The sequence below is a fragment of the Carex rostrata genome, chromosome 9 (genome assembly GCF_964058835.1).
Source record: "Carex rostrata chromosome 9, lpCarRost1.2, whole genome shotgun sequence".
In the NCBI taxonomy this organism is placed as follows: Eukaryota; Viridiplantae; Streptophyta; class Magnoliopsida; order Poales; family Cyperaceae; genus Carex; species Carex rostrata.
The window spans coordinates 1,869,439-1,941,527 of NC_135926.1; the positions used below are offsets into that span (position 1 = coordinate 1,869,439).

Below are 72,089 nucleotides of genomic sequence, written 5' to 3' on the forward strand. Positions count from 1 at the left end.
CAGATTTCATTTCTGTTCAGCCCCGAGGCATACGGCCCGTATGGGAATCCATACGGCCCGTAGGGGACCCCGAGTTAATGCTGCAGCTACTGTTTTCTGTGTTGATACTAATGTTTAGGGTTTCTATCGACCAGATCTAGATACCTAACCTCAACTTTCGCATTTTGGCCTAGTACCCGATTACCGGACTCAAATACTTCCCTCTTAGATGCGTTAAACCTCAACTTTCGCATTTTGGCCTAATTTATCTAAGTTACTTGTTGGTTTACTAAAAGTATCCAAGGACTTTCGCCTCAAGGAAAGTTTCACCTTTCGGGTACTCCTTGGTTTAACCCTACTTCATATACTTTATTCGGTTGGATTAAATGTCATAGACTTGGCTCCTAACACTTAGATGTGCGCATTCATCTAACGGGATGACTAATCAATTCAAGCAAGCACAAATAAAGCAATCAAAATACTACTCAACAAAGTAAAAACAAAGCATTCAACACAAAATCCAAGTAGCATGCAAACAAAACCAAACTAGAAACTACATCTTAACCCTAGAAACAAAGTAAATTAGCTACTCATGTTCATAAGATAACACAAATAACAGAAAATAAAAGAGTTCATGACAAAACAGTGGAGAAATCCGAAGATCCGTTGCAAACTCGCGTTTTTCACTTCTCTTCCTCTTCTCCTCTCTTGTCTTTTGCTCCAAGAAAGCTTGTCCAAGTTCCAGTTGTGAATCCCCCCTTTTTTTGGTGAGAAAATATCTCATTTAATGCCCTGGATCGCGTGTGCAGAGGCTTCCTTTTCGGCCTCCTTGATTTCAGCTGATTTCAGATCCTGCTGGATTTTTCCGATTTAGCACCCTACGGCCCGTAGGGGACCCCATACGGCCCGTAGGGCTGTGTTTTGTCTTGGAGACTATGTGCCTCTGTTGTGGAATCTTCTGTGTGGTTGGGCAGATCCTGTACGGCCCGTAGGGTATGTCATACAGGCCGTATGAAAAATTGTCAGATCCAGTTTTTTCGCCCTTTTTCCTGCAAAATACCAAACAAAACATAGCAGTACCACATTTCTTCGAAATATAAGTAAAAAGTCCACATTTATAGGCTTTAAAACACAGGTTTAAGTGTAAATTAGGGCTATAAATTAGACATAATATGGAGATATCAAATTCCCCCAAGCTTGAACTTTGCTTGTCCTCAAGCAAAAATTCTAACTTAGGTGTGATTCTGGTTATTGGACTTACCTAAATGCAAGTTAATCTACTAAGAGGAAAATTTGCATGGTCTTGCGTTCGTTAGAAACCTATTAGAGTCATTTTGGATAGTGATTTGGTTTCCTTTGGTCCATTTTGATTCACCCCACAATTCAATCAATCAAAACCCCATATTCAAGAATGTATTGCTATTTGTAAGCACCAAGTAATCAAACACATCAATAGTTCATTTTCTGCCAAGTTTATGCCCTCATTTGTAGTGATTTGTTTTTCTTTGATACCCCCCCAAGCTTGGAACAAGCTTAGGTCAGAAAGTCGCGGACTACATGTGTTGACATGTGCAAAGATTTTTTTTATTTTATTTTTATTTTTGGGAGACGAGCTCAAAGGCGCCCTTAATGGACTTATTGCCAGTACTCTTATTTTCTCCATCTTTTTTTTTTATATATATATTTTAATTTGTTTGCACATATCATGAATACACATATCCAATGGTATTCTCTCATACCAATGGATATCCCAACCTTTCTATTGTTTTCAAATCTCATTTCTCTATTTTTACAAGGCACAGTTCGGTTTTAAATGCTTTCTTGGTACAATTCAATTCTCAGCTCTACAAAGTCCCAAAACAAACTATCAAATACAGTTCTTTCAACCAAATGTGTGGTTACTTCCAATTTCACAAATTCAATCAACTCTCAATCAAAATTTCTCAATTTGGTCCCTAATTCACGCAATTCACACAAATTAATCCTCGAAACATGCAAACACAAAAACAAAAAGAACAAAACTACATGCAACTAAACAAATCAACTAATCACCCCCCCAAGCTTAGTCTGAGCATTGTCCTCAATGCTTCAAGACATGCAAGCAAGTAAACTAAGATAAAAAGATAAAAGCTGGGGTAGTGAAAACAAACCTGATCAGTAGTCATAGGAGGGGTCGAAGCGCCAGTCACGAAACTGGTCCTCAATGTCACCAAGGCGCTGAGCATAATCAAACATGTGGCTACTGATCTCATCCAAGCGCTCGCCGTGAATGTCTGTCTGCTGCTGGATAGCTGTGATGTGACGGCCCTGCTCCAGCTGAGTATCCCTGATGTCCCTCATGATGGAGTAGATATCCCTAAGAGTAGGGTCAGCCAGGTGTGGGGGTGCAGACTGTGATGGTGGTGGCTGGGTAGAAGAGCTGGGTGCATCAGAGGGCGGTGGTGGAGGAGCTGTGATCAACCAGGTGGATGGGTCGTGTGGTGAGATGGAGGGGCCAAATGGTAACCTGCGTGAGGCACCATTCTCAAAGCGCCAATCATAGAGGTCCTGGTGACCCGCTGGGCCACGGGAGATAGAGATGAATAGGCCCTGGCGGTAGCTGTCAGCATCCATAATGGTGGGACCGGTGCATGGCTCTCTACCCGGTATTGCTCCTAATCCAAGCTTTCGCTTAATAAGCTCAACATAGGCCCCTATTTTGATCTTGCCACCACTCTTCTTGTTTTCGCGCTGTTGGATCCAGTGCTGGACCATGAGAAGGGCTAGGTCCGGAGACTCGGTGTCTGGACGGAGCATAGTGTCCATAAGCATGAGATCACAAGTGTTGGCGCGGTTCAGAGTCTCTCCTCGCGCAAAGATGGTAGAAGCGAGGGCGCGCTGGATGATACGGAGAACGGGGTGAGGGATGAAGCGGGCTCGGTATTCTGAACTGGCCGATCTAGGGCAGCCAGTGATCATGCCCCAGAAAGTATCCCTATCCCATCCCTCACGGAAACTGAGGGTGTCAGAAGTGGGCTCTCGTCGGAAACTGAACCACTCGCGAAGAGTAGGAAAATAGACTCGGTGAGTGCTATTGCACAGCCGGAATTTGATGAAGGGGACATCTTGATTGTCCCTCTTAAGCTCGAGAGAAGAGAGAAATTCCTTGGTGTCCATTGCGTAGGCTGGAAGGCGAAGGTTCCAAAAATCCATGCCAAATCCAACTCCAGCAGTTAGGAGGACGAAATCATCCTCCACTCCAAAACTGTGGAGTGTGCCTAGGTCGACCATTGCTGTGTTCTCAAACTTCTTCTTTTGGAGATTGATGAAGTTGTCGTACATCCGACGAGTGGGCATCTCAAAATACCGTTCCGCAAAGCGGTTGGATCGGTCGGTGTATTCACCAGAGTTGGTTTGGTCAGAGCCAGAGTCATATGGCTCAGGGACTGGATGGGGTGGTGGTTGTGGTGTTCGGTCTTGGCGGCTCTTTCTGCGGTGTTCACTAGACATGGCTGTCAGGTACCTCTGGTACGGCCTGTAAGGTTGTGTGTACGGCCTGTAAGGTTATGGTAGAGTTGGTTGTGGTTCTCGGCAGGGATTGTCTACGGGCTGTAAGGGTTGGTGTACAGGCCGTAGGGTCTTGGTGGTTTTTGTTGGGGTTTGGGTTTCGACTGGTGGATTGACAGTGGTGGCCGAGAGATCGGAGGAGAAGGTGGAAAAACAAAGAAAAATGGTAGAAAATGAGTAAAAATAGAAAAGGAGAAAGGTAAGGGTGCTTACCTTGGAGAAGAAGGAGGGGAGGCGGCCGGCGGGTGAGTGTGGTGGAAAAAAAAAAAATGGCGAGAGAGAGACGGCGGCGGTCGGGTCAGCGTGGAGAACGGCGCGGGTCCTTTCTGCAGTGGCGAGATCGGGCGGCTAGTGGCGGAGGCGAGCGGAGGAGAAGGTGGCGGCGGCTAGGGTTTAGGGGTACGGCTTCTCGTGCGGCCCGTAGGAGGAAGACGACAAGGTGGGGTTTGGTGGGTCAGGGTTTGTCGGGTACTGTCAGGAGGGGGGGTATAAAAAGGTAGACAGGTGAGTTGAAGGGATGCGAAGAGAGAGAGTCGCGACTCTTGGGTGTCCGCGCCGAATGGGTGCCCTACGGCCTGTAAGGAAACTGGTACGGGCCGTATGAACGCCCAGAATTGTATTTTTCTCCTATCTGATCTGGTTTGAAAGATAACTAAAAATCGAAGAATCAGAATTAAACTAATACGAAATTAAACATGCAAAAACTGAAGCTAAAATAAAAGAAATGACTAAACAAAATAAAAATAAATTAAAAAGTGCTTGGGTTGCCTCCCAAGAAGCGCTTGTTTTAGGTCCTTAGCTAGACCACCTTGCAAATTAAGTTTCAATCGGAGCGGGGTCAGAAAGAAACTGAACGCTCCGCTCATTCATCAGGTGGTCAGCAACGTAATGCTTGAGGCGCTGACCATTCACCTTGAAGGTACCACTTTCCGTGCTCCAGATATCGACTGCTCCAAAAGGATACACTTTCTTCACTTGAAATGGGCCGGACCACCTTGACTTTAGTTTACCTGGAAAAATTCTCAATCTAGAATTAAACAAAAGTACAAGATCTCCCTCTTTGAATTGGCGAGGCGAAATGCGTTGGTCATGCAATCGCTTCGTCTTTTCCTTGTAAAACCTAGCATTCTCATACGCATGCAGCCTCATTTCCTCCAACTCATGTAAGTCGAGGACACGTTTTTCTCCAGCTGCAAGTAGGTCCATGTTGATTGCTCTTGTGGCCCAGAATGCCTTGTGCTCAATTTCAACAGGGAGGTGGCACGACTTTCCATACACCAGCTTGTAAGGACTCATGCCAATTGGTGTCTTGAATGCAGTGCGGTAGGCCCAAAGTGCATCATGCAGCTTGAAAGCCCAATCCTTCCTTGTCCTTGCCACCGTTTTCTCTAAAATCGACTTGATTTCCCTGTTAGAAATCTCGGCTTGGCCATTAGTTTGAGGATGGTAAGAAGTGGATACCTTATGAGTCACCCCATGTCGGCTCAAGAGACTGTTGAATTGTCGATTGACGAAGTGCTTGCCTCCGTCACTGATAACAGCTCGAGGTACCCCGAAACGAGGGAAAATGATCTCATTGAAAAGCCTTTTCACAGAATTCGAGTCAGCCTTGCGGCATGCCATTGCCTCTACCCACTTCGACACATAGTCTACTGCCACCAAAATATACTCATTCCCTCGAGAGGAAGGGAATGGACCCATGAAATCAATGCCCCAAACATCAAAAATCTCTACCTCTAGGATAAAGTTGAGAGGCATTTCACTTCGTCTAGTCATGTTTCCGGTTCTTTGGCACCTGTCACAAGCTAGAACAAAAGATCTTGCATCTTTGAAAAGAGAGGGCCAAAAGAAACCAGATTGTAATACCTTGGCAGTAGTCTTGGAGTATGAAGAGTGTCCTCCATAAGCGGATGAGTGGCAATGTGCAAGAATAGAACTTGTTTCCTCGTGTGGAACACAGCGTCGGTATATGCCATCAATTCCAATCTTGAAGAGGTAGGGCTCATCCCAAAAGTAGTACTTGGCATCAGACTTGAGTTTCTTCTTCTGCTGGTGGGACATTGTGCCAGGCAAATCTCCAGAGACCAGGTAATTCGCGATGTCGGCATACCAGGGAGCTTGCTGTTTGCTCTGGTTGGTCTGCGTACGGCCTGTATGGAAGTGCGTACGGGCCGTATGCTGAATCATACAGACCGTATGAACTTCTGTACGGCCTGTATGGATGTCCTCCAGGTCAGAACTGAATGCGAGGAGCTGTTCATCGGGGAATGAGTCATTGATCGGGAGTTCGATTGTGGTGTCCTCTTCCCAACGAAGCCGGGACAGATGATCCGCCACAGAGTTCTCGACTCCTTTCTTATCTCTTACCTCAAGATCAAACTCCTGCAAAAGAAGAATCCATCTTATTAGCCTTGGTTTTGCATCTTTTTTAGTCAAAAGGTACCTTAGTGCAGCATGATCGGTGTAGACCACTATCTTCGAGCCCACCAAATATGATCTGAATTTGTCAAGGGCGAAAACAATGGCGAGAAGCTCCTTCTCGGTTGTGGTGTAGTTCATTTGGGCCGGATCTAACACCTTGCTAGCATAATAGATAGCACATGGCTTCTTGTCCTTCCGCTGCCCCAGAACTGCCCCAACTGCATAGTCACTTGCATCGCACATCAACTCAAACGGTAGTGACCAATCGGGTGGCTGTAAGATAGGTGCAGAGATAAGGGTTTCCTTTAAACTGCAAAAAGACTTGACACAATCATCATTAAAAACAAAATCAGAATCTTTAATAAGTAGATTGGTTAATGGTTTCGCAATTTTCGAGAAATCCTTTATGAAACGGCGATAAAAACCTGCATGTCCGAGAAAACTTCGAACCCCCTTGACATTTGTTGGGATTTCGAGTTTCTCAATTACCTCAATTTTTGCTTTGTCAACCTCAATCCCCCTTGAGGTGACAACATGTCCCAAGACTACTCCTTCTTGAACCATGAAATGACATTTTTCCCAATTGAGGATTAAATTCACTTCTTCACATCTCTGCAAAATCTTACACAAATTAGCCAAACAAGAATCAAAACAAGTACCATATACAGAAAAATCATCCATAAAAATTTCAACTTCCTTCTCAATAAAATTAGAAAAAATAGCCATCATGGCTCTCTGAAAAGTCGCAGGTGCATTGCAAAGACCAAAGGGCATTCTACGGTATGCATAGGTACCGTATGGGCATGTGAATGTGGTCTTCTCTTGGTCCTGCGGATGAATGGGAATCTGAAAGAAACCTGAATAACCATCAAGATAACAGAAATATGAGTGATTAGCAAGCCTTTCAAGGAGTTGATCAACAAATGGCAAGGGAAAGTGATCTTTGCGTGTAGCCGCGTTGAGCTTCCGGTAGTCAATGCACATCCTCCAACCGGTTGCAACGCGTGTTTGGATCATCTCATCTTTTTCATTCTTCACCACTGTTGCTCCTCCTTTCTTGGGAACCACATGGACGGGGCTCACCCATTTGCTGTCAGAAATCGGGTAGATAATACCTGCTTCATAAAGTTTTAAAATTTCTTTCTTTACTACCTCTTTCAGATTTGGGTTGAGCCGTCTTTGGTGTTCAACTGAAGGCTTGTGGTCATCCTCTAGCAAGATCCTGTGTGTGCAAATGGTTGGATCGATCCCCTTCAAGTCCTTGATAGAATATCCAATCGCGCCTTTGTGGGTTCTCAACTTCTCCATGAGCTTGGCGGTTTGGTCAGGGGTCAATCCTGCATTTACAATAACAGGACATTTCTTTTCTGAATCAAGGAATTCATACCTGAGAGAGGCTGGGAGAGGTTTTAATTCGGGAGTGATCTGCTCTGTCTGGCTGGTCGTACGGTCCGTATGATCTGGGTACGGGCCGTATGCTTCAGCTTCAGGTTGAGCCTTCGTTTCCTTCTCAATCTCTAGCTTCTTTGTTTGAAATTCCTCTGGTCTACGGCCCGTATGATCTGGGTACGGCCCGTATGGATATCCTTCCAGACAGACAGGTGCTGCGTCTGCCGTGTAAATCGTCTCAAGCTCGCTTGTTTTATCCTGCAAATCAGATAAAAAATCGAAATGATACCTTAGCGAGTTGTCGACTTGCTCCAGAAAATTCTCTTCAACCAATTCATCAACCACATCGATCATATAACACGATTCGGGTTGAGCGGGGTACTTCATTGCTCGGTCGATTTGAAAGTGAACTTTCTCATCTCCGATGTTCAAGGTTAAAGTCCCATTTTTCACATCAATCAGCGCCCCAGCGGTCCTCAAAAATGGTCGTCCCAAAATGATAGGGACCTCCTTGTCTTCCTCCATTTCCATCACAACAAAATCACCGGGCACATAGAACTTACCGACTTGCACCGGTACGTCTTCCACTATGCCAAGTGGTAGTCTCACCGAAGAATCCGCAAGTTGTAAGGTCATTCGTGTGGGTCTAAGCTCGCCCATACCCAGTCGTTCGAAGATAGTTCGCGGCATGAGACTCACACTAGCCCCCAAATCACACAAAGCTCGTCGGATGGTGGCCTTGCCAATCGTGCATGGAATAGAGAACTTACCCGGATCTTCCAATTTCGGTGGAAGTTCACTCCTCAGTATAGCACTGCACTGTTCAGTCAATTTCACCGTCTCACGCCCCCCCAAGCTTCGTTTATTGGATAGGATGTCCTTGAGAAACTTAGCGTAGGTGGGCATTTGGGTCAATGCCTCGGTGAATGGAATTGTAATGTGCAATTGCTTCATAACTTCAATAAACTTGAAGAACTGTTCATTGAGTCGGGTTTCTGCTAATCTCTGTGGGAATGGAACTGGTGGCCGGTAGGGCGGTGGCTTCTCGGTCACCTTCTTTTTCTGCTTGTCAGCTTCATCTGGTACGGGCCGTACGGGTCTGGTACGGGCCGTATGGTCTGTCTCTTCATTCACAATTTCAATCGGATCAGATACTGGCTGCTCAGAAATCTCAGGGGTTGTCTCTACGGGCCGTACTGGATTCATACGGGCCGTAGGTTCATTTTCTGGCTCGACAGGCATGGTTGGTCCTTGGTACTGTGTCCCACTTCGCAATGTCACTGCCTTAGCCTCTTCCCTGGGGTTAATCTCTGGTTGGCCTGGTAGCATTCCAGGTTGTGGTGGTGCGGTTTGGCTCCCATTTTGAGGTTTGTTTTGGGCGGCCAAACTAGCCAACTGAGCGTTGATTGCTTGCATCTGTTCGAAGAGCATTTGATTCATCTTCCCTTGCTCATGCATAAAGTTCTCCACAGCAGGGGTAACATAGGGTTTAGATGGTCCTGAGTATGGTGCACGGTTGTTCGAGTTATTGAATGCAGCATTGTTGTAGAAGTTGCGGTTGTTATTGTTGCTGCCAGAAGGGTTGTTATTGAAGTGTGGGGGGTTGCTTTGCTTCCACCTCCAGTTCTGTTGTTCAATCGGGTCCTTAGAATAGGTTCGGGTGAAAGGAGGTTTTGGGAAGTAAGATGGCTCATTGTTGAGAGAATTCACTTGCTCGGGCTCTTCATCTCTTTGCGCAAGCGGACAATTCTCATACTCGTGTCTATCATCCCCACACATAACACAAGGTTGTGGTTGCTGATTACCAAGCGCTTTGACACTCATCTTGTCAAAAGCCTTCTGCATGGCATCCATCTTGGCGGTGAGAGCGGTGATCTGATCGACCTCAATTCGGCCTCCTCCAGTTCCTCGAGTGCTCCCTCGACCGGACCATTGTTGGTTAGTTGCCATATTGTCAATTAAATTCATTGCCTCGGTAGCCTCTCGATCCATGAGAGCTCCACCTGTAACTGCATCAACAGAAGTACGAGTGGTATCAGTTAAACCAGAATAAAAAGACTGAACAAGTAACCATTCGGGAATACCGTGATGTGGACAAGAGTATTGTAATTCCCTAAACCTTTCCCAGGCCTCATTCAGTGGTTCATCAAACCTTTGTCTGAAACTGGTCAGTTGGGTCCTAATCTCGGCAGTTCTTTTATGGGGGAAAAATCTGGTCAAAAACAGTTTGGACAGTTCCCTCCAAGTTGTAATTGAATCCCTTGGTAGTGACCCTAACCATTTCTTGGCTTTATCCCTAAGAGTGAAAGGAAATAAAGCAAGCCTAATGTAATCAGCTGTTGCGCCATTAATTTTAATGGTGGCACAACACTCAAGAAAAGTTTGAACATGGGCATGTGGATCCTCATGATCCATGCCATGGAATGTGTTTTGCTGGACGATGTTGACAACACCCGGATTGAAGTTAGGCTGGTTGCCAGCAATCCTTGGCAATCGGATTGCTCCTCTAACATCTTCAGCTCTCGGGACATTAAACTCTCGCAATGTCCTGGGCGCATAGTCTGCTCCTTCATCATCAGAGAACTGGTCCTGGACGGGAGGGTCCTGGATGGGTGGATCCTGAACGGGAGGATCAGTGATGGGTGGATTAACTCCGCCGTTATTCATTGTGTCCTGTTCTAGGTCTGTCTGGCCTCTGTTGTCGGCTGGTACGGGCCGTATGAATCTCCTACGGGCCGTACGGAGAGGTGACAGATGCGGTGGTGCTGGAACAAATGAGTTGGAAGTCTCCCCTTTGCTTCTGAGTTGATAGTGGTTCTTGGGCAGTGACCCTTCCAGTATGTTCCTGCAAAGATAAAAAAAAAGAAAAATTTAAATTTAAATCTAGAATCAAGCAAAAATAAGAAAAAGTCTAGAATTTTCGTTGCCGTCCCCGGCAACGGCGCCAAAAACTTGTTCGCACAGAATATATGCTACAAAGTTTCAGTATAGCAAGCTATACCTTTTAAACCTTTGTTATACTCTGTCAAATCAGATAGCAAGTGCACTATCCTATCGATGAGTATGCTCAGGTATCGATCCACAGGGACGGAAGAAAATGACCGGACTCGTCTTAAAATTACTTGAGATTCTAGAAGTGAGAAAAATTGGTTTGATTTAATCCTAACAATTCTACTGATTTATGACAAGTTTAAAAGACAATAAAAAGAATTAAAGTTGTTTTCAAATGATAAAAAGGCGTTTCCAGGGTTCAGATTTCATTTCTGTTCAGCCCCGAGGCATACGGCCCGTAGGGGACCCCGAGTTAATGCTGCAGCTACTGTTTTCTGTGTTGATACTAATGTTTAGGGTTTCTATCGACCAGATCTAGATACCTAACCTCAACTTTCGCATTTTGGCCTAGTACCCGATTACCGGACTCAAATACTTCCCTCTTAGATGCGTTAAACCTCAACTTTCGCATTTTGGCCTAATTTATCTAAGTTACTTGTTGGTTTACTAAAAGTATCCAAGGACTTTCGCCTCAAGGAAAGTTTCACCTTTCGGGTACTCCTTGGTTTAACCCTACTTCATATACTTTATTCGGTTGGATTAAATGTCATAGACTTGGCTCCTAACACTTAGATGTGCGCATTCATCTAACGGGATGACTAATCAATTCAAGCAAGCACAAATAAAGCAATCAAAATACTACTCAACAAAGTAAAAACAAAGCATTCAACACAAAATCCAAGTAGCATGCAAACAAAACCAAACTAGAAACTACATCTTAACCCTAGAAACAAAGTAAATTAGCTACTCATGTTCATAAGATAACACAAATAACAGAAAATAAAAGAGTTCATGACAAAACAGTGGAGAAATCCGAAGATCCGTTGCAAACTCGCGTTTTTCACTTCTCTTCCTCTTCTCCTCTCTTGTCTTTTGCTCCAAGAAAGCTTGTCCAAGTTCCAGTTGTGAATCCCCCCTTTTTTTGGTGAGAAAATATCTCATTTAATGCCCTGGATCGCGTGTGCAGAGGCTTCCTTTTCGGCCTCCTTGATTTCAGCTGATTTCAGATCCTGCTGGATTTTTCCGATTTAGCACCCTACGGCCCGTAGGGGACCCCATACGGCCCGTAGGGCTGTGTTTTGTCTTGGAGACTATGTGCCTCTGTTGTGGAATCTTCTGTGTGGTTGGGCAGATCCTGTACGGCCCGTAGGGTATGTCATACAGGCCGTATGAAAAATTGTCAGATCCAGTTTTTTCGCCCTTTTTCCTGCAAAATACCAAACAAAACATAGCAGTACCACATTTCTTCGAAATATAAGTAAAAAGTCCACATTTATAGGCTTTAAAACACAGGTTTAAGTGTAAATTAGGGCTATAAATTAGACATAATATGGAGATATCAATGGTGACTCTGGTGATTGAAGACTGAAGCTTAAGATGTGTTTATGTTAAGATTACACTCGGTTCCAGCATAACTTGGGGATCAAGCCGAATCCTCTAGAAGATCTAAATCTACTCAAAAGCAGGAAAAAATAAATTGAAGAATATCAATCATATCTAGTGAAATAGGCAATAAATAGTATTTGATTATTTGTCATTAATTCTAAGGATTGGTTTCCATGTTTAGCATGATATACAAAATATTTTTGAATTGATAAATAGGCATGTAAGAGCCGTGTAATTCAATCAAGAAAAAAAATAAATAAAAAATAAAGGAGGGAAGGGAGATTCATGGGAGTCTTGTGTTCTTGAGTTGTTTTATTATTTTTTGACAGTTCTATTATTATTATTTTTGACAGTTTAGTTTGTACAAGTGTCATATACCCCAGACCTATGCGTGGCTTAGATTTTTTAATGTTTTGAACCTTGCTCTGTAGTGCAGGATGGACCTTACAAACTGATGCTATTTCCTTTCTTTTGTTTTTCTTTCTTTCTTTCTTTGTGCTTTTGTAAGACTTTCAAGTTTTATGTTTTAATGAAATGGACTTTTATGCTTTTTTTTTATAAAAAAATTATGACACAACGCAGCACGGACATTATTTTAGAACCCTAGCGAGGGGTTGAGTGGTACAACCCCGTATTATCATCTCATTTTCATATTTTCTTCACACAAAATTTGTAATAGATAGCGGTCAAATTATATAAAGTTACATTTTTATATAATTTTTTGAATAGATAATTTTATGTTGGATTTTATTTCTTAAACCAACTTATATGTTTTTGAATTTTATTTTTAAATTTATTAAATTGACTTCAAACGATGAAATCAAACCGTTAAAACGGATATATTTGTAAAGTATATTTAGTTGTAAAATTTACAAATTTCAAATCAATTTAGTATAAAGTCACAAAATAAAAAATAATGAAAATAAATATTTTAAAATGAACTTATTAATTTTATTTTTTGACCGCTTGACTTTATAATAAATTAATTTGAAATTTTATATATTGCACATGTAAACGCATCGTTCGTGAAGTGAATCGGTTTTAATGGCTTGAATTTGTCGTTTAAAAGCAATCCAAAAAATTTTAAAGTTACTCTTACCGAGAAGCTTGATGAGCTTAAGAACACTAAAGGTCGATAAATCATAAATGTGAAATCATTTTATAATTATAGGTTATAAAATTATTGTAGAGTACACATTATTATTTTGCAACAACTAATCAGCACATTCCAAATTATAACTAAACCATGACCACTGCTCAGTGCTCTTTATTGTCGATATCTTTACCAGTCAGCGCTAACTGCATTTGGGCTCTAATTAATCATCAATTCTACCAAAGCCTCTATTTAATTGAAATTCTCAATAGACGTCATTGTGCAATCAAAGTCTTGACAGTTGTGGATCTTTGATTTAATTGCCTTTTTTTTAGAACACCTATTCCACACTAAGAAATAAAGATATTAATAGGTCCGTTCGGCAAATGTGTGGAATAGTAAAAAAGTAAAAAAAGAAAAGAACTTTCTATTATATACAATTTCATTATGTTCAGTACGTTTAAAACAGTAGAAGAGTGAAATTATAAATACCTCAATCGGTAATGGGGTGTTACTGTAGAAACAACAGTGACACCCCTACTTTGCTCCGTCCGATGCAAAACGGAAGGATCAGATTATTTAGAGCTGACATCAGCTGGCGTCATCCCACAATATTCTATCTCCCGCTTCACAAATTCGTTCTCCTTTGCGCAAGGCGTAATTATATCCTTTCCCACGCTCGCCCCGTCATCCCATCCGGTTCAGTGAAGCTTTCTCGCGCCGACACCTCTCCGCTCTTCTTCCCTCCGTGTCGCTCTATCAAGTTAGACAGGTCTATCTGTCGCGCCTTTCTCGCTCTACCAAAAATCCCCTCTATTCGACCACTCGCCTCAAGCCTCTAATCCCTACCACTACCCCTCTCTTCCGCCTCCTCTCCTTTACCTCCCTTCTCTCTGACGAAATTCCGCCTGAATTCCAATCCCAATCCTCTGAAACCCAGGACGAAGCAGCTTTCGCGCGGTCCCTGCTGCACTGGTTCGGCTCTACCCCTTATGCTTTTCGAATCAACTGATCGAAGGTGATTTTCAAGAAGCACGCCATTATGGTGCCTGGAACCGAGACCCGCCAGAGCTCGACCTAGGATGAGTTAATCTTCACGATGACAGTGGTCGTCTTGCAGATTGAGAATGACAACACCGGCGGAGTCTTTCAGATTGAGAGTGCTCAGAGGTGCTGTAGAAGTGCAATCAAGGAAGGCTGGAAGACCATATCCGCAAATTACAAATTACAGGTAATACTTGAGATTTCCAGAGCAAGAAATTGGTTTCATCAAGTTTTGGATTGTTTTAGTAATGGAACTGTATGGGACTGATAATAGTGGGTAGAGGAGATGAGGTGCATACCAGTACTAATGTCAGAAACTAATTGTACCAAATAGATGCATAGTTTATTAAATATATACAAAGGAGGAGATTATTAACTTTGAAAAGGAGAAAATGCAAAGTACAAAAAATATGTCTCATTTATCAATTAATGATTCTATTTGGGTTGGTTATGTGAATGTACCAGAGCAAATGCTGAGAAAGTGTTTAGTTGCGCCAATTAATCAATTCTTAACAAAACATATACTGTTAATTATGACTGATTATACTATTTTAACGTTCTGTTCTCTCAGTTAATGTATTTGATAACCTAAAATTTGTTGGAAATGCACAATCCATAACAAAAAAATAAATGGATTCCCTACACCTCATTTCTATGGGATTATGATGTAAGACAGGAAGCAAAAGTGGTGATTTTCTAGGTGTAGCTGGTTTGTGTGTTGCAAGGGATAACAAAGGCCTAGAAATGGAAAGTTTGTGCCTAAGCTTCTTGAGCCGGTGCATTTGCATAGAGATGATTCTCTCATATTTGCTTCCCCTCCTCCTGAGACCCGTATCAGTTATGGAATTGACTTCCCCAAGGTCAGTGACTTCTGATTCAATATTTATGTACCTTTCATGCAAATTCTACTATAGTGTTCTTGCCATACATAATGAAACCACTAGATTATCCAAAATTCAACCTAAATAAAGCAACACAGTTTTTTCTACTGGTTATTTGGTAAATTGGGTTGACAATGTGAACTTTTTAAAGAATGGTACTTTTCCTCATGACTTGTCATATTGCATGCTTCTCATTTGCTAATAACCCAAGAAAAAAAAATTGAATGATAGTTGGAGGCTGCAAGTATGAGAATTGTTGAGTGCTTTGTGCATATACTCAAGCCATACCAGTACAGTTCAACATGAAAACAACAATATAGATATTTATGGAACTCTGTTGTTATCCCTAGCTTACAAAAATATATATGATGCTTTAAAATAATTAGTGTAAGTGTGTAATAGGTGTCAGCAATTGGTTCTCCTTAATTGTGGACAAAGATAAATACACCAATGAAATCGCACCTTCCAGAACCTTCTGTATATACGACGAGGTCTTTTCTCTTGGTTTGATTATAGGTAGTTATGTTCCTGATAATGCACTCTCCTCCTCGACCTGACCACGTTGCTTCGTGCCTCCTCACAATTGCTCTCGATCTTCCCCAACTTCCCTCTGATTTTGAGATCGGTACAAATAGAAGAAACCAGTCGCCTTTTTACCCCCCCCCTCCGCCTGGATATGACCATGTCATCTTATGTCTACTCACAATTTCCCTCGATTTTCTCTAACTTCCCTCTGATTTTGAATCGCACAAGCTTCTCTAAACAGGTAAACATTCAACGAATTTGTTTACAGTGCTAATTCAATGTCATTGATCATAATGTTAAAGCCATAACCTGGTAATTTTGCAAATTCACCATACGTGCAATACAATTCAGAAATTAAAAATATCACTAGCAAGTAGCAACTGTTGTTTAGCCTATATCTTTGTCATTTTTACTTGACCAAATTGCATTTGTGCCAGTAAACTTTCAATAGGTATTAAATAAAATAAAAGCTCTCTTCATTAAGTATGTCGTCACTTGCATTTTATGAAAATAAATATTATGTTAATTTCATAATAGATATGCAATTTACCTTTGTAAGCTTCATGCAATTTACCTGTCTGAAATCTTTGTGCATTTAAGCAAGTTACCAGCAGGAGCACAGAGAGTCGATATCTTCTCACCTTTTCTGATTATGCAATTTACCTGCTTGATCTTTAGTTCTATTAACTGTTAACATTTGATTGGTTCCAAATAGGGTAAGAAACAGTTGATATGATATTGTGTTTAGTTCAACTTTCCATCAGAGATCCAGTTGAATTACTGAAAAGGTTAAATTTGTTTCATCTACCAGCACAATTGCTTGGGTGTTACTAAGAAACCAAACGAGGCTGAGAAGGCAAGCAGAAAAGATGATAAAAATGTGGTTACTCGAGACAATGGAAAAAGCAAGGTGAGCATTGCCAATAAGGACATTGAGGAAACATCATCCAAAGGCAAGGGGGTGCTAATGAAAATTGTGTTGTTTTTTTATGCGTTAAACCTTACTGGTCCAAAGGGTATTAGGAACTTAAATCCAGCTTAATCTTTGGTTCGAGGTAGTGAAATGTATTGGTACTTGATATTAGTATTGTTATATTAGTGTTTGATGCATAAATATAAAATTGCATTATTTGAGAAATCATTTTGATACAATTTACTATTTCTTCAGAAAACGGGGATTAATATGAGAAATAAAATAAATTTTCATTTTCTAAAGCTTCAAGAAAACACATCACAACATTCAATTCACATTGGCTGCTTATTATTGTACTGGTTCAGTTTTGAAAGGGTTGTACTACATTGTCATTAGACAGTAGACACCAATTTTCTAAATAATACAATTTAAATCAAACTTTCTTTGATTAAGCCTCAACTCTGCATGCTTGATTAAGCCTCAATTTTCTAAATAATACAATGTCAATTTTTGCTAATTTTTTTTAACTAATTTTAGTCTGCGTGCTTGATTGAAATTGATTTTTTTTTTTGTTTTGATGGTTCACCTGGCACAAGTAAATTGACATATAATTGTTGCAATAATTTTCAACAAATAATTATGCGCCCTCATACAAAAAATGGTGAAAAATGTCAGCCATGTACATCAAAATACATGAAAATAACGGTTGCGGCGTAGCCGCAACGACGCACCTAGTTAAACTAATTCTAATATGTGAACAAGTCACTCATTCTCAATCCACTTCATCAATTATGGAATAGTAAGATGTAAAAGATGGGTTAAAATGCAAATTCACAATTCTTTTGTGCTGAGCAAGTCTAATAAAATAAGTTAGTTTACATGAAAAGGTGGTTAATTTTCTTTTATGAAAAAATATTTAAATCTAGAAGTTATGAACTTATGATGGATATATATCATTTTTTTTTTAAATAATGATAGATGCAATTGACATCTCCAGTTTCGGGGAAAAAAGAGATCAGTTAACAGTCTGGCCTCGTGGGATCGTGGCGCTTCTCGTGATTCAAAACCCTCGTTTCGTCCTCGGACGGTCGGACTTCTTTTTAACTCCGGCTCACGCTCTGTGAACTCGGGGGGGCATTACACCTCTCTTTCCTTTCCTTTTGATGGCGTCCGACTCTAATCGATCTCGCATAGACCAGGTAAGCCTTCTCTCCCTCCGCTGCTCGCGGGAGCTCCATTCGCTCTTCAGAAACCCTGTGTTTTATGGCATCGGTTTTGAACCTTTTACAGTTCTTCCAATCAAGAAAGAGAAAAAATGTCGCGGAATCACATGGAGCGCACGTGCCCGAGAAGGATGAGAAATCCAACTCCATGGAATCGGGAGCTCCATCACGCAGCCCTGAACTTAAGCAATTTGCAACTGATTTTCTCTCGCTATACTGCAGGTTTCACGACAGCTTTTACTGAAATTCATAATTCTTACTGCTTGTACTTTATTACTCTAGTTATGATGAATCTGTATTAATGACAAGTTTCACACAAGAAGATGAAGAATGTCTCATAGCAACAACAACAACAACAACAACTAAGTCTTTAGTCCCAAACAAGTTGGGATAGGCTAGAAATGAAACCCAATCACAATCATAAAATAAAGATGAAGAATGTCTCATACATGAATTTATTTTCTTTTGGCTATTTATACCAAATTACTGTACTGTTAAATCTTTGCTGCTCTTATCATTTTATTAGCGTCCTTATGCTTGAGAGCTTTGATGCACTTCATTAGAAATTTTGGTGTTACAGAATATGTAATTTTTTTGAAGTTTCTGATCAGAGCCACTTTTAATTCAGTGACGTTCCTCCTGCTGTTAATCCACCTGAACTTCAATCAAAGAATAAGAAGAGGAAGGAAACTTCTGCATCGACTTCATCTGATAAAATATCCAATAAAGGTGATGAGAAGGTGGTTGAGGTCAGTACTTTTACAATTGTCTCCAAATAATAATGATGATGATGTGATAATAATGATATTAATGAAAAATGATGATTATAATTGTGATAACGATAACAATAATAACAATGATAATCATAATGATAAGCAAACTAAAGGGTGAACATATTTACAGACTCAAATTGGCATAGTAAATAGAAGTTGTGTTTAGCCAAACCGAATACTCATATGTAAAACATGAAAAGCTTATTTTATCTCTCAGATTCTTTCTTTTACTTTCTGTGTCCTTTTCCAAATGTAGTGGGTTATCTTATAAAAGTGGTGTTGGTTATACAGGATCTAGCTATTGATGGATCACAAAATCAACCTGGTAGCATGTTCATGTGCTTGAGAAAATGCAATAAAACCCCCAACTCCAACCACACAAAGACATGTTTATTTGATCCTAGTGATTCAGCTCCAGTGTTACCCGAGGAGACTCCAAAATCGAAAAATTCAAATATTTCCCCTGGCGAGGATTTTTGGATGGCGGCAATCCAGGTTGCAGATGGTGTAAGAACTGGTGCAGCCGGTGAGAATCTATTGGAGGATAAGTTGTCGTGTGCTCCGGCTGAATGCACTAAAGGCAGTATTTCTTTTGTTGGTTTGGCAAATGGAGACATAGTGGCCAATAGCAATGTAAAAATAAAAGAAAAGAATGAAAAGGTGGCTAGTGAATCGTCTCCATTGCCAGTTAAGCACTTAGATTTTGTGCATGAAGAGAGAAAAGATGAAGTTGCTGGTTTAATTGCTGAGTTGGAACCCGATTTAGCTGTAATTAGAGGAAATGGGATTAAATCAGACAGCCCGACTAGCTCGATGAATATAAAGGATCAGTTGAAGCTTAGTAATTGGCTGCCATGGGAGCTTTGCAGTGTGTATAAGAAAAAGGGAATTTTACAATTATACCCATGGCAGGTGAGATATTTATGGTTTTCTCTCTCTAGATTATACTCTCCTCTTGTGTAAATAATCTTGATGAGTGTTACTGTAGGTAGAGTGCCTCTTGGTTGAAGGTGTCTTGGAGAAAAGGAATCTTGTTTATTGTGCATCTACCAGGTATAGGACATGACCAAGAAACTACCTTGTATGTTGATTTCATTTGCGCATTCAACTGTTGAAACTTGATTTCATTTAAGCCTTATTGTTTTGTTTGCTTTGTTTTTCTAATTTTCCCTTTCAAGGCTTAGAATACCAGATAAGGCCTTATGATCCAAATATAATTTGTTTGGTATAACCTGAAAGTAAAAACATGTCAAGTTTTACCCAGCTTTCCCTACATTGTAGTTCTTAACTTTATCGTACCAAAAAATAATATTAATCTTGTCAGAAAGCAAATATTGATTTCACCCTCTTTTTTCTTTTCCAGTGCTGGAAAGAGTTTTGTGGCCGAGATTCTGATGCTGAGACGAATTATGTCAACTGGAAAGATGGCAATACTTGTTCTGCCTTATGTATCAATTTGTGTTGAAAAGGTTTTTTTTTTCTTTTTTCTCATAAAAGAAAAAAATAGCTGCCATTATATTGCATTTTAATTCAAAGTTAGCACGTTTCATTACTTCACCTTAGGCCGAACATTTGGAGCTGCTTCTTGAGCCACTTGGTAGGCATGTGCGTAGCTATTATGGAAATCAAGGCGGCGGGTCCCTCCCGAAAGACACGTCAGTGGCTGTGTGCACCATAGAAAAGGCAAACTCTTTGGTTAATCGATTGTTAGAGGAAGGTCGTCTTTCTGAGCTTGGGATTATTGTGATAGATGAACTACATATGGTATGTACTTGAGATTTTGCAATGAAACCCAGTACTTCAACAGATTTGCAAATAACAGCTGAAACCTTATCTAAAAGTCCATTAATGGCACCATTTTGTGCATAGTTTTGTGTAGCTTTTGTTACAGCAAGGTTTTTAAATCTGAGGTGTATGGTGAATGTGAATGGATGTCATGCAAAGTTGCACTAACCATGTTTTGGCCCAGCCAAACCAAAAAAGCTGTGGATTTCCAAAAATCAAGTTAGATCTGATTTTTGTATGGCTTGGCTGTGGCTTTCTTAAGGAATCAATGTGGGGTCCAGCAATATCTTTTTTAAATAAAAAAGTTCTACCGTTGCAAACTAATTAGTATGATAAATAGAATGTCATTGTTGTAATATAAAAGAGCTAAATAATGATGTAACTAGAATGTTAAATATTCTTAAATTACAATGATAAAAATGAGCCAAATTATTAATTTGATTTCTTGCCATTATAATTTAAAAATAATAATTGGTTTATTAATACTCATAGCATCATAGCAAATTATGGTTTTCATAAAACACCTCATGGTTTGCTTATGGTCTTTTGTACTATGGTCATTTATGGTTTCTGAGAACCATGGCTTCTGTATTCTAAATGCAGCTTCCTGGGACCATGGTTTCTTGTAGTTTGCGGAAAAGAATTGTGCGCTTCGATTTAGCTTGGACAGCGCCCCTCCCTCCCTCTCCCCAAACCTAAAGCCAACACTGAAATTATATTTGTAATCCAGCTTGTCCCAATCTTCTTGATCATTGTCCAATTAGGCCTTATATAACGAGTACCCAAGATAAAAAGCATGTACAAAATAAAACTCAGCTTTTATGGATGCTGTTTATTCTAATTACCTCAATTTGGGTTTTGGTTCCAAGTTCTAGAATTATCATTCGTAAGGTAAGTCAATTTGCAAATGCAGTAATTATTCATTCTAATAGTTTCTAAGTTTGTTCTTACTCTGATTATTTGTTACAAGCGCAGGTTGGAGATCCACATAGAGGGTACCTTCTGGAGCTGATGCTTACCAAGCTTCGGTATGCAGCTGGTGAAGGGAAGCCACCGGAAGCCTTGTCTAGTGGGGAAGTTTCTAGCGGTGCAAAAAATGATACAACTCGGGGTTTGCAGATTGTTGGCATGAGTGCCACCATGCCTAACGTTGCTGCTGTGGCAGATTGGCTTCAAGTAAGAACATTTCTCTCTTAACCATGGTTGGTTACCATTGTATCAGCATGCAGATTGTCGGTTTAACCATGGTTGGTTAAACCAAAAGGGCTAAAATGTAAGGACTTTGAAAATGGTCAATAAAGGGGGTTAATAGGAAAATTTGGACTAAGTACTACCCAGCGAGCTTAATTCAACTTTCTGATTATGTTGAATATAAACTCTATTCTTATAGTGCTGCTTACACTGGTCTCTCTATATTTGTGTGATCATGTTTTATGTAACAGGCAGCACTATACCAGACTGATTTCCGACCTGTTCCTTTGGAGGAGTACATTAAAGCGGGAAATACAATCTATGACAAAAATATGAATGCTGTACGCATTATTCCAAAAGGAGCTGATCTTGCTGGCAAAGATCCAGATCACATTGTGGAGCTTTGTAATGAGGTTACCTGTTTCTGTCTTGTCCTTATTTTGTTTGTGCCAGCAATATACATGGATGGCTTATTACCATTGCTTTTCGTTCGAGGTTGCTTTAAAAAGACCTGGAGAGATTACCAAATTACGACAAAAATTGAATCTGTAATTGTTAGAATGAAAATGAGGCTGAAACTATGGATCTATCCTAAACCAAAAAAATGTTGAATTGTTGACATAAGAGTCAGAATTGATGGTCTGCTCGTTTGGTTTAATTATTGCAGGTTGTTGAACAAGGTCACTCTGTACTTTTGTTCTGTTCCAGCCGAAAAGGTTGCGAGTCAACAGCAAGGCATGTTTCTAAGTTCCTCGTGAAATTTTCGGCCAGGTCGGGTGAACAAAATGGGTCAGATATATCAGATATTGGCACAGCCATAGATGCTTTGAAGCGGTCCCCTGCCGGGTTGGACCCAGTTTTGGAAGAAACACTTCCATGTGGTGTGGCCTATCACCATGCTGGTCTGACGGTAGAAGTTTTTTCTTTTGTTTCTATATATGCATCTTTTTACTTAATCCTGTATGAAAGAGTTGCTTGTATTTTTGGAAGAAGAGGTACGTAATACTGCGTGTTTTATATTTACTCATGAAACAACCTTTACGCATATAATGAATGAACTCCCTGCATCTATTTCCTAGATACCAAGTCTTTCCCAAACAACCCTCAAAGAAAATATAACAGTACCCATTTCTCAGCTAAATTCCTCGACTCTGATTCCTCTTCAATCTTTCTCAGCCAATGATGCAAAAGAAGATGAGAAAAGAGTGGTAGTCTCAGTACAACCATCATTACAATTTATTAACCCCAGCTAAGGAACCCCACTAACAAAGGCTGAACGCAAACAGCCAATCATTCATACAGTATATTATGCTATAACGCATAGAGAAATTAATTCAACCGTATAAAAGAGTTGCTATTATAAATGTACAGAATAAAGGGATAATATACTTCCCCAGAACTTCCAAATTTCAGTTCCATACCTTTGAAGACCTTATTTTGGCTTTTAGACTTACTCTGTGGATTCAACTATGTGTTTGTTATGTTCATTTTAATATTATTAGTTGCTTGCATGAATTCCTGCTGATGTAGAGCACATAAATTAAGTCCTACTAGAATGTGGGTTATATCATAATCGAAACTGAAATGAAATGGACAAAACAGAAGTTAAGCTGAAGGAAAGTCATTGAAGGTGTCCTATAAGTACTTACTGGCACAGTCTAGTTTGTTTGATGGCTAACCGCAAGCTGTAAAGTACAAGAGATTGCGATCATTGGTTCTATGTATACTATAAGTGCATCATCTTTAATATCTAACATCTTTTGCTTTTTCTTTGTTTGATGGTTGACAGATGGAAGAGAGGGACATTGTGGAAACATGCTATAGGAAGGGTCTGGTACGTGTTTTGACTGCCACATCAACCTTGGCTGCAGGCGTGAACTTGCCAGCTAGACGTGTTATATTTAGGCAACCAAGAATTGGTCGTGATTTTATTGATGGAAGCCGATACAGACAGATGGCTGGTCGTGCTGGTAGAACTGGAATTGATACTAGAGGAGAGAGCGTAAGCTGCTGTTGATTTCATGTATTGAAAAATTCAAAAAAGTACCTGTAGGCTAGTAGATTATCTCCCTCCCATACTGCTCATGACTGATTTCTGCCTATTTGTGTCTTTTTTTTCTTTGGTTATTTTTTACCTTTTACACTGAGCAGCTTTAATTTGCACCATAGTGTAAGTCTTGCAAACAAAATATCTATTACTAACACAAAGTTCTTTTGTTGCATATATAGTTATTTTTTTTTTGTTAAAATACCAAATGGTTCAAAATCATAGTAAAGTTTGAACTTGTATACAGTAATACCTTTCAGTTTTTATTTCGGTTTGATAATTATGAATAAGTAAAGATTTCAAGTATTTATTGTAGTTTGTAACTCAAGCATCATTTCTGTTATTTTGTACTAATTTTCTTATAATTTTTTTGTTTTTGTTTTCTCATAGATACTTGTATGTAGGCCAGAAGAGGTGAAAAGAATAATCTCAATTATAACCATGGACTGTCCACCCTTGCAATCATGCCTGTCTGAGGACAAAAATGGCATGACGCATGCGATAATGGAGGTGGTGGCCAGTGGCATTGTCCAGACAGCAGATGACATAGATCGCTATGTCAGATGTACTCTCCTCAACTCAACCAAGCCGTTTGAAGATGTGATCAAGTCTGCACAGGATTCGCTCCGCTGGCTGTGCCACAACAAGTTCTTGGAGTGGAATAATGAGACCAAGATGTACAGAAGTACTCCTCTTGGTCGAGCTGCTTTCGGTAGCTCAGTATCTCCTGAGGAATCCCTGGTAGGTTCCAACACAAGGCGGCAATTGTTGACCAGGATTATCTAATATCCGGGTCTGTTGGAAGATATGTTCTGACTTCTATCATAACTACAAGCCCAGTGCCTCTGAACTGATTTTCTCTAAAAATGTCAAAGGATAAAGAGTTAGGCTATGGCATTATGCATAGTGCGGATTGGTCCGTAATATGGATCAATATTTTCGTTTTCAAAGTTCAAATAGCTGATACAGTTGAACATGATCTCTATATGAAAATGTACTTGTTGACTAAATTTACCTTTCTTAGAATTTTTTTTTAGGTAGGTAGAAAATCACTACTTTTTAATGGTGTAGTAGATCAAGTGATTTTCTACCTACCTAAAAAAAATAGTAAAAAAAGTTCTATAAAATTTGATCTACCATTACAGTTTCAGATGGAGATCATGTTGAATGGTTCAGATTGATTGTTTGAATTTTAAAATGAATATATTAATCTATAGTACGGATCAATCTGTGTTATGCATAGTACCATGGCCTCCCTCAAGGATAGATATATTAACAAAGTTTGTGAATTCTACTAACTGAGCACTATATTTGTCAATTCAACATTGCAAGTTGAAGTCGTTCATGTTAATATGACCTAACCATTAACATTTAGTCAGATCTGTTGGATTGACGTTTTAGGACTTCTTGACCTGTTGGCTGGTCTACTGGTGTAAGGTTTTTCTAGTTAATAGAGAAAAGGTATTTGACACAACCAGACCTGAGTTATTGCCTGCATCAGTCACTGTTAAAATAGGCATGAATTTTTTTCTCCACTTTTTTCTTTCATTTTGAAAAAACAAATAAGCTCCTATTTATAATGTGTCATATTTTGAAATCGCAAGGTTGTGCTAGATGATTTATTGAGGGCACGAGAAGGCTTTGTTCTCTCGTCAGATTTGCATTTGGTGTATCTTGTGACACCAATTAATGTGGATGTTGAACCAGATTGGAAATTATATTATGAGAGGTTTATGGAACTCCCTGCTCTTGACCAGGCATGTCTTTTCTGTATTATGTTGAACTTTCTATCCAGACATGCATGTTTCTTTGTGTTTATACATGCCCAAACAATTTTGCTTGCATGTTGGTGATATTGAACATTTGCATCTTACGTTTAGTGAGTATGCATCAGATTTTCTTTTTTGTTGCTTATCAAATTTTCTTATTTTTCCTTGTTTAGTCAGTAGGGAACCGTGTGGGAGTATCAGAGCCTTACTTGATGCAGATGGCTCATGGTGCACCAATCCCTATGCAGTCAAAACATCATAAAAAGAAGGGAACTGTGTCTACAAGTAGTGGTACAGTTTTGAAAGAGGTTACTTATCGAGTGTCCAAGCGCTTTTATGTGGCACTTATGCTATCAAGGCTTGTTCAGGCTAGTCGCACCTTTTATCTTCTTATAAAATCTGTTTTACCGTTATGTGTCAGACTCTACCATTAACACAGCTTTAAAGAACGTCTTTTTCCCTCATATATTGCTTTCTATTGTACTACTACCTTTTCTGGCTATATGTGAAAAATAAAAAGAAACTAAAATTGGATTTGTATGTTTACCATGCAATAGTAATAGGTACATGTTTTGGATGGTATATAATATGTAATTGCAATTGTTTCACTTGTTATTCCACAGTATTGACATGCTTTTTATTTTTTTAACAGGAAACACCTGTTGCGGATGTTTGTGAAGCATTTAAAGTTGCTAGAGGAATGATTCAATCTTTACAAGAGAATGCAGGTCGGTTTGCATCAATGGTCTCTGTATTTTGTCAGAGACTTGGATGGTTGGACTTAGAAGGTATCATCTCCAAATTTCAAAATCGTGTCTCCTTTGGAGTTCGTGCAGAGATTGCTGAACTGACCACCATCCCCTTTGTTAAGGTCTCTCCCTCCTTCCCTTTTCCCACACTTTCTCTATTACCCAACTGTTTAAACTGATGCAAAGTCAATCCCTCGTTAATATTTGGAGCACACATAATGACATAATCTGATTATGCAAATTCGAACTGATATCTTGATGAACTTGGCTCAATTAGTTCGATTTAGATCAGAGGAAAACTCAAAAGAAAAAGCAAATTTATCAATATTTAACACAATTTGCCTTTTCAGTTGCACTGATTTACTATGGCAAATAATCAAAAACAAAGGTTGGATCTTAGTTGCAAATGCGAGAAATTTTGTTGCTTGGAAAGCAGTGCATGTAACTTAAGAAAACCTTTTGTGTTAGGGGAATGATTAAACCTTTAAAAATTGTAGGGTTCCAGAGCTAGAGCGCTATACAAGGCTGGGTTGTCCACACCTCTTGCTATTGCTGAAGCATCAGTTTCTGACATTGCGAAGGCTCTGTTTGAGTCTTCTTCGTGGACCGGCCAAGATGTTGCTGGCCCACAGCGCATGCATCTTGGCATAGCAAAGAAGATCAAGAATGGGGCCCGCAAGATAGTTCTTGACCAAGCTGAAGAGGCCCGACTTGTAGCCTTCGCGGCTTTCAAATCACTTGGTTTAAATGTGCCTCAAGTTTCAAAACCTCTACTTCCGCAAATATCTGACAGCAGTAAGTCAGAAAATGAGCCTAGTAAGACACCGCAATCCTCAAAATCCGAAAATGAAGTCGTGAATTGTTTACCAACAACATCTGATAGTCAGAAGGAGGGCATCTGTGAAAGGAATGTAAATTGCACCAATAATGCCACACAGGGTGCTGCCAGTTGCAAAGGGCCGATAAATGCCGCAAATTTTTCTGGCGGTTTTAATTCATTCCTGTCTCTGTGGGCCCAGGCTAGCAAATTTTACTTTGATTTGCATTTCATGAAACGGTTCGACCAGAACTCTGGTACAATTTTTGAAATCATAGGGTTGGCTGTGTGCTGGGAAGACTCACCAGTTTGCTACTGTAACTTCTCGAAGGATCTATTTCCTGCGTGTGATGATGTAAATAAAACCTTAGAGGTGGCCAAACTCAGGTGGCATAAGATAGTTGGAATAATGGGTAGAGCTGATGTTAGAAAAATAACATGGAATTTGAAGACTCAGATCCAAGCTCTGAAGTCACCGGTTGTGTCTATTCAGAGACTAGGTCGGCTAGGCATCACACAATTTAATCAGTCTCATGGGATTGAATTTATTGATAATTCACATGTAAAGTTGCCTCCTATATTACTGTGTGATGCCACTGATATGAGCTTAGGGGCATGGATTCTTTGGCCTGATGAGGAGAGCAAGGCTGCACCAAACCTTGACAAGGTAGCATACTGTATATGACTTCATTTCATACTGAAATTTCCTTAATAAACATCACCAGGTTGTAGCTCCTGTTCTCTGTGTGCACATGTGCACCCATTTTCATTTATATATTTTCTATGCTATACAGATCAGACAAAGTAATGTTTTTTTATTAAGTTCACATCTTTTGTCCATAAAATTCCTAACTTGTATGATTGTATCACATTGTTCCTGGTCATCATTTTTCAATCAAGGGCCTTTCTTACCTGTTTGTTAGCATTAGCCATGATTTTACTTCATTATTTGGATTTCTCAGTTGAAAAATATGGGAGGGACCAAATTGGTTTAAATAGAAGAATTTAGGGAACAAGTTGGAAACTTGGGAATGTTAGGCACCAAATGACGCCGTGGAATAATACTTGAGAATACATGTGTCTCGTTTACTCCTTTATACTAAAATTTGCAGAGAGTGGGTATGATGCAATGGTAAAGTCAGTCTTGCTTATTTTTTATGTGCGTGCGTGCGCGCGTGTGTGTGTGTGGGGGGGGGGGGGGGGGGGGGGGTGGGGCTTTATTCCCTACTGAATCAATATTTTGTTCAATATCTATCAAATCAATATTTTGTCAATTAATTTCTTTGGCATTTTTATTTAATAGCTAGTGAAGAAGAGGCTATCTGGTGAAGTAGCTGCTGCAGCCAACAGGGATGGGAGGTGGAGGAACCAGATGCACAAAGCAGCACACAATGGTTGTTGTAGAAGATCTGCACAGATTCGTGCTTTGGCTTCTGTTTTGGGAAAGCGGATCGTGTCAGAAAATCTTAGCAACATGTTGCTGAAAATTGAAAGCCCTTTGGTACGAACTATATTGTTTAGCTTTTCATTTATACTCTTAGATATTAAATGTAAATACCAGCACGTGCCATTTTGTTTGGATCATACCGGTATGTTTGTACCATTATGCATAGTTATCTTACTGGTGTTACCTTTTGTCATAATTGATATATTGGGAAGAGTTCTTTGTTGCTACTCTTTACTTCAAGTGCTAGGGACTTATATTTTAAAACAGAGTTTGCCTGACCCACCGAATGGTCAAGAAGTCCTGATTTTATATTTACCTGTAACTTGACTAACTGATTTACGAGATTTTGTATTTAGTGTTGATATGATAAGTTGGTAATTCAACAAAGGTTCTATGCAAGTACTCGGAAATTTTTTCTTTCTATTTCTGCATACGAGACTTGGGCAGTGTCGGCTTAATTAGGAAATGCCTTTTTTATAACAAACACTTTAAACAGCATGTCAGGCCATGGCTTGCTGACTCAGACTGAATAGATACACAATCAGGTTGCGGCATTCTGGCTTTTAACATGACTAGTTTGTCTAACCTAGTGGTTTCAGTACCATGTCTACGTACTGTTGGAGCCAACTGGCACAGCCCCTGGTGTGATAAATGAAATTTCATTAATTTCTTCTTTCTGGTCTCATACCTCTAGTTCTTAGAATTAAAGTTAATTTTTCTCTAACCTTGCATTGTACTTTATTTATACAGGTTAATGTGCTCGCAGATATGGAAATTTGGGGTGTGGGCATAGACATGGATGCATGCCTTAATGCAAGGCACATACTTATAAAGAAAGCTTAAACAACTCGAGAAAGAGGCCTATGAGCTAGCTGGCATGCCTTTTTCTCTTCATGCAACTGCAGATATTGCAAATGTTCTTTACAAGCATTTGAAGCTGCCAGCCCCGAAAGGCTGCAACAAGGGGAAGTTGCACCCCAGTACAAACAAACAATCCCTGGACCTTTTAAGGTATGACATTTTGATTGATAAGGTATTGATGTACATTTTACATAGTTTTGTGTGGCAAAGCCCCTCTTAAAAATAATCAATAGCAGTGCTATACACTTTCTCATGTGTTCTACACTTCAATTTGTGCAATAATAGCTCCAACTATTGTAAAAAGAAAAGGAACCCAGCTTTGACTTGGTTTTACTCCAGTATACAATTTTGAATTGCTTGGGTAGTGTTTTGTGTTGTTTATTCCATCCTTATTTGTTAGACCACTGGAATAATTAATTTTCCCCAGTAGATGGTATGTCGCTTTATTCCTGTAAAAGTAAATGGAAATGACATGTCTTAATACTTTTGCGTGATATTAGTGCTTCTGGTATTGCATCATACATTGAACTTTTTTTGTTGAATTATCACATTGAAAGTGGAATTATCTTCTTTGATTTGATTTTATTTTTTTAATAATCTTCTTTTCTTGATATCTATATTTCTATAGAGGCCGACATCCTATAGTAGAGGTAATAAAAGAGCACAGAACGTTGACTAAGCTGTTGAATAGTACTTTGGGATCTATCTGCTCAAGAGCTCGACTATGCAGCAGGTCTCAGAAATACAAAGTTCATGGCAACTGGCTTCAGACTTCTACTGCTACTGGAAGGCTTTCTATGGAAGAACCAAACCTCCAGGTTTTGTTTTTTTTATTATATGCTTATTGTTTTTATGGTGAAACCACTTTGAAATGACCAAATTCTCCTACTGTTGTCTTTTTGCCTGCACAAATGAATTTGGACACATATTTTGTGCAAATATGAGGGTATAATTTCAGATATTTCTACTTCAAATTAGTTTTTTTTTTTTTTTTTTCCTTCCTTTTGTGTGGGAATGTACATATTTATTTGTTTCTTTCTTATATTATTCAGTGTGTAGAGCACTTGGTGGTTTTTACAACAAAACTTGATGACAAAGGCAGCACTGGGTCATGCGACATGCAAAAACATCAGATTAACGCTCGAGATTTCTTTATTCCATCCCAGGTAATAATACTTGCCTCCTTCAATATTGTGCTGAATATTCTTTTCAAATTATCATTAATACAAATGATGTATTCATTTGGGAAATATACCAAAACTGGTGTTTTATAATTTTCTGCTTGTTTGAATTACTAGTAAGATATTTTAGTATCCTGAATGGTATATGAAACAATTTAGCATATTTTAATGTTTGAGGAAACAAGTTTCCTACTTCCGTATCCCGGATATTGAGGCATTGACCTTTTAGACAATGAAACCATTAATCCTGTGACCTGTCTAGCAATCATTACATGCTTGCCCTGTTAGAACTTGTTTTTTCACTACTTTGTTCCTATGTAGGAGAACTGGTTGATTATAGCAGCTGACTACTCTCAAATAGAGCTACGCCTAATGGCACATTTCTCCAAAGACCACACACTAATTGAACTACTAAGTAAACCTGATGGCGATGTCTTCACCATGATCACCTCAAAATGGGCTGGTAAACCTGAATCAGCGGTGACTTTGAAGGAGCGTGACCACACAAAGAGGCTTATTTATGGCATCCTCTACGGGATGGGTCCCACATCTCTGTCAGAGAATTTGGAGTGTAGCACTGATGAGGCATCGGAGAAAATTAGAAACTTTAAGAGTTCCTTTCCTGGCATGTCCTCTTGGCTTCGTGAGGCAGTTGCATCGTGCCAGCAGAAAGGGTATTATTTTTTCTTGGGAAAATTTTTAGTTCCTAAAAAGTGGAATTTACCTCATGTTCCTATTATGTGAAATACAGTATCTGCTGATCCTTTTGATGTCCAGATTATGCTCCTCTTGGTCTCATTTAGGTAGAGGATAATTGTGAGGATGGAGTGTTAAGATTGAGCATCTTTTAGTTCTGGAAGGGGAATAGAGAGTTCTTGAGTATATTTGGACTCTTTTGCTGGGTTGCATATGATATCTTTCCTTTTTTTATTTTTATTTTTTATGATGTATGATTTCCATTTTGTCATGGTGCTCATGAATGACGTTTACTTCTTTTGAATCTAAGTTTGCATGATATATATTTATTATTTTTATGTCATTCCTATATTTGAATTTTGATTGTTAAACAGGTATATAGAAACATTGATGGGTAGGAAGCGCTTCCTGACAAAAATAAACAGTGGAAGTGGCAATGAGAAGGCTAAAGCTCAGAGGCAAGCTGTCAACTCTATCTGTCAGGTATGAACTTCATTTTTTTTGGTTTTTTAACTGTTCATTACTGCCATTAATTTCAAATTTATCTTGACTCCGTTATAATCTTCTGGGTTCTTTTTTTGGCAAAGCAAATAAAGTTATCCTCTTTTTGTTGGCATTTCCAATGGGCTTATTTACCTCGAGGATTACTTTTGAAGTTATTTTAATATATTCAACAGTATAAAATGTAGCAGAGGCTTCAAGTACTGTTTAAAATAGTGAGTAAATTCATCTCAATTTTGATCAAATGTTATTTTTACTTGTCAATTTTTGGTGACTTGTATATTAGGGCTCCGCTGCTGATATAATCAAGTTAGCCATGATAAACATTCACTCTGTGATTACTGGTGAAGGGGATAATGAACAAATAGGAAGTGAATTCTCTAATTTAAGAGGCAACTGCCGTATCGTTCTTCAGGTTTCTGTTTTGTATACATACATTTTTTGTTTTACAATTTGTTTATGTTCAGGAGCTAACAGCTTTGTTTTATCTATTCAGTTATTAATTTTTTTGAGGTCGTTATAGGTGCATGATGAGCTAGTTTTAGAAGCTGAACCAAGGATGGTTGCAGAGGCAGCAAAATTAGTGCAAATAAGCATGGAGGGTGCAGCATCCCTTCTTGGTATGATGCAATTTAAAAGATTTCAGCCAAACAAAAGATTACTTTATTGATTGATCCCTTGGGATTATATAGAGCTTACATTCTTACTATCAAGTCCCTAGACTCTCTATAATTCCTATTTACTAATAGGACCCTAAACAAGATACAAATCTCAACAAATTTTATAAAAAAATAATAATTTATCTCTCTGTATTTTTTAGCAAAGTGAGAGTAGAGCCTCCGACTTAAATATTACAAGGGTTCCTCTAATAAGATTTTGAACATTGTTTTAGTCACTAGAATGAAAACTCATTTTCATAATGTCTCATTTCAAGTTAGATTAGTGTTCTAATGACTGTACTTTTGAAATCTTACTTGTGTATAGTGCCTCTACGTGTCAAGTTGATGGTAGGCAAAACGTGGGGTTCTCTTGAGCCGTGGCTGCCTCAAATTTGAAGACATGAGCTTTAATTTTTTTTATTTAATTTGTTCTTTTATTAGTTTGTGACATTATTTAACGGTCCGAAACTAGGTTTCTTAGTTTGGGAAGAGGATTTAGAACACCACAGTAGTCTACTAGAGGAGTTTAAATTTGTGATATAATTTTTTTATAGGAAGTACAGGAATTGAGATTATTCTGCATAGTTTTATTTTTTTACTGTGCCAACTCTCCCTATTTTATGATGTATATAATATTCTGTCTTCATAGATATTCTCTCAACTGAGTGCAATACTTTATACTTGCAACATATTTATTTCTGTAACTGCATGTGGGTCCAGTTACAACTGTTATTAATACTGAAAATATTTACACAGAAAAATCAAGTTGTCAACGGTATGTCGTATGCTACACTGACAACTTTTTGTGCGGTACGCCTGATTTCTGAGGTATATTGTAATATCATTTGGTTTACTACATGTAGTTTTACAGGGATCCGTATCCTCCCAGGTACCTGACTCAAACATAATTGAAATGGATGGCTCAGATTTAATTTCAGCTGGTGGGTGATCAGGATGGCAGTGTTATTTTTGCTAAGTTAAAATTTTCATTTTCAGACCGTCCGAGTCAATACTCGGTCAGGTAACCTGAGGCGATACGAATTCGTTTTACAGTTGCATGCTTTCCTATTCCTGTTATGTCACTGTTAGCCATCTTATTCTAGGGTAGTCGTTTGTTTTCTTTCTATTTGGTTTAGCAAATCAACATAGACTTCAAAATGTGAGGTCAACCCGGGGATTGGCCTAATAAAAAAAAAACATCCACAAAATACAAATGGTATTCGATATTTCCAATTGGAAATACATTTGAAATTTCACCCTCATAAATTGACACGTGATCGTGACTTTGCACTGGCCGAATATTACGACGGCTCTAGAAATGATTCCAATATTTTATATATATCCCTTCCAAGCAACTGAAGGATATCGGTAGTTGGCACACTGAACTGAATCAAAGATAATCCCAAATCGACCAATCTAACCTTCCATTTAATCAACAGCACAAAAACAATTAAACAAGTATTTTCGATTCCAACCCTAATTTTAGCTCTTTTTGCAAGTTTCCTATCACTTTCTGTGTCCAGATAGTATAATATCCTGCCTTCGGTTTTTTACTCTCTTACTCTCAGACAGTTATCTGATTTTTCTTTCTCATTTTTATTCCATGCTTTGTATTCAGTATGTATTTTATTTTTCCAATCGATTGATTTAATGTTCAGCCTATTCGCTTTAATTATTCACATAAGTTCCTTTCTTTTATTATTCATGTTGGATATTTTATTGTTCTCATTTTTTGTTTATTATTGACATTGATTACTTTATCCTTGAACTTATACTTTGTCCAAGTTGAAATTTTAGTTCCTCTTGATTCTCGTTGGCATCGTGAATCACTTTGCTTATTTTAAAGAATTAAAAAAATATACACTTGAAATAATAATTCTTAATTAATAAAGAAACAAGTTTAGAGATCCTCAACCAGGAGCGGAGCCAAACTTTCGAACTATGGAGTTTAAATCTGAATAGGAATCAATCATATAAAATTTTTTGATCCTGATAACAATCCCCGCAGGTCTATCCTTGCAAAAAAACCCCGCACAAACTGCCAAAAATATCATGGGGGACCGCTCAATAATTAATACTCCACAGAAACTGTTAGCATTTAACTTGAAGCATCAAAGTATTTATCGTGAATTTGCAAAGTGTTAATCCCTATGCAATGATCTCTATTTAGGAAAGAATAAATCAATCCATTAGTTGTCCTCGCATAAAATTTCTTTTTTTTTTAATCATCCCCGCACAACTAGGGACCATTAAATAAACAATCCCCTCATAAATACTTGTCATTTATCCCAGCACAAATTTTCCTTTTTTCTGGATTGTCCCCGCACAACTGGAGACCATTAAATAAACTATCCCCTCACCCAATGATAAATACTTCTAAGACATAAGGATAAATACTTTATGATACATTGATAAATACTTTATGTTACATGGATAAAAACTTATCAGACATAATTGTAACTTTCAGTACAATATGAATGATAAATACTTCTCAGACATAAGGATAAATACTTTATGATACATTGATAAATACTATATGTTACATGGATAAATACTTATCAGACATAATTGCAACTTTCAGTAAAATATCAATTATAAATATTTCTCAGACATAATGATAAATACTTTATGTTACATGAATAAATACTTTATGTTTCATGGATAAATACTTCTCAGACATAATTGCAACTTACAGTAAAAGATCTGTGACAATGATAAATATTTCTCATATATAATCGTAAATACTTGTCAGAACAACGATAAATACTTTCTTGAACTTTGTTCTTGAACTTGTCAATAAGTAATGTTTAATCAAATCAAAGTATTATCATGTCAGGGACAATGATAAATACTTCTCAGACATAAGGATAAATACTTGTCAGAACAATGATAAATACTTTCTTGAACATCAATAAACAGATAAATATTTATTAGCGGAAATTGTTATTAAATGGTAGTATAATTAATGCAGGGATTGTTATTAGATGGCAGTATAATTAATGTGGAGATTGTTAATTAATGCGGGGATTGTTATTAAATGGCAGTAATTAATGCGGGGATAAATGGAAATTCTTAGAGGAATTAATGCGGGAATAAAAGGCAGTTTAGGGAGTTAATTTGGAGAGAGAGAATGCGGGGTTAAATGGGGGGACAGGGGTGAGGGGATCAATATAATTATTCAAAAAAATTATGCTAAAAATGAAGTTCAATTATACAATAAATTTGACATTTTATTCTAGATTGTTTAAAAAATCATATATAAATACAAAAATAATTAAAAAAAAATGGAGATCAATTGACTCAATCAATTAACATCCCTCTCCCTCTGTCCTCAACGACTTAATACCAGTCTAATATGAAAATAAATTTATTACTGATACACACTTGTCATCCCTCTCCCTCTGTCCTCAACGACTTAATACCAGTCTAATATGAAAATAAATTTATTACTGATACACACTTGTCGACTCTATTATTTACATTGATTATTTTGTTTTGTTTTGTTTTATTATTTATATTAGATGATTCATTATTTATATTTATTGTTTCGTTATTGACATTCACATTTATTACATTGGTAACAAAATGCTTCATCAGTTAAATTGAAGTACACGTGTGACGTGTTGCATATCGGAAGTTTATGACAGAGCGGAGTTGAATCAGTGACAGTATCGTCAGTGAGATCTGTATATCAGCTCAATGCTAATTAGTAAGGAATTAGGTTTTGTTTGAATTTTTTTTTTTCACAAAATTTTATCCAAATCAGCCCCGAAATATCTGATTTGTGTTGATGAATGATTTATAATTTAATAAGTTGTTTTCATGAATCTAAACCGTCTGTATGAAATTTAACACCGATCAAACGGTAGGGTTCAATTTTAAATAACACTGTGCAAAAATCATTTGAACAAAAGCCCACCAGTTACTCAATTAGGGCGTGTTCGGCCGACAAATGGGAATGGACGCGGGTGCGGGATTTGAACTGAAAAACACTGTTCCCGTGGGAAAAAAAAAATTCAGTTCAACTGAATTTTTTTTTTCCCACGTGAATAGTGATCTGGCCGAACACGCCCTTAGTGAAGGAAAACCCAGGGCAGGTAAAGAAAGTATGCAGATAAAAGAAATTTCTGCTTAAAATCATCTTGACACGCTACAAACCAGCTAAAGGAAAAACATATTGGCGACGATTTATAATAGACAAGTTAACAGCCACACTAACCAAAAATAAAGAAGGAACAATACGCCAGAGATGGCCTTGATAATATATACTAATACACAACAAACCAGAGACCAAAAAAAAAAAAAAAAAATGAACTCTTCTCCACTCTTCCACCCCGGCCAAACTATATACAAAAGGAGCCGGTAATAGAGATGCAAATCCAAATTTCCAAAGTTGTTTCTCCGAGCAATTCATGTAGCAACTCCATGCACAGCAATTGATCAGGTTTAAATCAGTTAAATTTGTGAATTCCGCCTAATTAATTCACCGATTAACCGAACTCGGAGGAAGTTGCGAGCTAACAACTTGCTATATGCAGCGAGAAATCAACTTGTGAAATTTAGACTACAGAGATACACACACAATTATAACTTGTAAAATGGGATCCAACAGCGAGCTTCTAGAAGCTTCGACACAAGCCGAACTGGGCCCACTCGCGCCGGGGCCACAATCGCCGGTTCCCGGCAGGTCTACTCGGCCGTGCAATCGTAGTGTTGGTACGGCTGAGCATCTCCCACATCACGTGCACGTCCTCGTACTCGCACGTGCTCACCTCCTGCCTCAATCTCCTCAATCCTACACATAAATCAGAAACAATTTACACAAAATAAGTATTACAAGTCATGTCAAAAAGGATTGGAGAACTATAAGATTTTGAGCTAGTATAGGTACCGGTTTTGCGGATGCCGAGACGGGTGGCAACGCCAGTCCATACCCTCCGGATAGGGAAGACGACGTGATCCCACCACCCCATCGGTGAAGAGAGGAGATAAATTATCGCCACCGACACTAGAAGGTAAGCAGAGGTAGAGGAGAATATGCTCTCTCTGTCTCTCTCCCTCTCTCTCTCGATGGACCACGGAGATCCGAAATGGGGCTTTCTAAAGTGTCTACTTTAAAGAGGTCCTTCGGTTTACCGGCTAATACCGGTAAGAAACGGACACGTGCTAGTTTATAAAGTAAAGGTCATAAATGAAACAGCTCTCCAACTTGCACCTGGGAATCTGGGATCAGCTCTGTATAATGCGTTGTTCAACTGGAGCCGTGCGATCTTCTTGATATTTTTTTGTAGATGAATCGTGCCATAGATCTAACCGTTCGGGAAGCACCGAACCTGATTACGTGCAAGAGGGGATCGCAGCAACACGGGTACTCGTGATGAATTCGTATCCTCTGAGATATCTCAAACTTTGCGCGACTTTATGGAAAATCCCAACCGTTTAAATACGTTATGCACGAATCTCAAAGCACACATAACACTGACCCCTACACCACCTCCGAATAGGCACCGGACACGTCGGTCACGCAAAAGTTGAGATATCTCAGAGGATACGCACTCGTATATTCGCATCCTCTGAGATATCCATTGTGATATCATTGTCTTTGTTTGTTTGGTTTTAACTTTTAACCCCTAGATGTGGCCCGCTTTCTAGATCTCACTCTTGACAAAAAGTTTGGAAAGAGTAGTACAAACAATTAATAAACTAATGAATGAATCTTGATATTTTACAAAGTTTATAGTTTTATTTAAAAAGATTTGTTTAGTAAGTCATATAAGAACGAAAACTTTATTCATTCTAACTTTGAAATTACGAAAACTTTATTCAACATGATGCTTGAGCTAAACCCTTGTTGAAACGTACAGATCCATTTTTAAAGTGAAGAAAGAACAATAAAATTGATCTGTAATCTATGGTTTAATACATAAGCGGGCCAAGAATCGGTTGTATTGTAGTGAAAACGGTCATAATGAATAAAAGTTAGAGCATCTACATTCCTAAAACTCAAAATGATTTCTAAATAACTGTTAACTACTTTTTAAAAATTATGGTTTTTAAAGTTTCTAACTCTCGCATTCCTGAAACTCATTTTAGTATTTCCATTAAACCACGTCAGCATAATTGTTTCTCAAAAAAAAAAAAAACATAATTTGCTTTTTTTTTCGTTTAAAATATGTTGGCAATTATGTCAGATAAGCAATCAGGTCTGTGGTTCCAAAGCGGGGTTAATTTTAAAAAATTAACAGTGAAAGTCTTAGGTCGGAATATTAAATTATAAAAATATTATTGACGTTGAAAATCTCGAACACGTGTGGAGCGTGGAGGCAGTTTGAAGAAGAAAATAAAAAATAAAAAATAAAAAATCAACATTTTTCTACGTTGGAGTGGGACCCAGATGGAGAGAGTGCGTCAGAGCTACGCCTCCGCAGTATGTATCATGCGCTCCTTTTCGTTTTGTCGGTTGAACCAACTTGCTTCTCTTTTCTTTTCATCATCAGTTCGTTACAACGCCATTCTTATATCCCATATTTATCTATTTATTTATAGTTGTAACCTTCGCTTCAACTGTCTCTAAACAAATTGATTTGTTGGTGCAAGTGTTGATATTGTACGTAGTATATCTTTTAAAAAATATGCTCATGCCTCGTGTTTTTTTTTTTTAATTTGAATTATTTTTTATATTGTTGGCCTAGACAATATCACACAAAAAAATGTCGACATGTATTTTTTTCACAAATTGCCAAAAAATCTAATTACATTTGACGTTTCTGAAACCTTAATTGGGCAAAAGGCAAATAAATAAAAAACAGTCAGATATATAAAGAAAGAAAAGGACGCATTATGAGAAAAAATTTAGATGGTAAAATTAATAATTTATCTGCTCGCTAGTACAACTTAGCAATCAGATTATATCGCCTTCCTGAGCACTAAAAGATAATTTACGGATTAGGCTAATGGAGAGGCTCTGTAAATTGTGTGTTTGGTGATGAGATATAAATAATTGATCATCTCTTTATTTATTGTGGGGTCATAAATTAAATTTTACTCCATTAATGTAGGTGTTTTAAAACACATTTAAAAAACTCCTTTTGGTGCATTATAGCATATTAATGAAGAGGTTGTTAAATATATCACAACGATTATTGCGAAGTATTAGCTAATTGAAGTTTTAAACAAGAAAGTGGAATGTCGATTTAGACTATAACTTTTTATCTTAAATTGAAATGTCAGGTTCACTGACCTTAAAAAAAAAAAAAAAAAAAAATTTCCCATAAAAACACCACCACACATATTTGTGAATCTTAACAATTACCTTTCAAAGAGCCCGAAGATATTTTCCTCTCTTATAAATTATAATACAGTGGTTAGCGTTACTCTAAAAATTACTTTTTGACCTAAATTTTGGAAAGAACAATGACCAGAAACAGTAATTGGAGAGATGTATGGGTCGGTAGTTGCCAGTTAGTTATCAGGTCTGGATAGGTGAACTAATCAGGCCTACATGTTTCGTCACCAGAAAAAAAATTATATTATATATATAGAAGAAAATGAAAAAAAAAAAAAATGACCTGACGGCTCTCTTGCAATTTTTTGGTTATGATTTATGAATTTACCGCATATTTACCGAATTTTTTATTAATATCCAAATTTTATATTAAATTTTAAAAAATATCCGAATCGGTTGGTTTTTTCGAAATCTAACCATTCCGGAAAAAAATTTCCGGAAACTCGGTTCTAACTCCGGAAATTTTTTTTCCGGATTTAGGATTTTTTTTTTTTTTTTAGGAAATTTTTTTTTCAGTTTTTATTTATAATTTATTTATTTTTTGTATTGAAGTATTGCAAATATTTAATATATTTTTTAAAAAATAGATGGAATACTATATAATTTGATTTATTCGAAAGACTGCTACAAATAATCCGGATCAACATTTTTCATGCCGGATTTTTTACGGCCGTAAAAAAAAATAATATAATATAATATATGTATATGTATATATAATATAATATATGTATATGTATATATAATATAATATATGTATATATAATATAATATAATATATATGAAAATGAAGATATAAAATATGAGGTATTAAATATATGTATTAAATATGAGATATTCCATCTATTTTTTAAAAAATATATTAAATATTTGTAATACTTCAATACAAAAAATAAATAAATTATAAATGAAAAATGAAAAAAAAAATTCTAAATCCGGAAAATTTTTTTCCGGATTTAGCAAAAAAAAAAAAAAAAAAATCCTAAATCCGGAAAAAAAAATTCCGGAGTTAGAACCAAGTTTCCGGAAATTTTTTTTCCGGATTTAGAGTTTAATTCCGGAAAAAAAATTTCCGGAATGGATAGATTTCGAAAAAACCAACCGATTCAGATATTTTTTAAAATTTAATATAAAATTTGGATATTAATAAAAAATTCGGCATATTTATTTAGTCCTTGTCGCTAGTTCGCAACCCCAAAGTAAATCAATTGGGACAGCTACTTTACACAAAATTGGTCCATCTCCTTGTTTTTTAGTGCTAAAAATAATCTTGTGGGCCCCTGGTTATTTGGTAAAAAAATGAAAAAATGAAAAAATGAAAATGAAAATATTAATGAATTAATCCGTCAATTTGAAACGTGGTCGCATCTTTCGTTTTCATCTGTTGCTGTCGGTCTGCTCTTAAACTATTATTATGTTATATTATTGTTCAATTCGTTGATAAATATGTTTCAATTCAATATGGCAAATGTAAATTAATTTTGTAAAAGGATATCTAACTTAACTCACCTGCTAATTGACTTTTATTTATTCAATTATAGTGTTTTAAAAATTTTAATTAACAAATTCTTTATGGAAAAACAAACCGTAATCAAAATTATATAAAAGCTATCTATATGTTCAGTAACAAGTTGTAAATTTATTTATTTTATTTTAAACTCTGTATCAATTAATTTGAAAAAACGTTTTTGAAGCACCTTTTGTTTACTTCTCTGTTTTTTTGTTTTTGAAAACTTGGTAGTGACTACCAAAGAATGCATTAATAAACTTGTTTATAACAACAAATCCTAAATTATAGTAGTACAAAGATTATGTAATGGCACCATTTGCACTTGAACTTCTTGTACCACTCATTGTACCTTGCGCCCATGGTACTGGTACATTGCGCCTTGCACAAAATTTCAACAATTTTTGAAGCACCTTTTGTTTACTTCTCTGTTTTTTTGTTTTATTTCAGCAATTTCTTAATGATACTATAAATAATTGTGGACAGATGTATTTTTGAAGCACCTTTTGTTTACTTCTCTGTTTTTTTGTTTTATTTCAACAATTTCTTGATGATACTATAAATAATTATGAACATATGTATTTTTGAAGCATCTTTTGTTTACTTCTCTGTTTTTTTGTTTTAGTTCAGCAATTTCTTGATGATACTATAAATAATTGTGGACAGATGTATTTTTGAAGCACCTTTGTTTACTTCTCTGTTTTTTGTTTTGCTTAATGAGATGAATTTGTAGTTCTTGCTTTGTTCCCAGAATATAAGTTTTATCTAAACCAAAACTAATTACCACTAGCGTTTGATGAACAGTAAAATCTAAATCAAATTCCATGAATACCGATCGACCATTCTTTAATTTCATAATTTGAGATTAACACTCCGGTGATGTTTTTTTTAAAGGTTAGTGGTCTTAAATGCTCTGGTGATATTCTTATTGGGTCATTGGAGTTCACTATGCCGAACCCACTATCGATATATTATTTATTTGTAAATTTATTTTTCAATTTTGAACAAATTGTCACTATTATTTTGGATTTGTGTTATGTCATGCAGATGCACTTTCTTTTCAAGAAAATTAATTAATAATATAAGGTGAGACCTTTTTTTTCTATTACGATCAATTATAGGGATTATTTTTTAATTTTTTTATTCAGTTGGCTGTGGATAGGGCTGCACAAAAAATTCGTAGTTCGTGATTCGATTCGAGTTTGATTCGAAAAAGTTAGTAAAAAATTTGATTTAAATATTTTGAAATTAATTCAAACCAAATTCAAACTGGACTTAGTTCGTTCGAAATAGGTTCGCGAACTATTCTAGTTCGAATCTCAAAGTAACGTGAACTGTTGATTTCCGCTGATAACTTAAAAGTTAAAACATAAGACTGTCCAGCCATAAGTCATAACTCGTAAGTCGTAACCCTTGTTCTCAGTTCTAAAACCTTAGACGACTTTCACCTCTCGCTTTCGGCGACTACAATCACTCTTCCTTGTCGTAAAAAAGTTCATAAAAGATTCAAAATTGAGTTCGTAAAAAATTTGATTCGAAATTAATTCAAACCAAACTCAAACTGGAATAAGTTCAATTCGGTTCGATTCGTTTGAAAAATGGCCGCATCGGTATTGTGTGCTTCACAATGCTGGTACAAAACGGGGAATCCCAATTGATTATGTCTTCTAGAAATAATTTAAGAAATAAAACACTTAAAAAGGATGTTATTTATACGAGTAATTTATGTCGCTGTAAAAAAAATTCTTACTCCGTCTTAAATTATTATTATTTAACAATTTACTCGTGAAATGAATTCTTTATTTTTCTGTTACTCCACAATTAAACATCACTCAAAACCATTACTGGTTGACTTGATTTAAAAATTAACATTTAGAAAAGTTTTGCATTTACACACACGTACATATATACATACATACATGCATATGCTCACACACAAAGAAACGTGAGAGTGGTGAAAAGAAAGAAAGTTTTGTATAATTTATCATGCATTTATTACTTAAAAGTTATTAAAAATACATTGAAGTATATCTATTATGAAATGGGTTCAGCTTTGAATTTGTATATATAAGAAAGAATAAAAAAAACCCATTAGCATATCTTTATTTTTCAATTTTAAGAACAAAATGATGAATACATGTCTTATAACTATATTCATGTTTCCATATAAGCTTTTAAATTTTGCTATGAGATGTTAGAGAAAAATTTACAAATTTACAAATTAAAAACTTACAGGTGCATTTTATACAAATTATTAGTTGAAGTTGAAACTAATAACAAACTTACATGTGGTATACCATTGTATTTCTCTTTATACTTTTATTCATAATACTAAGAAGAAATTGTGGGATCGCATTCAAACATAGCAGTAATCTCAAATTCTCAATAACTACTCTAAAACCAGTGGACCAATAACCATTTTCAATGTAAATAAAAAGAACATACAAATAAAATTTTAGAAAAAAAATGATATAACAACCGATATTATATATATATATATATATATATATTTTTTTACATTTTAGTTGCATTTCAATTTATAGATATAAAAGCTGATATTATATTTAGGTAATTTGTATCTGCTTTTAACTTTTTTAGATAAATTTAGTAGCATGAAAACTGGATTTGCTATTTATGAATTTTGTATTTTTCTAATTTTTCAATCAATTTCGTCTTGGAAATGGGAATCTAATTTTTAGTATTTCTTGTTAATATCGGTACACTGATACAAATTGTATGATTCTGTACGAGTCATAACCACAACAATTCATCAAATACAATGGATCATGAAAAAAAAAAACGATGCTCTCAATCTCAATTGACCCTATATATGTTTTAAATAATCGTCTTTCTAAATATTAATTTATAAATTTTGAAAAATATTAGAGTTTTAACTATGATTGAATCCTATATTATTAACTAATTTTATCTATTGTCGAATCTCGTATTATAATTTATGTCTCAATTTAAAAGCTTGCTAACATTAAGCCTCCAACGATAAATTTCTACCTCCACTTCTAAATTCACCACAAAGTAAAATAATTGTAATTTTATGCTCAATTCGATGCAAACCGAATAATCCAAATCAAACATCAAACCGAATTTAATTTGATGCTCATCCAATACCTCTGCTCCGTCAGTCACTGGCCTGATTAGGTCATGTCATGTTGGGTCGGTTCGACTAGATCTCGTCGAATCTCAAATGCAGCTGATCCGAATCTGAATTAGTCAAATAGATACCTAACTTTTAAGTCTGACACTGAAACCATAAGAAAATTGATGGCTTTGTTGAATAGGAGGAATAATTTTGCAATATTCTTAAATTATATTGTTTCAAATGAAACCCAGAGGCGGATCCACTATAGTCGTCTCTTTCTGAATTTCAAGTTTTAGTGGTGATTTATCGGTATCGATTGAATTTGTTTCTCTCAAAAAAATAATTTGCCTCTCTAGATATTTGATTTGTAATTCGATTTAAATTTAGTGTTGAAATCAAAATAAATTTTTTGAATCATGATTGGTAATTAGAATTATAAGTTAAAGTATCAGAAATTATAAGTCAGTGCATTGGAAAATATAAGTCAAAGCCTTGTTTTTTTTTATCGAGTACCAAATTAATTAATGGATTTAAATCCGATAAGTTATTTAAATCTGATTCGATATTTTTTTGCCTCCCTTGACGAAAATCCTGGATCCGTCCCTGATGAAACCTATATTATTATTTCATCGAGGTGTACTAATAATTGTTTTAAATTTTCGTTATGTTATGTCTTATTGTTATTCATTTGTATTAATCATATGTAATTTTAAATTTGTACGAAAATTTATCTTAATGAATTTTGTACTCAAGACTCATGATTAATACATTATGTGTTCTAGGTGATGCATGGATAAAATCAGCATATTTTATATTACAAAAATTATAAATACTTTAGATTACAAGCACTGTTTTATAATTTTGGTTAAAGAATTATATAACAGAAAGGGTATAAAACAACAATAATTTGATTTCTTGTGTGCATTATTTATTAAATATTATAAAATTACTACTTCTACCATAAAAAATATTAAGATAAAGAAATTATTCAACTGTTTTTAATAATCACAGTCTCAAATTTTTAACTGGTAATTTTCTACACAGTTTTTTTTTTGTTACTAGATAAAAAACTCACAATCAAATTTTAACTGATAATTTTCTACACGTTTTATATTATATTTTGCTACTAAATCAAAAGTGAATTCCCCTCCTTTCCTAATTAATTATTAAGCATATAGCTTAGTTGACGCTATCTCCCCAAAATTTTTATTTATACCATATTAAAAAAAACCATGATTTTTGAAGATTTTCAAAAACACCCGGGCCACCAAATCAATATGGAGCTGAGGAGTCGCAAATTGGTTTGGCAACCCCTAAAAATCCAAAAATACACTATGATATTAAATATATTTAGGTTTTAAGGGGTCTCCAAGTCAATCTGCTGTCTCCCATAAATGAGACGGCAAATTAGTTTGGAAATCCCCATAATTTGGAGTGTTTTGATTTCTCTTTTAATATGGTATAAATAAAAATTTCAGGCTATCTCCCAAAAATATAATTTGTCCTTCAAATTCTCGAGTGAACTTTCGAATTTTGTTCAAGAATACAGATTAATGTTGAAATTTAACCTGAATGGCCAAAAGCTCGAATTTTGAAGTTATTTTTGCCGAGTTTGTAACAGATTGACCTGATCTCTGTTTACAATATTTAAACTAATTCAAATTAAAGACGGTAAATATCACGGATGTCAACTTTTAATTTGTTGGGTGAGATGATGTCTCAATTCTTGCTTAAATTGTCTTCGTAATTAATATTTCATTAGCCTATCATCTATCAAGACATTGATTGAGCCTTATTTGTCACCGAGCATCAAGTTAATTAGTAATATTTTATTTATCAATCCTTTGACTCTACTCTTAAGCGAAATGCAACCAAAAAAAAACAAAACACCTACTTGGCATCTAACAAGAAGTTCACCATGCGACGTGGATTTAATTATTTAGAAACAAATAACATGTGTACAGCTAAATTTGATATCTGATATTTATCGAACCGATTTTTTTATATATATCCAAAAATTAAATCAAATTACAAAAAATAACCGAAGCACCGTTGAATTTCGATTATTACCCAATCCGGTTATCCAATAACCGGATTTGATAGAAATGTTCGGTTATCCACTCCCCGGACTCAAAATGCACAAATCCGGTTAATGGTTAACCGGATTTGTGCATTTTGCCTTTTTTTTTTTTTTTTTTTAAAACAGAAATTTTTTATTTTTTGTATTAAAATATTAGAAATATTGAATATATTTCTTTGAAAATAGATAGAATACAATATAATTTGATTTATTAGAAAGACTGCAACAAATAACCCGGATCAATATTTTTCAGATCGGATTTTTCGCGGCTGTAAGAAAAATTAATATATTTATTTATGTGTTATTGGAAAAAAATAAAAATAATTAGATTCTGAGTTATTGATCCCGGTTCAAAAGTCACTTCTAGATAATTCAGAAAATATTGTGATCCTTCTAGTACATTTAATTAATAAAAAGTTGTATCTATTTTTGAAAAAAATCAAAAACTTTAATTTATTTAATTATTGTTTTTCATAAAGAATTCTCAAAATAGATCCAACTTTTTATAAATTAAATGTACTAGAAAGGTCACAATATTTTCTGGATTACCTAGAAGTGACTTTTGAACCGGGATCAATAACTCAGAATCTAATTATTTTTATTTTTTTTTCCAATAACACATAAAGAAATATATTAATTTTTCTTACAGCCGCGAAAAATCCGATCTGAAAAATATTGATCCGGGTTATTTGTTGCAGTCTTTCTAATAAATCAAATTATATTGTATTCTATCTATTTTCAAAGAAATATATTCAATATTTCTAATATTTTAATACAAAAAATAAAAAACTTCTGTTTTCAAAAAAAGAAAAAAAAAAAAAGCAAAATGCACAAATCCGGTTAACCATTAACCGGATTTGTGCATTTTGAGTCCGGGGAGTGGATAACCAAACATTTCTATCAAATCCGGTTATTGGATAACCGGATTGGGTAATAATAGAAATTCAACGGTGCTTCGGTTATTTTTTGTAATTTGATTTAATTTTTGGATATATATAAAAAAATCGGTTTATCGAATGGTCATGGAAAATAATCTATGTACAAAGTTATTTCGTTTCCAAATTCTAATATAGGCAAAGATACGACCGGCCATCCAGTATTAAATACACAATGCAAACTATAAAAAAAAATGTAAGTAACTGCTAAATAATATTGGTGAAGTGTTGTTGAGGAAAAATATATTTCTATGCTACTTATTAATTAAAATATCACCTACTTAGTTTTTGGTGCCTAGCTCTTTTATCCAATCACTTTGCTATTGATCTGAACCCCTTAAAAAATAATTCAAATTTTTTAAGAAACTTTCTCCCACATGTCTTTACACTCAGTGTTGTAAATAACGATATGCAGTTATCGGACGAACAGAGTAGTATCAAACAATTAATCGGAAATAATCAACTGATTAATCAAGAAAATCTGTGACAATTTGATCACCGCCAACGACTAATCGGTCTAAATAGATGTTTTTTACAACACTGTTTACACAGGCCGAGATGTTTAAAACTTAAAGCACAAAAGTTAAGATTATTTTGCTTCTTAAAATTTAGATCTGAATGCATATATAGGGGCAATACTTTTAAATGCCTGGATTCAAATTTCAAGCATAACGTTGTCATTTCGTACAAAAATGAATGATTGTTATTATGCTCAATTTATTTACTATTTATTTTTTTCATTCAAACTGCAAATCATGATATTGATCCAAAAAGCTCAATTTATGTACTTCTCCATATATAATAATTTAACTGATTTCAAATTCTTTGAGAGTTATTCAACAAAAGATCTTTCCGATCTCTAAGCTCCAAAAAAATCTCTCATGTTCACACAAATTCATCTTCTTTATGCTGAAAAACCATTCTCTTTTCTCGTAACTTGCGCACAAACTGAAACTCTCCCCTTTGCCAAGAGCAGAAGTAGGTGCAAGGAAATGGTGCTAAATAATTAACTTTTACAAAAAATTATGATAACACTTATTTAGTCAACTCCTCTCATCTTAATTTTCTCATTCCACACCGTCTGCTGAGTTATCTCTTTTAACTCCAATAAGTTCTGAAATTGAGCATTATTTTCTTTGTCAGTTAAAGCTACGGTTTCTAATAAACAATTAGAAGCACAAAATTAAAAGAATAATTATATGAATCCCCACTCCCATCCCCCATCTCTTAAATCCCCCATACATGTTTTTAGAGTTTTTTTTTTCAATGCCGTCCACATTTTTCACGATCTATGAAGAATTTTGCGAATCTAAAACTACGAACGTATTCTATGCAATTTTATCTTTCAAATGAGATCCATAATAACATACTTTCGGGCTCATCGTCACACAAGTATTTATACATCATCGTGTAAGTATTTATACATATACTTATAAGTACTTATCCCCAATTGTGAACCCCGCATCTCCGCATCAACCTTCCCCAATCGTCCCTGCGTCAACCTTTCTCTAACAAAAATAGTTGACCACATAGGTATAAATACTTCAGTGCATATGTATAAATACTTGTAATACTTGATATTAATACTTTTAAATGTCAGTAATGTCATATGTGTAAAATACTCAGTATAAATACTTAAATGACGAGGTATAAATACTTGTGTGACGACAAGCTTGAAAGTATTTCATCATGGATCTCATTTGAAAGATAAAATTGCGTAGAAGACGTTCGTGGTTTTAGATTCGCAAAATTCCTTATAGATCGTGAGAAATGTGGACGAGATTGAACAAATAAAATTGGGTAATAATTGGGAATGAGAGTGGGGACAATTATCAGGGCCAAATTAAAAATGAAAAATAATGTTCTGGTACCCGAGCCATCAAACCCAAGCTCGTCCCCAAACTGGTTTAACTGGGTTTAATTGTCCGCTAATAACGAAAATTTGTTAATTTGCCATTAATTAACGCATCGATGTTTCAACGCATTGCTATTTTACATTGATTGCTTTAAATGTTAGCTTTGCACGGTTTTGTCTTGCGCTTTAATTTCGTGGACAGTCTGTTAGGAGGAGTTGTAATCACTAATCCCCGAGCTAGTCCCCCGGTTTATTAACAGTCATGTAATCATTAATTAACTACTTACTTGAACGTACTTTAAAGTACAATTTAAACCCAGTTAGATCGGGGACGCAATGGGGGATTGGTTCTAATTTTAACTATGCAAATTAACAGCTTTTGATATTTAATAACTAAAAATATAGTCTCCATTTTGAACAAGTAATCCATTAAATAAAGATTTTTCAATGTTTGTAAACACATGTTTATATGCTTTAAAATGTGTTTGTAAACACGGGTTTATATGCACAAATTTTCAATGCTTTGTTTATGTTATTTGTTTGCCAGTACATATTGATTTACATGCTTTACTTGTTCACATGTACTGTTCCTGGCACATTCTACACAAATGAAGAAAATTTGTGCTGGGGGACGCCCTCGGGGATTAGTACAAATTTAGATGTGTAAATTTTGTGCTCGAGGACGCGCTTGGGGATTGGTTCCAGTTTAGATCTGTAAATTTTTGCTCGGGGCAAATTCGGGGATTCGTTTTTATTTTTAAAAATGAAAATTTAACTCATTTACAATGAAAGTTAAACACTTGAACTCAGTAGATTAAACGTTTTTCTTTATATGTTTAAATTATATGATTGTTTCGCTGCATTTGGCAGTGCTTTTGTTAAATTTGTTTAACCGAGCATTTTTCTCTTCATGCAGCGAAATTCTATATAATAAATAAATATTGGTACTGTTATTGCGCTGTATGAAGTAAAACCTGATCTTTTTGTCGCCGATATTCTAGAAAGTTAGGAGACGAGCACGAATACTTTGTTTGGAGTACAATTATCAACTTCCTAAAATTTATTAAGTCGATAAATTGACATTAATTAATATTCTTTAACAAGATCTCACGTACCTATGATGGAAAGAGGCTACCAATTCTGCAAGAAATAATTAAACATTGACAGATGCTAAACCAATAGAGGTTGACATGAAAAACAAAATATCTATTAGAAAATGACATGACAGCGTACTATAAGCTTCCAAGTTTTGCAAAAAAAAGAAAAGAATAAGAAAGCCTTCATGACCATTGTTTTAATCGGTGCAGTAAAATGCAGTCTCTCTCGCCATATACGTATTCAGTTATAATATGTATAGGTATGTGGTCAATACATGTAGTTTTGCGTATGCAGCCATATATTACTATATATTATCGTATATTAACGTATAATTATTTTTATAATACTGTATATTACCGCATATTGCATACTACTGCATACTTATTTAATATATATAGGGTCTGTCTACATTGCTGCTGGCAACATTTCAGCAGAGGTGTTGCCGGGGCTATATTTAGCCGTGTGATGTCCAAACAACAAATCTAAACCATTAGATGTTTAATCTATATTATAATCTACTTGGAGACCAAATTTTACATTTTTTTGAATTTTTTTACTATATATTAAGCTGGTTTGAAAACCGCTGATTTCAGTAAATTTTTGCAGCATTGAAATCAGCGGTTTTCAAACTAGCTTAATATATAGGAAAAAATTTCAAAAAAATGTAAAATTTTGTCTCCAAGTAGATTATAATATAGATTAAACATCTAACGGTTTGGATTTGTTGTTTGGACATCACAAAACAAAAAAATGGACAGCAGCACCGCCGGCAGAAATGTTGCCGGCAACAAATTAGCCACAGCCTATATATATATATAGAGAGAGAGAGATGGGCTATGGTGCATTGCAATGCATGAACCCTCTTATGCATTGCACTATAAATCATGGATTTAAAGTCCAAACGACTAATCCGAACCGTTCATCTTGTTTTTCATATTAATATGTGCTTGGGGACCAAATTTTATATTTTTTAGAATTTTTTTACTATTTATTAAGTAATTTTGAAAGTCGCTGATCTGATGGTCCAGAAAATTTTACTGTTTTTTACTGTTCACAGCAAAACAACAATTTTCAAAAATGCTTAATAAATAGTAAAAAAATTCCAAAAAATATAAAATTTGGTCTCCAAGCATATTTCAATATGGATTAAACATCTAACGATTCGGATCGGTTGTTTGGACTTTAAATCCGTGATTATAGTGCAATGCATAATGGGGTTCATGCATTGCAATGCACCATAGCCCATCTCTCTCTCTCTCTCTCTATATATATATATAAATTCTCATTTTAAAATCTACATATATAAATATGCATAAAAATCTGCATATGCAGTGACCTTCTGCATACCGTATGAAAATTATATTAAAAAACATTGGTTTTAATGCATTAATGTACACAAGCTGTTTGGACTAGTTTGTATATGTTTTTTTTTCTGGACACAATGACAATTTAATAATTCGAAAAAGGTTCGACTGAATCAAAATTTGTGATTCGGAAATAATTCAAAATTATATATTGAGAGCAAAAAAAAAAATATCCCACAAGACAAGTGAGAAATTTTTTTTAATAAATTTGCAAAAAGTTTTTGAATAATTCATAAAAATAGAGAAAAATAGTAAAATCTGTAAATAATTCGGGAAAAGTTCGGAAAACCAAATAATATGCTTGAAACCAAAAAAAATGTTGCACAGGGTCTTGATGGTTGAAAATATTTCTCAACGCAATAATACTTAATAATTGTCTTTCAATTCTGTTGAACTGAGATTCTACACGACAGAGTATATATTAAAGAAAACTTCAACATAACATCCAACTGAACTAAACACGATACCCATTCAAATTTAAAATGAATAGTAGTACGTGACCTTATATGGAACTTTTTTTAAAATTCAAATTTTTGAGAAATGAATTGATTGTTGTTTTCCGAAAAATAGATGGAACGGGATCAATAGTGCGGTTCCACTAAGGATAGGTTGATATAACTGCAATGAAGGTATGGTTCCAACAATTTTCGGACAAATATATATATATATATATATATGAGATAGGCTGCGGTGAGTTGCGAAGTAAAACACGTTTCTACTTCACGCCGTATTTTTATTTTGAAAGCCCAAACGACCGATCCGAACCGTTAGATGTTTAATCCATATTGAAATGTGCTTGGAGACCAAATTTTACATTTTTTGGAATTTTTTTACTATTTATTAAGCATTTTTGAAAACTGCTGTTTTGCTGTGAACAGTAAAAAACAGTAAAATTTTGTGAACCCTCAGATCAGCGGCATTCAAAATTGCTTAATAAATAGTAAAAAAATTCCAAAAAATGTAAAATTTGGTCTCCAAGCACATTTCAATATGGAGAACAAGATGAACGGTTCGGATCTACGTTTTGAACTTTAAAATCACAAAATATGAGCGTGAAGTAAAATAATCGCTTTACTTCACAACTCACCGTAGCCCAGCTCTATATATATATATATATATATATATATATATATATATATGGGTCTGTCTAAATTGCTACTGGCGGCATTTCAGCAGAGCTGCTGCCGGGGCTATATTTAGCCGTGTGATGTCCAAACAACAAATCCAAACCGTTAGATGTTTAATCTATATTATAATCTACTTGGAGACCAAATTTTACATTTTTTGGAATTTTTTTACTATATATTAAGCTGGTTTGAAAACCGCTGATTTCAGTAAATTTCTGCAGCATTGAAATCAGCGGTTTTCAAACCAGCTTAATATATAGAGTAAAAAAATTCCAAAAAATGTAAAATTTGGTCACCAAGTAGATTATAATATAGATTAAACATCTAACGGTTTGGATTTATTGTTTGGACATCACAAAATAAAAAAAACAGCGGCAGCAAATTAGCCACAGCCTATATATATATATATATATAGAGATGGGCTATGGTGCATTGCAATGCATGAACCCTTTTATGCATTGCACTCTAAATCATGGATTTAAAGTCTAAACGACCAATCCGAACCGTTCATCTTGTTCTTCATATTAATATGTGCTTGGGGACCAAATTTTACATTTTTTGGAATTTTTTTACTATTTATTAAGCAATTTTGAAAGTCGCTGATCTGATGGTCCAGAAAATTTTACTGTTTTTTTACTGTTCACAGCAAAACAGCAATTTTAAAAAATGCTTAATAAATAGTAAAAAAATTCCAAAAAATGTAAAATTTGGTCTCCAAGCACATTGCTATATGGATTAAACATCTAACGGTTCGGATCGGTCATTCGTGTTACACTTAGGGGCACCGCTAATTAGCTCAAAAACTGAAAATAAATGCGATTGAAAGTAAATAGATGAGTTTAGAGAAATTTGACACGCGGGATGTTAACGGAGTTCGGCAAAACAAAGGCCTACGTCTCCGGGGCGTCGCAACCTCTTTCTAGGTGCGCCTTTCTATTACCCAATATGAAAGGATTACAATTGTGAACCGTGAGCCCTTAAAAAACGGGAAGTCACGGCCAACGAGAGATGAGCGCCGGCGAGCCCTTACAAACAAGGGAAGTCACACAAGCTACTCGAGAACAAGAGAAACACTCAATAGATCACTCTAACCTAATCTAATTAGAGATTAGTGAAGTAGGTTTGAGGTTGCTTGAGGGATTTTGAAGTTTTAAGCTCTCACAACAATGGAGTAGGCTAAGCTCTCAGAAAATCGCTTTTAAAATGATTAGGGTCGGCTGAGGTTGTTTGGGAAGAGATCCCATCACTCTATTTATAGTGTCAGCTCAAAAATGAGCTATTTGACATAAAACGTTACCAACGTTTTATCAAACGTTACAACGTTTAATTCAAATGCGATTTTATGGTTTTAGTTTTCTGACAGCTCAGCAAAACGTTATAACGTTTTCAAAACGTTTGTGTAACGTTTTTGTGAAGCTTTCGGACTTTTGAAGTCTCACAAAACGTTACCAACGTTTAGAAAACGTTACAACGTTTAAATTTGAAATTTCAATCTTTGGTACAGTTGTACTTAAAATTATGACATCTATAAAACGTTACAACGTTTGTAAAACGTTACAACGTTTCATGTTGGTACTGTACAGCTGTGCTTTAGTAGTTCTGTAGCTATTCAACGTTACAACGTTTGTAAAACGTTACAACGTTTGTATAACGTTATAACGTTGTAATTTGTTTCTTCTTTTGATCGGTTTGTTGCTTCTGACCAATATAAAACGTTACAACGTTTTGAAAACGTTACCAACGTTTTATCCCATTTTAATCAACCTCACACATACTTTACCAAGTTTCTGATTTTACAATTTGTATTCTTGATAAAAGTCTTCGTGATTTCTTCAGTCCAACCATATTATACTGCAGTTCTTACTCTTCTTGGACCTACATATTCTCAAAATAGAAGAAATCGTAAAATTCAATAATTGTATGTTTTTGCAAATTAGTCAAATAGACGTAAAAGATTATTGTACGAACAATAATTCGGACTTTAAATCCGTGATTATAGTGCAATGCATAAGGGGGTTCATGCATTGCAATGCACCATAGCCCATCTCTCTCTATATATATATATATAGGAATATGCTAGCATGCTATGCATAACATAGAGCTCCTCCATGCAACGGCTCGGATTTCGAGTTTTCAAAATTCTAACGGTCGATCCGAACCATTCATCTTGTTCTCCATATTAATATGTGTTTGGAGACCAAATTTTACATTTTTTGGAATTTTTTTACTATTTATTTAGATTTATTGAAAATCGCTGTTTTTTTATGGTCCAGATTTGCTGAAAACAGGGATTTTCAATAAATCTAAAGAAATAGTAAAAAAATTCCAAAAAATATATAATTTGGTCTCCAAACACATATTAATATGGAGAACAAGATGAACGGTTCGGATCGACCATTAGAATTTTGAAAACTCGAAATCCGAGCCGTTGCGTGGAGGGTCTCTATGCTATGCATAGCATGCTAGCATATTCCTATATATATATATAGGGTCTGTCTAAATTGCTGCTGGCAGCATTTCAGCAGAGGTGCTGCCGGGGCTATATTTAGCCGTGTGATGTCCAAACAACAAATCCAAACCGTTAGATGTTTAATCTATATTATAATTTACTTGGAGACCAAATTTTATATTTTTTGAAATTTTTTTACTATATATTGAGCTGGTTTGAAAACCGCTGATTTCAGTAAATTTCTGCAGCATTGAAATCAGCGGTTTTCAAAACAGCTTAATATATAGTAAAAAAATTCCAAAAAATGTAAAATTTGGTCTCCAAGTAGATTATAATATAGATTAAACATCTAACAGTTTGGATTTATTGTTTGGACATCACAAAATAAAAAAAACAGCGGCAGCACTGCCAGCAGAAATGCTACCGGCAGCAAATTAGCCACAGCCTATATATATATATATATAGGATTTGGCTAATATGCTATGGGTAGCTAAGAGGCCTCCCGTGCTACGGCTCAATATTCGACTTTTCAAAATCCTAACGGTCTATCCGAACCGTTCATCTTGTTCTCCATATTAATATGTGTTTGGAGATCAAATTTTATATTTTTTGGAAATTTTTTACTATTTTTTTAGATTTATTGAATATCGCTGTTTTTTATGGTCCAGATTTGTCTGAAAAACAGCGATTTTCAATAAATCTAAAAAAAATAGTAAAAAATTTCCAAAAAATGTAAAATTTGGTCTCCAAGCACATATTAATATGGAGAACAAGATGAACGGTTCGGATCGACCGTTAGAATTTTGAAAAGTCGAATATTGAGCCGTAGCACGGGAGGCCTCTTAGCTACCCATAGCACCGTAGCCAAGTCCATATATATATATATATATATATATATATATATAGAGTTAGGCTGGGGTGCTATGGATAGCATAGTGGCCTCTATGCTACGGCTCAATATTCGAGTTTTCAAAATCCAAACGGTCGATCCGAACCGTTCATCTTATTCTCCATATTAATATCTGCTTGGAGACCAAATTTTACATTTTTCTGAATTTTTTTACTATTTATTAAGTATTTTACAAAATTGTTGATCCAACGGTGGCTGCACAAAACAGTAAAACCGTTGGATTAACGATTTTCAAAGTGGCTTAATAAATAGTAAAAAAATTCAGAAAATTATAAAATTTGGTCTCCAAGCAGATATTAATATGGAGAATAAGATGAACGGTTCGGATCGACCGTTTGGATTTTGAAAACTCGAATATTGAGCCGTAGCATAGAGGCCACTATGCTATCCATAGCACCCCAGCCTAACTCTATATATATATATATATATATATATATATTTTGGTTGTAAGCCCTTAGACGATTTCATTTATCATCAGAGAAAATTACAAGCTTGTTCCAGAGTAGGTATTCTTATTACACAAAGATAGTATCCTATACACTGAACTACTTGTAAAATCTCTTACTACTAAAAATTAAAGAGAAGAGGGAAAGTAAAACCAGTAGTTACGAAATGTTCAGTTCGCGCCATATTAGCAAGACAATTGGCCCATTCATTCTCTTCTCTTTATATGCAAACGTAGCAGTCGAGTGAGTGTGACTACATGTCAACACCGCCTAGAAGAATGCGCACCTGAGAGGCACTGAATCAGACCGGACCAGGACAGTCAGCAGATCAGACCAGGACAGTCACCAATTTAGCCAAGGAGGCACTGGATCAAACCGGACAGGGAACTGAATCAACTGAACCAGGACAGTCACCACTCAGCCGAGAAGGCACTGAATCAAATCAGGCCGGGAGCTGAGTCAACCGGACCAGGACAGTCACCTCACAGGAGGCCACCACAGTGGAAAGAGATAGAAGGAGAGGAGGAGGGGAGGAAGGAGGAAGAAGAAAACACATCATCATTATCACCATCGGCAACAACCACATCAACACGTACCTTATTCATATATAGTAATATTAGATACTACGGCGGGCGAAGCGAATTTACAGAACCCTCAGTCGAACCCGGAGAGTCGAAGCGGATCGAAAAGTGATGATCAGCTCCGTTAAACGGAAGCACCTGCTCGGTTGGAGTAAGACGAGACAGACCGATGAGCGGTGGCTAGATCCGTTGGACGGAAGCATCTGCTCAAAACGTGAGACGGAGCATTGAGTTGCGACGGAATTATCCGTTCAAATGGAGCGAGTCGAAGTGAACCGGGCGGATGAAGGGAGGGACAGAGGTGGTGGAGCAGGGCGGAGAAGCGAAGAAACACTGAAACTGCATCGAAACCTGTTAGTGGAACCATAACATTGGTACAATTTCATCTATATTTTTCAAAAAAAAAAAAATTTCCTTTTTCAAAGAATAAATAGTATTGTTCAAGAAACCTGCATGTCGTGTTCTATTGGTACAGATCCATCTATTTAATTTCTTAAGAAAAAATATAATCAGTCGTATATAAATTTGTTTTCTTAGGAAAGCCCAACAGATTGGTATCTCTCATGAACCACTCGGGCATATACCAAGCAGCGAGGCTCAAGAAATTTGTTGGGCCAGATGTTGGACAAACTAACGGCATATAGTCAATAGCAACCTCAAAAGATTATCAACCCATTTATTACTAGTAATTAATAGAAGTTTCAAAGTTAACAATCTGGTCTTCAAGATTATAAATTAATTCGTAAGAAGTTAGTTATAATTAGGTAAAAGTGTGTCAAAAATAAACGACTTATGTAGCTCCAAGATGATTTAAATGCTACTGTTAATATGTGTATCACTAAATTAATACTTATGCTCTAGATGCTAATATTAACGTATATTCATTTATTTTTGTTGATGATATGTGAGGCTATTGTATATAAAAAATTTATTCACATTAAAATATATATTATCAATTCTGCATGATCATTTTATGATAATGGAAATTACATCTTTTTGATTAAATTTCTATGATAGAACTAATTTAATACATATCGATAGCTAGAGATATATATTAAACTGATAACTTTAAAATTTCTATAATAAAAGAGTGATATTTTACAAATCATTCGTATAATTTACCCTAATTATATTAAATAGCACAAAACGCATAAAATCCTCCACAGTTCTACAATACTTCTTGCAGCAGCTAGACACCCACCCACACATACACAAAATTTATTATTTACAATTGACCCATGAAGCTCCATTTCCCGAACAATTCAAGAGATAGAGTGTCTCCTATCTTTGGGAGGTTTTGTTCGAGCTTTGCTCGTTCCAACACTATCACTTCTCAAGAATAGATTGATTTTCCCAAATGTTTTTGAAACCGAGTTGATAAATGATTTCTTTGGCAGCGGCGGCTTCTCGGCCGACCATGCAGGTGCAGCATTTGTTGAAGATGCCTCTTTATCTTTGTGAACAGTCGGTCCCGATGAATCTTTCATTTTCATTTTCATCTTGAATAGCTCAAGCTTGAGCTCATCATTCTCCCGTTGCAAGCGTGAGACTTCTTCGGTTGATTGTGTTTGATATCTGGCACCACTGACGACTGGGGTCCCCTTGTAAGAAGCGGCAGGTGAGTCGCCACCCATGAAGCTTGCACTGTACATGGAATTGTCACGTAGGCGTTGCTGCTCAGAGTATAGCACCTGTATGTACAGATAATGGATGTTATCATCTAAAGGAAAGGCTCAAGTTTTCTGTATAATAAAGTTATATTATTTTGAGATAGAAAGCAACAAAATTATCAGCCTTACCTGAACTACTATCTGAGCCGGCAGCCTATCGTTTTGGGCAGCGTGCGCGCATGCCTCTCGTGATAGTTTCTGGCAGTCCATTAGTCGACAAATCCGTTTGCGTTCTATGTCACCCAGAGTGGGATGCGCCTTTTTTTTAAAAAAAAGGTGAAAAAATAACTTTAGTTAGAGATTTTATGAAAATAATTACTGACTCCTCATGTTTGGCCTAAGAAGCATACAGATATTATGTTGCTAGTTGTACCAGTATTCACTGCCTGGCTTACTTTCCTATTGGGCAACCATTTAAGCAGGACTGAGTTTTGGGTTTCACATGATTTTTCATTTTTGTCTAGTGTTAAGCTTCTTATGCATCAGTAATGACTTTTGATTCGAGACCTAAGAAATCAATTGCTATTATGTTTTATTTATTGAATGATACACAACAAACTACTTTCAAGTATATATCAATGGCTCTGTACATGCCGTCCTCATTGAACTTGGCTTGTTCTGGTATCAACTCTGCCAAGCCAATAAACTTCTCTATGCTCAAATTTGGGTCTGTCGCTATTTCTGCCAGGTAACTCTCCATGAGCCTCCCTACCTGTTATAGCGGTATATATTAACAACCATCAGTTTTACTTTTTACTCAACTAGGACTGTAGGACATGTAAAAGAAAATTCATCAATAAATATCAAATTATGTGTGGATTTGGATTATTCTAAAATCTAAATAGATATAGATAGCAGATACATTTTGTAGTTTTTTTTTTTCTATTTATATCATTTTTATTGTTTTGCATAACAGAATCCAACAACACCCATGAATCATCAGATGTATCCAAGTGTTTATATAGTAACCAAAACTACAAAACTACAGGTGAGTGTGTACCTGTGCAGCATCACTAGGTGGCAACGAAATGAAATCATCGTCTGTCGTGTAATCTAACCTGCAATTTCCATCCCCCTCATGCTCAATGTAGTTTGTCAGAATCTTTTTCACAGTGTCAACATCAAAAACTGCATCGTCAGAGAATGATGGGATCATGAGGTCATCAAGCACAGCCTGGCCTAGTTGCAGCGCAATTCGCTTCTCAAGATCAAGCCGGCACGCGACTGTTGTGTCGAGGTAGATGGAAGCTCGAAGGAGCATCGATAGGAAGCTTACTGAAATTGAATTTCTCTCTCGTGGCAGAAGGCTTACAATCGTTTCAAGGATGATGCGTTTCTCGTGCTCTTGTTTTGGCTCTATTTTCTTTTTCGCTCTTCCATATATGTCCTGTATTGAAAACAAAAGAAATTTATGGAGATGTTTTTTTCTCGATAAATAATTTGGCCCCATTCGGCTGATTCTATTTGCTTTTCAGTTTTTGTATTTTTGAACAGGACTAATAACAATTAAGGAAGGCATCTAATTTCGAGTCAGGCATGTTACTGGTAAGAACTAGGCACTGTAGTTATTCAAGTAATAAGAAAAACATATATGTGGGGTACATATGAAAAGTTGGAAACAGATTTTTCTCAATTAATTACCAAACTTCTCAGGGATTTCTGTGCATAAAGCATGACTAACGGGCCAAATGCATGCTCCTTAAATCCTCTCGCCTTCATTGCCACTAAAACCCTCTGGAAGATATCAATTCGTAAAACTGTGAGCTCATCAGCCCACCAGTCGACGATGGGCTTCGGGTTGAAACCTGAAGAATTGCTATTTACTTCATTTAGAGATTGACCTAATTGTTGATCACTACAAGTCATGTAAGCAATAGAGTCAATGCATCGGCTTATTAGCTTAACCCGCTCAGCCATTGGGAGTAGTGACTCCGATTTGTGAAGCACAGTTATGGCACTTGTGATTTGTGTCAATGCCACTTCCTGCGAGGAGTTTTCTTGCACTTGTAAGAATTATTATTGGCTTTTGTTGAACTTGAAATGAAGCATGCAAGTACATACAGAGCTAGGTCATGTCAAATTGAAAAAGATATTGAAAAATTATGGTACTGGTAAATCTTATGTGATAGTCACAATATAAATAGTAGGAAAATACTATGACAACATCATAAAGCAATAAGAATATTATACTTAAAATTAAGCACACACGATTTCGAGCTATGAGAATATTACGAAGCTAACATATATAAACAATATATGACTCAGCATATTAAAGCATGAGGGTATAAAGCTAGCATAAGAAAGTATGAGGGTATAAACAATTAATCGTGGTACATACTGAGTGCAAACAATTACTGTACACGCAATGTAAGTATATTACACACTGGTACATAATCAGTGCTCTCTTTAAATAAGGTTAACAATCATACCTGTAGAAAGAATTCTGTTTGGGTAATGAGGTTATCAGCAGTGTATTCTTCTGTCATTTCAAGAAATTCAGCAACACATCTTAACAAGGCGACATTTTCTATTGTGATCTCAAATTCTATACCATAACAGAATTTTGCGGCAAATTCAAATCCTTCGACACCACCAGGAATATGTCTAATATCAATTGTTTTTATTTTTGAGTCGGCGGTTGATTTGGAGGTCAGTTTGTGTATGTATCCACATTTAGATATCAAAGGTACCTGGAAGAGGAAGCACTAAATATTTTATTTGACTTCTAAAATGTTGAAAGAAAAATTTAGAAAAAGAAAGAAACAACTGAAATAATGTACCTTTTGTAGGTTCAAGGTGGAATCTCCAACCTGAATGGTCAGGTCGCTTGGGATATCTTGAGAGGAAATCCTAGTAATATTAAAAGCTGTAATTTTAATTTTTTAGTGAAATTAAATAGCTACTCTTAAAGCATTCTTCTTGTAAGCCAAGAGAAATAGAATAAGATAAGCAGTCCATTGCGTTAGTATTTAGAATTGGGAGTTCTAGTATATATCTTATTTGTATGTATTTATTTGATTTCTTGAAAAATATTATTCAAATTTGCAAATGAAAATTCTCAATCTATTCCTCATTACATACCTAGCACATGTATTAAATTTGAATCAATTTAAAATGTTTTATGATTTTAATCAAACAATTTAAAAAAATTAATGGTAGAATTTTAATGTCCGATCCATCAAATTTTAAATTGTCTCAAATTAAATACACACTTCATCTAAATTGAGAATACATCTACTATTTTTTGTTTTTGTTTTGAACAGTATTTTTCAAAATATCAAATGAATGTACTAGAATTATCCTTTAAATTTTGGTTAATTATTTTGAATCTGGTCTCACATTGAAATTAATTAATAGAGATATTTAGAATTCATAATTCCACATACTGATTAGTGGTTAACCAGCAAAAGAAATGCTTTCCTCACTAATTGTTGAGAAGAACATAAAAAAAAAAAAGGAAAAACAGGAAAATAATGGAGAAAACATACCATTCGGGATTTCTCTTCAGAGATGAAGAAAGCAGTTGCTTCTTCTTTGATATTATAGCCGGTACGCCGATACCCTCTTCATCCACTCCAAATTTAGACATTCCTTCAGAAATGATTATGATTTAAAGCCTTTCTTTCTCCTTCTCTTAGTCTTCGTCTTTATCTTCACCAAGTTCTCATCCAAATTGTGGAAGGAGAGGGAGAGTGATCACTGGATTAAGATACTGGTTTTAAGTGAAAGTAAAGGATGTGGTCTAGGATTGAAGCGTTTCTGACAAGTGGCATCTGCGAGAGATGTTCGTTGTATTTATCTTCACAAAGTTCCTCTTTTGGGCTAAGATATACACATGCAATTCTGCAAGTCGTTTTCAGGAAGTGAGACAGCCAGATAAATTATTTATGGATAATGCATTTAATGCGGCTAAACTGGAAGCATGGAGCCCACATGTGTTAGAGGCTTAGAGCCTTGTGCCGTAGTGCCGTACTCGTATTCTCATCTCTCATCTCAACCGTCAAATAAAATTTAAAGGGCTAGAATTGACAAGCTCTCTCCTCCTATTAAATTTACTTCCATTTTCGGCCGATCTTTTTTGGGGAATTTAACGTATATTCCTGGAAAATGTCGAAATTACGTATTTTCCTTTCTAAAAATCATAATATTAGATTTACCCTTTAAAATTTTAAGAACCCAGAAATTCACTCAATTAATGGTCTTTTATTAAAACTCACTTTAAATTTATAAAGTTCACATTTTATTATTTAATTAAAAAATAAAATAAATATGTAACGTGGATAAGAAATATTCAGTCTTCTAATTAGTGTGTTTGTAAGAACAAATGATTCATTTTCTTGCTTGTGACGTACACACAAGTATATATTTACATATAATTATGTATATGTCGGGAGTAGAGAAATGAATTATTTGCCATAACCTGACCAGTTAGGTTTTTTATACATGCTACATAGGGCTGTAAATGAGCCGAGTTTGAGCGAGTTACCCCCAACTCGAACTCAGCTCGTTTAATAAACGAGCGAGCCAACTCGAGTTGAGATGATAATAACGAGTTGTAGAGCCAACTCGAACTCGGCTCGTTATCAACTCGAGTTGGCTCACAACTCGTTTATAACTCGTTTAACCAGTGATAGTATTACAACATATTCAGTCTTCTAATTAGCGTGTTTGTAAGAACAAATGATTCATTTTTTTGCTTGTGACGTACACACAAGTATATATTTACATATAATTATGTATATGTCGGGAGTAGAGAAATGAATTGTTTGCCATAACCTGACCAGTTAGGTTTTTTATACATGCTACATAGGGCTGTAAATGAGCCGAGTTTGAGCGAGTTACCCCCAACTCGAACTCAGCTCGTTTAATAAACGAGCGAGCCAACTCGAGTTGAGATGATAATAACGAGTTGTAGAGCCAACTCGAACTCGGCTCGTTATCAACTCGAGTTGGCTCACAACTCGTTTATAACTCGTTTAACCAGTGATAGTATTACAACACAAGTTCAAACTCAGCTCGTTATTAACTCGAGTTGGCTCACAACTCGTTTATAACTCGTTTAACCAGTGATAGTATTACAACACAAGTTCAAACATATTTTGCATGAATCTCAAAGCACAAATAACAGTCTAGAGATTCGGGTTTGATTATTTTGGAATTTATTGTGACCAATAATTTGCAACTCGAGTTATAAATGAGCGAGTTGGGGCCAACTCGAACTCGGCTCATTTATTAAACGAGTTGGCCAACTCGAGTTGTAAATGAGCTGAGCTGTAAATGAGCCGAGTTAAACTAGCTGTAAATGAGCGAGTTACGAGTTCGAGCTTTTTTGCCCAGCCCTAATGCTACATATTTTTTTATTTTTTAATAAAAAATAAAATAGATACTTTACAACTGTGAAATGAGTTTTAATAAAAAAATAATAAAATTGGATAAATTTACAAGTTATTGAAATTTAGAAGAATAAAAGAAAAAGTACATAATTTAAAAAAATAATAGAAGTAAACATAAAATATCTCCAGTTTTTGTTGTGCTTGCCCGTGTTCCTTTACTCCTTAACTCGTATTTTCTTATTTCTATCAAAAAAGAGAGAAAAAGATCATAATTTCATTTCTCCCGGCCGGTTCTTTCTATACAAGCTATATCTCCCATCCAAAATTAAGGAATTTAAAAAATCTTGTGCAGAAATGTGTTTAACTTTTTCTGTGTATTTTACTTTCCTTGTAAAAGTCATAAAAATAAATAAAACTTAGAAAAATTATAATTAAAATGAAAATTTTAGAAAATTATACCTATATATATATATATAGAGAGAGAGAGATAGGCTAATGTGCTTCCATAAGCACTTGGCCCGAAGTGCTGCCACCCTATTTTCAATTTTCCAAAATCCAAACAGTCGATCCGAACCGTTCATCTTGTTCTCCATATTAATATCTGCTTGGAGACCAAATTTTACATTTTTTTGAATTTTTTTGCTATTTATTAAGCCACTTTGAAAATCGCTGATCCAACGGTGAACCCCTGATTTTACTGTTTGGCAAGCCACCGTTGGATCAGCGATTTTCAAAGTGGCTTAATAAATAGCAAAAAAATTCTAAAAAATGTAAAATTTGGTCTCCAAGCAGATATTAATATGGAGAACAAGATGAACGGTTCGGATCGACTGTTTGGATTTTGGAAAATCGAAAATAGGGTGGCAGCACTTCGGGCCAAGTGCTTATGGAAGCACATTAGCCTATCTCTCTCTATATATATATAGAGGTGGGCTACGGTGAGTTGCGAAGTAAAGCGACTATTTTACTTCACGCTCATATTTTGTGATTTTAAAGTTCAAAATGTCGATCCGAACCTTTCATCTTGTTCTCCATATTGAAATGTGCTTGGAGACCAAATTTTATATTTTTTGGAATTTTTTTACTATTTATTAAGCAATTTTTAAAGTCGCTGATCTGATGGTCCAGAAAATTTTACTGTTCACAGCAAAACAGCAATTTTCAAAAATGCTTAATAAATAGTAAAAAAAATTCCAAAAAATATAAAATTTGGTCTCCAAGCACATTTCAATATGGATTAAACATCTAACGGTTCGGATCGATCGTTTGGACTTTCAAAATAAAAATACGGCGTGAAGTAGAAACGCGTTTTACTTCGCAACTCACCGTAGCCCACCTCTATATATATATAGAGAGAGAGAGAGATAGGCTAATGTGCTTCCATAAGCACTTGGCCCGAAGTGCTGCCACCCCATTTTCGATTTTTCAAAATCCAAACAGTCGATCCGAACTGTTCATCTTGTTCTCCATATTAATATCTGCTTGGAGACCAAATTTTACATTTTTTGGATTTTTTTTTGCTATTTATTAAGCCACTTTGAAAATCGCTGATCCAACGGTGAACCCCTGATTTTACTGTTTGGCAAGCCACCGTTGGATCAGCGATTTTCAAAGTGGCTTAATAAATAGCAAAAAAATTCCAAAAAATGTAAAATTTGGTCTCCAAGCAGATATTAATATGGAGAACAAGATGAACGGTTCGGATCGACTATTTGGATTTTTAAAAATCGAAAATGGGGTGGCAGCACTTCGGGCCAAGTGCTTATGGAAGCACATTAGCCTATCTCTCTATATATATATATATATATTTTGTCTTTTCGAAATTGTTTCATAGACAATAAAACATCGGAAAATTCTAATAAACTATCATTTTTTTTATTTTTTTTATTTTACAGTTTTGACCGACTTTTTTATTTTTATTTATTCTCAATAAAATCCGACACCGTCTGATTCAAAATTAGGAGCCCGGATCAACACAAAATTATGATTAATGTGTTGGACACTTGGACTTTCCTCCATGCAAAGAACGACAAACATCGTCGCCTGATTGGATGAAAGCCTAATCCATGTACGATGTTTCTCTGCTTGATTTGGACAGCATATTTAAATCCAAATATTGAAACATACGAGTTATAGAAATTAAGTGCGATTATTTTGTCATGGTTCTTTAAAACTTTTTTTCGTTGTTTTTGCATTTTATTTTATTATTAAAAAATAAAGAAATAAATATTTGAGGAAAAAAAAATATTAGGAAGATTATGTATGATATGTATTATGTTATGTCGATTCAACAGGGGAAGCGTATCCTATGTAGTAATATATTATTGTACGTAATCTCAGACGATTGATAATTCTTTCAGATCAATCGTAGATGCACAGAGAAGGGTCTTTGCTCATGTTAAAACAGACGGTGCATATTTTACATTCTACACAGTAGGGTACTCTACTGGGTCTGAATCCCTCAATCGGAAGTTCAAAACCCTACACAACACACGACACATCGTGCTTGGCAAGTGTTGTGCCCGAAAACCATGTCAAATTTCAAATCTTATCCTTTTATCTGTCCCCCATCCCTCTCTCTCTCTTAAGAAAAAAGAGAGTGGCTAAGTATAATTTCACTCTCTATTGTACCAAACTATAGTCCTCCATATCGAATTAACTAGCCACCTATGTAGATCAAACCAGTCAACAGTAGCAAAGGAAGAAGTAGGAACTGTTGTGTAATTTTGTTTTGATAAAAATTGATAATTTCAATAAAGTTATTGTTAGTATTCAAATGATTAAAGAGCTATGTTGCTCGACTGCAAATGAAGGTCAATGCTGTCTATGGTAGAGGCGTGTAATATTATAGATGATTTTATGGAGATAGTTATGAATCAATTGGGGAACGAGAGCAATATCCATAATCCAATCTGTGGAAGAGACTCCAGTGAAAATGAAGGCTGAGAAGTTGTGTTTTTTCTTGTCTGACAAGGATTTTGGTGACCTTGTTTTGTTGTACTGATTGTGATGCTTTGATAGTGTTAGTTGCTTGATGCAATATCGTGTACTTTTAACTGTTTTTTTGGTTTAGGTATTGATTTGGTACATGGAAACTTCATAGTCATGCTTGGTTGTGGGTTAAAGTTATGATAAAATAAGTTGTTTAATTCAAGTTATGACAGCATAAGATATCCTTGTTTGATTGTGGGTTAGAGTTAAGTCATGAGTTAAACTAATTGTTGAGTTGTATATTGTTATATTTTATTGTTGAGTTGTCTTTTGTTGAATTAAGAAACTACAAAAGAAATTTTAAACACAAGAATTTATATATCCAAAGGTTTTTAAAAATAATATTACATTATTTAGAAATAAAATTAAATTGCAACGGTACCTACTTTAGAAAGTTGAATGACAAATAAATTGTCCTTCACATACAAATGCTAATTCAAATAAGTTGTCCATCACATTAAAAAGTTAATACAAATAAGTTGTTCATCACACATTACGTAATTTCAAAAGAGGAGAGCCGCGGCATAAGTTATGCAATCTTAATAGGTGAGTTAATTTATAACGGTATAATTGGTTTCTTATGTCATACTATTCCATCATATTTTATCCATATTTGACAGCATAAGTGCAGAATAAAATACTTATTTCATGACTTATGCCATAATCAAACATGGCCTATGAGTACTACTTTGAACTTTTAGGTTATTGTGAGTTGTAATTGTACATTATTGTGTTCTAGGTACCTATTTTAGACACCTTTGAACAATTCTGATTTCAATGGAAATCGATGGAAATATAATTTCAGTATTATAGAAAAGGGGGAATTTCACGTATACCCCTCAAAAACTTCAAAATTACGTATTTCCCCCTCTAAAATTTGAAATTACATATTTTCCCCTTTAAACTTCAAAAACTCACATATTTATCAATTTTATTGTCTTTTCTATTAAAACACATTCTAAATTTATAAAATACCTATTTTACCCTTTTATTAAAAAGCATAAAACACCCATCTGACTCCAATTTGAATCTAAAGGTTCCTCTACCGTCTGAATTGCTTTGAGATCCGTGCGCGCTAGATCAGCACGAATCTTGAAGCGAACAAACACTGAAATTGGTGCAATTTACACAAATCTCAATGCGATGCACACAGATCAAAATTTCTTTGAGATTCGTGCGGGCTAGATTAGCACGAATCTTGAAGCGAACACGCAATAATCTTATTGCAATACGTGCGGATCGGACGGTAGAGAAACCCTTCAGATTCAAATTTGAGTTCGATGGGGCATTTTATACTTTTAATGAAGGGTAAAATATGTATTTTATATATTTAGAATGAGTTTTAATATAAAAGACAATGAAATGGGTACATATGTGAGTTTTTGAACTTTAGAGGGGGGAATACATAATTTCCAAATTTAGAGGGGGAAATACGTAATTTTGAAGTTTTTGAGGGGTATACGTGAAATTCCCCCTATAGAAAAAATGTTTGGTTGTACTTCAAATTTGATGGGATTCAAGTATTCAAGTGATTTTAACTATAGGTGCTATCGGGTCGGGTCGGGTCCGGATACTATTATATTTGGACCCGTACCCTAAAAGTGTTCGGGTCCAAATTTCGATCCATACACTTATCTGTTTCAATTCGGGTCGGATCCGGATCCGGGTACCTATCTACCCGTAGATATTTCAGGTTCAGTCTTTCGGTTCCGGGTAGATATATACCCATAACTTGTTTGTAGATTATCGGGTCCGGTTCGGATACGGGGCGGTTCCGGATCCGGAGCGGGTATATGTCACAAAAAAATCAGGAGGATGGAGAGAAAATAACTTTTGAAAAAAAATATTGAAGAAGAGATATAATTTTTAAAAAGTAAAATATTAGAGATGACAATTTCATTTTCTATGGTTCAAAAAATTTATGAATGAAATACTAATAATTTGTAGAAACGACATATCAATGAGAGCAATAAATTTCCATTATTATGCAGAGGATATCAAGAAAAATATTGAAGGATATATCCATAGTAATAAATTTTATTTAAAAAATTAATGCGACTGTTATAGAAGAAATAAATTTGGCATCCATCTATGTGTATAAACATAGCGAATATGTCACTGCATTCTATTTTCTGATCATATTAAAAAAGTACTGAGCTCACCACGGCTTATGCAAAAATTAATATGCAAAGTTATATTTTTATATATTAATAGTTATTAATATATGTTTTATCGGGTATTTATATGGGTATCGGGTCGGGTTCGGTTATGGGTCAGATAATTAAATGAAACCCATATCCTACCCATTACAGTATCGGTTCCGGTTCGGATCCGGATCGGATATTAAATTATTAATTTTGTAACCATACCCATAATTTAACCGGTTATATTTTTTAAACCATACCCTATCCAAATTAATTGGATCCGGGTCGGATCCGGTTCGGTTCCGGATCGGATCCGGGTAATCGGGTAAAAGTAGCACCTCTAATTTTAACTACTTAAATTAGAGAAGTGCAATTTTGGATCAATCTTGAAAGAATCAAAATCATTAATGTTAATAGGGATTTTAGAATCAATGACTCAATGAAGGATTACCTACTGGCTACTGGTACCATATGTTTCTCGAGTATTGGTAGCATCTAGACTCAATGAAAAATGAACCATCGTATTTACTTTTATTACATATAAGGAGATCAAATTTGAAATTTAAACTTTTCTCAAATACTTTGTGCGCCTTAATTTTTTTTTTGAAGGTTTTAATTTTTTTTTCTTTTTTACTGCATCAATCAATATATTTGGTGCATTGAGTGAATAAGAAACTACCCGATTCTCCTTGCACCAAGTATGTTTCTAGTTTCTTTCCAAGTCAAGAACTCAAGAAAAACAAAATTTGCAACAAACTTTTGAGTTAATGGCTAAAGACGACGTCTTCAATAAAAAAATTTGATAGATATTTTTTTGTAGATACTCTTAAAACGGAAAAGAAAAATGTCCTTCATTTTTATTTTTAAAAAAAGGCCCAGAGAGGTTTACGTGGCCTCTCAGAAAAACAAAATATTGGTAGAAGTTGTCACCTGTGTACCGTATTGACATAAAATTTTACTTTGTCCAAAACATTATATGTTTATAAGTTAGTTCTATATTTTTAAAGTCTGAATAGTTACTCCGAATCATTCAACGTGATATTCATATTAAAATATAACTTGATATTAAATTATATATTTTTTGAAACTTTTTTACTAGTTTTTTTATATAGGTAGAAAATCATTATTTTTTATGGTTCAAAATTTTTTGAATCAATGAATTTTCTACCTACCTTAACAAATAGTAAAAAAAAATTTCAAAAAATTTAAATTTGTTCTCCAACCATATTTAATACGAAGATCATGTTGAATTGTTCGGATCAACTATTTGAATTTTAAAAATACAAAAATAATTTATAAGCATATGGTGTTGAAGTTCTTATATAAGCGTATTAGCCAGACTCTTGCCCAAAACATAATCACTTTAGTTTTTGGATTAATTTAACAATTTAAGGTGCATATTAATTAATATAGAACTGACCAAATTTTATATTTTTTTGGATCTGTTTTACTATTTTACTATATAGGTAGAAGATTATTGTTTTTTATGGTTCAAAATTTTCTGAATTGATGGATTTTCTACCTATAATAGTAAACAAATTAAAAATCTATATATAAAATTTGCTCTCCAACCACATTTTAATATGAGCTCATGTTAAACTGTTTGGATCAATTGTTTAGATTTTGAAAATGCAAAAATAATTTATAAACATATGGTGTTGAAGTTCTTATATAAGTGTATTAGCCGGACTCTTGTCCAAAACATAATTACTTTAGTTTATGAATTAATTTAACAATTTAAGGTGCATATTAATTTTAATATAAAAATGACCAAATTTTATAATTTTTGGAGCTGTTTTACTATTCTTTTATATAGGTAGAAAGTCATTTTTTTTATTCAAAATCTTCTGGATCAATGAATTTTCACATACCTTAACAAATAGTAAACAAATTAAAAAATATATATATATAATTTTTTTTCTCCAACCATATTTTAATATGAAGATTAGTTGAACTGTTTGAAATTTAAAACTATAAAAATAACATATAACCATATGGTGTTGAAGTTCTTATATAAGTGTGTTAGCTGGACTCTTGTCCAAAACATAATCACTTTAGTTTCTGAATTAATTTAACAATTTAAGGTGCATATTAATTAATATAGAACTAATAGCTTTAAGATTCGTGGTGATTTGAAACGAACAGTAAAAATTGCAAGCTCAAAATTTAACAACGCAGATGGTGTGAATTCAACACAATAACCAGGTATTTTGTGGTTCTGTCAGGTAAATTAAGGGCTAAAATTTATTGAGGTTTTTATTTAAGCTCGGGCAACCGGTTTAAATTTGTGTCAAATAAGTTACCAACTAACAAAAATTTCATTAATAATTGTACACACAGAACTAAATTTAAATTTTGTGGAATTTCATATATGCCCCTCAAAAACCTCGAAATTGTGTATTTTGTCCTCTGAATTTCATAATATCATATTTAGCCCTCTAAATTTTGTATAAATTTATAAATTTACTCAATTTATTGCCTCTTCTATAATAACTCATTTTAAATTTATAAAGTACCTATACCCTTTATTAAAAATAAAAAAAATGTGTAGCATGTCTAGGAGAATTATTTAGTCTTCAAATTGATCGGTTGTGAGAGCAAATGGCTCATCTTCTTATTTGTAACACACATACAAACGTATGTCTAAATGCCATTATGTATGCGTCACAAATAAATAAATGAACTATTTTTTCTCAAAAACAAATTAATTAGAAGACTGCTTTTTTCTTCCACAAACTATATATTTTTATTTTTAAATAAAGAGTGAAATGGAAATTTATAAATCTAAAACGAGTTTTAATAAAAAAACAAAATTAATTGAGTAAATTTGTGAGTTTGTGATATATAGAAATTAAAATGATATTATGAATTTTAGAAGAGAAAATAGTGTCATTTCGAGGTTTTTGAGGAGCATACATGAAATTCTCCAAATTTCATTTTAGAGGAGAAATTCAATCTGAATAATCATTGACATCACACAATGCCAACTTCAATTAATAATGCTAACAATTTTGCTATCAATGACAAATCTCTTGGACCCATCTTTGGATTTATGTCCCCATTCGAGGATTTTTATTTTTAGCTGTTTTCGTTGTTTTGCGATTATAATTCCTACAATGCACAAATATAGTTTTGTTTTGTTTAGTTAATTTGATTCTTTAATACCGACTCCATTACTTGTACTGCTAATTTAACAAAATATTTTCTGACAAACAAAAAATAAATCAGCAGATAATATCAAACAAATAGGACAGCGACAGCTCGCAGAATCTCATCCCTAAAAGTAAAAGCAC

The 72,089-nt window shown here is 35.3% G+C and overlaps 4 protein-coding genes and 1 pseudogene across 8 annotated transcripts in view; 3 read left to right on the forward strand and 2 right to left on the reverse strand.

Annotated features, from left to right (window-relative positions):
- The first annotated feature begins 13,551 nt into the window (after positions 1 to 13,551).
- On the forward strand, positions 13,552 to 16,592 carry LOC144559502 (uncharacterized). Of its 4 annotated transcripts, XR_013513156.1 has the most exons (4): positions 13,552 to 14,096; positions 14,582 to 14,769; positions 15,193 to 15,556; positions 16,127 to 16,592. XR_013513156.1 is itself a non-coding variant. In XM_078308532.1 (3 exons), the coding sequence occupies exons 1-3, from the start codon at positions 13,965 to 13,967 to the stop codon at positions 15,230 to 15,232; spliced, it is 360 nt and encodes a 119-aa protein (XP_078164658.1). In that variant the 5' UTR covers positions 13,552 to 13,964; the 3' UTR covers positions 15,233 to 16,113. The 4 variants fall into 4 exon arrangements, 2 of the variants coding, with proteins under 2 accessions (XP_078164658.1, XP_078164659.1); XR_013513157.1 differs by lacking the exon at positions 16,127 to 16,592 and having other exon boundaries at positions 14,586 to 14,769; positions 15,307 to 16,113; XM_078308532.1 differs by lacking the exon at positions 16,127 to 16,592 and having other exon boundaries at positions 15,193 to 16,113.
- A 667-nt stretch (positions 16,593 to 17,259) lies between these two features.
- LOC144559105 (helicase and polymerase-containing protein TEBICHI-like) lies at positions 17,260 to 32,573 on the forward strand (annotated as a pseudogene). The gene is made up of 25 exons (XR_013513091.1): positions 17,260 to 17,427; positions 17,519 to 17,673; positions 18,080 to 18,200; positions 18,516 to 19,136; positions 19,213 to 19,277; positions 19,588 to 19,693; positions 19,788 to 19,988; positions 20,985 to 21,185; positions 21,452 to 21,613; positions 21,868 to 22,110; positions 22,990 to 23,202; positions 23,638 to 23,988; positions 24,852 to 25,008; positions 25,194 to 25,384; positions 25,669 to 25,887; positions 26,263 to 27,249; positions 27,886 to 28,083; positions 28,780 to 29,040; positions 29,519 to 29,708; positions 29,943 to 30,056; positions 30,393 to 30,745; positions 31,142 to 31,250; positions 31,555 to 31,683; positions 31,792 to 31,888; positions 32,253 to 32,573. The product of XR_013513091.1 is annotated as a helicase and polymerase-containing protein TEBICHI-like (transcript).
- A 3,579-nt stretch (positions 32,574 to 36,152) lies between these two features.
- On the reverse strand, positions 36,153 to 37,017 carry LOC144559584 (uncharacterized). Its single transcript, XM_078308647.1, has 2 exons — positions 36,819 to 37,017; positions 36,153 to 36,722 (listed from the first exon to the last, which is right to left on the reverse strand). The coding sequence occupies exons 1-2, from the start codon at positions 36,898 to 36,900 to the stop codon at positions 36,547 to 36,549; spliced, it is 258 nt and encodes an 85-aa protein (XP_078164773.1). The 5' UTR covers positions 36,901 to 37,017; the 3' UTR covers positions 36,153 to 36,546.
- Positions 37,018 to 57,736: 20,719 nt separating this feature from the next.
- Positions 57,737 to 62,092, reverse strand: LOC144559181 (Phototropic-responsive NPH3 family protein). The gene is made up of 8 exons (XM_078308163.1): positions 61,817 to 62,092; positions 61,109 to 61,178; positions 60,758 to 61,018; positions 59,970 to 60,311; positions 59,329 to 59,715; positions 58,891 to 59,040; positions 58,458 to 58,586; positions 57,737 to 58,349 (listed from the first exon to the last, which is right to left on the reverse strand). The coding sequence occupies exons 1-8, from the start codon at positions 61,915 to 61,917 to the stop codon at positions 57,921 to 57,923; spliced, it is 1,869 nt and encodes a 622-aa protein (XP_078164289.1). The 5' UTR covers positions 61,918 to 62,092; the 3' UTR covers positions 57,737 to 57,920.
- A 9,925-nt stretch (positions 62,093 to 72,017) lies between these two features.
- Positions 72,018 to 72,089, forward strand: part of LOC144559033 (casein kinase II subunit alpha-2) — a 4,621-nt gene continuing 4,549 nt past the window's right edge. Inside the window, exon 1 of the mRNA XM_078307946.1 lies at positions 72,018 to 72,089. This exon is cut by the window's right edge and continues 263 nt beyond it. The gene's annotated coding sequence lies outside the window, so the exon portion shown is untranslated.

Bases quoted from the DNA above. Each gene is read 5' to 3' on its own strand.
- LOC144559502 (XM_078308532.1), top strand. From the start codon at position 13,965: ATGACAGTGGTCGTCTTGCAGATTGAGAATGACAACACCGGCGGAGTC. The intron at 14,097-14,581 runs GTAATACTTGAG...TTATGATGTAAG, and splicing joins CCGCAAATTACAAATTACAG to ACAGGAAGCAAAAGTGGTGA. The intron at 14,770-15,192 runs GTCAGTGACTTC...AGTGTGTAATAG, and splicing joins ATGGAATTGACTTCCCCAAG to GTGTCAGCAATTGGTTCTCC.
- LOC144559584 (XM_078308647.1), bottom strand. From the start codon at position 36,900: ATGGGGTGGTGGGATCACGTCGTCTTCCCTATCCGGAGGGTATGGACT. The intron at 36,723-36,818 runs GTACCTATACTA...ATTTATGTGTAG, and splicing joins TCTCGGCATCCGCAAAACCG to GATTGAGGAGATTGAGGCAG.
- LOC144559181 (XM_078308163.1), bottom strand. From the start codon at position 61,917: ATGTCTAAATTTGGAGTGGATGAAGAGGGTATCGGCGTACCGGCTATA. The intron at 61,179-61,816 runs GTATGTTTTCTC...TAATATTACTAG, and splicing joins CTGAAGAGAAATCCCGAATG to GATTTCCTCTCAAGATATCC. The intron at 61,019-61,108 runs GTACATTATTTC...TTCCTCTTCCAG, and splicing joins CCACCTTGAACCTACAAAAG to GTACCTTTGATATCTAAATG.